The following is a 72,089-nucleotide window of genomic DNA, read 5'->3' on the forward strand; positions in this document are numbered from 1 at the left end:
GTAGTGTTCAATAAGATTCATTTTTGGATAGCTGATGATAAGATGATTAAAAAGGCCTTCATAGTGAGCATCAAGAGTATTTAATGTATGAAATATGGCTGTTTTCTGTATGAAAGTCTGTCTTTGTATATCAAAACCAGGCAATGGTTTGTCAATTATTGTAATATTTTTTACAACTTTTTGTTGCACGAACTTTGTGATTAATTTTGCGACAAAAATGGGGCGAGAGACACCCAATTTTTTATTTGATCATTGGGTAGATTATTGTCAATAGTTTCTGAAAAGGTATCACTCAAAGGCATTAAACTTCTAGTTTGATTCAAATTTTGGGGGAATATGTGACATTTTCACCCTTCTTTTTGCAATTTAATACGAAAATTAGTGCAAAATGTTCCCATGGATACACAAAACAGGAATTATATTTCACTCTTTTAACTTTTGAAAATAAAATCTATGAAAGATACATTTGAACGTGTATAACACAAACAGTTAGGTTAATGTATTTGAAAAATAGGAATAGAGGATGATGAAACATTTTGTGGTTCAATTTTAATTAATGTTTTTCTAACTGTACAGTGCTACCTTGACATAAATGTAAAACTACGTGCATCAGAAGTCCAGCAAAAGACATGCAATTATCATATTATATGTTCGTACTATGGATAAACATTCGATTCAAAGCAAATAATTGTTCAATAGGAAAAATACTGGTCAGCCCAATCGTACTAGTTAATGGGACTTGGTATGTTGACCTGTGCCACGGTCCTTCTGCACGAAAACCTTTCGGAGTATCAAGTTAAAAATAAAGATCAGTGTTGCTTAATTTTAGTGGGTTTAAATCACATCACATCATGATCATGATTGTGTTCGCTGCCATATCGTATAGACTTGATAGCAAATGATAAACATATGAAAAGCAATAACTTTCCTTTGCATACCTTTAAAAGTCAATCCTTGTCACTAAATAATTGGAAACATACATTTACTATTAGGCCTAAAATAAAATTTCATTTGTTTGGCATTGCCGCCCGACCCACTGAAAAACTTGCCGCCCAAATAATTTTATTTGCGTTTCAGAAATTATTTTTTTTTTATTTAAAAAAAATCGAAATTGTGCCGGAATTTGATCGTATCCGCCGAGTTTGTTCCTGACTTTACTTATTTCAAATCACGATCTTAAAAGCGCTTGCCTTACACCGTATTGGGAGCAAACATTTAAATGACATGGAATAGAAAAAGTCTGCCAAAAGTAATGTCAAAGAGGCCGGCAGGGGAAAGCATCTCCCTATACTGCAATGCATTGGTTAATGGAGATGGATTTTATAAAAAATCAAATTTTCAGCTATTCTTTGAAAGAAACGTTCTGAGAGACCTTGAAGAGGACTTAAATTCTATCTTTTGTAAAGCAGAAACAGATGATTTCTGCTTAACTTTGTCGCTTCATGAGATAGAAGTTTTTCTCCGGGACATCACAGAACAAACATGCGTGGCTCTTACATTTGTTGAACTTATTAAATATTTGAAATTTATTATTGACAAATTTTCCCTTGAACCAGAGAACAAAGTATCTACTATAGTCAGAACCACAATGATGCATTCAAGATAATTATGGCTGTAAGCACCAAAGCTTAAAGACCAAAATGGTCCCAGATTTACAGGTTTATAGTAGTTTTGTACCAGTAGATGCTAGCCTGGTACAAAACATACATATTTTAAAGACTAGCATCTTCTGTCAATTGAAGTACTTCCCCCTTTTCTTGCCTTTCTTCTTAACATGAAGAAGATAATTCTTAAAACATAAAAGATACTGACAGAAACATATTTATAAATGTATCTAGTGTACTAGTGATGAATAAAATCCCCTCCTTTTCCACAATTCTAAGGGCTCATTAATTTATCTGTATTCATGTAATGCATGTCCAGATTTCTGTTAATCAAACAGGCATTACAACCCATAATTTATTTATCTGCAAAAATTGTCTGTCCTGCAGCATATTTCCATTTTGAATTTATCATACGTTTTAAACTTAGCCCTGAAAAACCTTGCACTTGTATTATCACCATGTCTATTTGTGTCAACCTTCCAAATTTTTAATATTTTGCTATCCTAATTTGGTACAGGTCCTTTATCCTCAAAACTTATCAGGGGCAGTAGGCGTGTTTGTATGGTAGTTCGTCACATCTTGCATGTATGATTACTAGCCTCTAGGTATTGGTTTGAGCCCTAGTTGGGCAGTTACAAAATTAAGGTTTGATTTTCATGTCATATGTGATAAGGTTAGTCAGTTTCCTCCCGCAGGTTGGCGTTTTCCTTCAAGTACTACGGTTTAGTACACCACTAAAACTGACTGCCATGAAATTATTCATATGGTGTAGAAAGTGATGTTTATAAAACCAAAGCAAACAATCAAAGTTTTAAATCTTTGTCCATTTGTACAAGGAGCCGTAGTGGTTGAGCCATTTAACTTATAGTAATTTTACCAAACTGTGACCACAACTTCAAGATGTGACATGTACATCAGGCCTCTGTTCAATGGGCAGTCCCACAATAAAACTTCAATTTTCACGTCATACATTTTATATGGTTAATTTGTCAGTTTCCTGTCTCAGTTCTGTGTTTTTTTTCTGTGTACTTTGGTTAACTCTGCCAATAAAACTTACTGTCTTACATGAAATTATCCATATGATGTAGAATGTGACATTGACTGTTGACCCCTTTCAAATAAACCACCAGCATGTACACACAACAATGCTGCAATGCTTTATACAACATTGATCTAGATACTTCATGATTTATATGTATAAAGCTTTTAAATGTAAAAAAAAAAAAAAAAAATCCCTACCTACCTACCCACCTGCTGATAGTGTGGGTCGGCAATGCCAAACAAACAATTTTTTAAGGGTGGCCTTACGTTTACCCTCCTCGTTTACCCTTATACGATTTCAAAGTTATAACACTTCATTGTTTTGGTCCCCCTTGAGAGTTTGTGTCATTGGCAATCACATCACATGTTCTACTTTTATTTTGTTATATGTAGACATTATCTAATAACCACATACATCATATACGGAATGCATCTTGCAACCCAAGAAACCAAATACAGAGTGAGACTGTGCCTAACAACCACATACATCATATACGGAATGCATCTTGCAACCCAAGAAACAAAATACAGAGTGAGACTGTGCCTAACAACCATATACACCCTATACAGGCCGTATCTAACACCACATTCACCATATACAGACTTCATCTAATAACCAAAGACACCATATACAGACTGTATCTAACAAAAACAGACACCATATAAAACAACTTCTATTTTGTTATACGTTGACAGTATCTACCTACCACAGACACCATATAAAGACTGCATATAATAACCACAGACACAATATAAAGACTACATCTACCTACCACAGACACTATATAAAGACAACATCTACCTACCACAGACACCATATATATACAGACTTTATCTTACTACCACATACACCATATAAAGACTACATCTACCTACCACAGATACCATATAAAGACTACATATAATAACCACAGACACCATATAAAGACTACATCTACCTACCAAAGATACCATATAAAGACTACATCTACCTACCACAGATACCATATAAAGACTACATCTACCTACCACAGATACCATATGAAAACTACATCTACCTACCACAGATACCATATAAATAAAATTGAGAATGGAAATGGGGAATGTGTCAAAGAGACAACAACCCGACCAAATAAAATAAAAAACAACAGCAGAAGGTCACCAACAGGTCTTCAATGTAGCGAGAAATTCCCGCACCCGGACTACATCTACCTACTACAGATACCATATAAAGACTACATCTACCTACCACAGATACCATATAAAGACTACATTTAATAACCACAGACACCATATATACACAGACTTCTAACTACCACAGATATCATATAAAAACTTTATCTACATACCACAGATACAATATATATATATATACAGACTGTATCTAACTTCCACAGATACAATATATAGAATACATCTAACAACAACAGATACATATAAAGACTACATTTAACAACCACATACACCATATATTAGTATATACAACCTTTATCTACATAGAATCATATTCAAAACAGTGTGGTCCTGGCCATTGATTGGCGACCTAAATTATCCCATTGACTGGGACAGATTAGGTGAACGTTTGTCGGTAACAATCACTGCTCACTATGTACTTTTTAAAGACACTGAATCTGTGGGGTCACCAAAGGTTCTCAACGCCTAAATAAAGCAATTCGAAAAACTAATCCGGAATAATACGATGTGTTGATTTATATCAATAATATAAATCAAAACATAAAGGTTATTCCTGAATAATTTTTCGAATTATTTTATTATTAAAGGCGTTAAGAACCTTAAGCTTGGTGACCCCACAGTTTAAATTCTATAATAAGTAAGAAGTGAGCAATGGTCGTTACAGACAAACGTTCACCTAATCTGTCACAGTCAATGGGACAATTTAGGTCGTCAATCAATGGCCAGGACCACACTGTTTTGAATATGATTATACCACAGACACCATATAAAAACTAAATCTAACCACAGACACCATATCTATACAGACTTTATCTAAATACCACAGACACCATATAAACCTAAATCTAACAATCACAGACACCATATATAGACTACATCTAACAACAACAGATATGTAAAGACTTAATCTAACAACCACAGATGTCATATATATATATATATACAGACTTTAACTAAATATCACAGACAGCATTATATATATATATGAAGACTACATCTTACAACCACAAACAACACGCATATATAGATTACATCTAACAACCACAGACAACATCTTATAACCACAGACACCATATATACAGACTGTATTTAACCGTCAGAGACACCATACATACAGACTGCATAAATGTGTTAGTAGAATATCCGGGTGGTATAGGCAAACATGTACTTCTAGCGTCCCCAATAGACTTTTATCTTGATTGTGAGCGAAGGGTGTCACCAAAGGTCACCTCTCATAATCCCCTTAAAACCCGTGTGCATTCATGCGGAACCACATACTTTTATTCTTGAATTCTTGATATTTTTTTCGTTCTTTAGTTCTCTTCGCTGCAAGCAGTTCTGGGGAGACAAATGTCTTCCGCCTCTTCCTTTTTAGCTCACCTGGCCCAAAGGGCCAAGTGAGCTTTTCTTATCATTTGGCGTCGTCCGTCGTCCGAAAACGTTTACAAAAATCTTCTCCTCTGAAACTACTAAGCCAAATTTAACCAAACTAGGTCACAATCATCATTAGGGTATCTTGTTTAAAAAATGTGTGCGATGACCCGGCCACACAACCAAGATGGCCGCCATGGATAAAAATAGAACTTAGGGGTAAAATGTATATTTTGGCTTATATCTCTGAAACCAGAGTTGAATTGTTTATCAGGTAAATTTCTTTCTGCTCTTTATAGTCAATTTTTATCAATTTTCATAATTTTTTGTAAATTTTTTACAAAATATCTTCCACTGTAATACTGGGCCTAGTTCATTATAGATAGAGATAATTGTAGCAACACAAATGTTCAGTTAAGTAAGATCTATACAAACACATCACCATCACCAAACCAACAATTTTGTCATGCATTTATCTGTGTCCATTGTTTAATATGCAAATAGACCAAGGTGAGCGACACAGGCTCTTGAGAGCCTCTAGTTTATAGTTAGTTTGGATGGCAGATGCACATAACAAACATGGTGTAGTTTAGTCTAAATAACATTAATAAATTTATGAATGCAGATATACCAGAATGTGAGCAGTGTTTTTAAATATTTTTTATGATATGAAAGCCTTAGTAGGACATCCCTGTACGACGTTAAGATGGATAAATATAAGAACTACACGTACACAACCAGTTGAAGTATTCTAGGGAAGATATTATGACTGATGGTGTTTAACTCTACTTTCAACACTATTGTGCTATTTCGTGATAGTCGGTTTAAATTCATAGATGAATTCGGAGCATGGGAAAGGGAAGAGCTAGGGCATTATTGTTCATTCTAATATGTCGCCAATTATGTCTATTTTTCAGCTCTTACACGGCAACCATATATGAAATCTCCTATCTCCCAACCTAACAAATGAATAAATTTAAAATGGTTTCCTCTTTATTAACAGAAGTGTAATTTGATTGACTGTTTGTTGCAAAATTTAACCCCCAGTGAAAAATATGTCATGCTTGTTCTGGAAAACAAGACTTTGAAAGTCAGATTTATAATTGAAAAACAAAGAGATGTGATATATTGCTAATTTAGATATAGAGTGGATTGTCTCGTATACGTTGTATACTTGCATATAGATCCATAATATACAAAGAAAGATTTTAATGAAAGTATTGAAGTACTGAACTTCGAATGATCGCAAATTCTTGTGGATGGTCAAAAGCACATGTCATTGCAGACCATATCTCTATACCTGAAATTGAGGTTAATGTACAGAGATATGTTTATTTTTGAGAAAAGTTCGTAATAGAAATAATAGTTAGGACCAAAAGATGATCTTCAGAGACCACTAGAGAAAAATGAATCGGAGAAATTTCCGACATTTTTGCTGTACACAAATATAATTAGATTTTCGTTGAGATGGCCAATGCTAATCTGTTTATCGCTATTTTACCTATTACGTTGTCAATTTCATGTCAATTTCTTTGGCAACACCATATGTGACTCCTTAGTTTCGAGCGATAATTTTCCATCTCCCGCGAGGAGCACGATATGTACCGATTATCAGGTTATCTGCATGTTGATATCGTAAAATATCAGATGCGAGATATACTATGAAGTTTTTTGTCGAGTGAGCGTAGCGAACGAGATCAAAAAGCCTTCATATAATGTCAAGCAGCTGATATTTTACAATATCAATATGCAGATAATCTGATAATCGATTTATCGAGCTACATTTGCGTGTTCCAGAAGTGTTTTCTTTGTTTCACCAGCACACAAAAGATGACTTGATAAGTTCGGGTCAAAGTTATTAACGTCGGTTCAAACATTATGACGTCAATGATATGTCCGGGTTAAAGTTATTAAGGCCGGGTCAACGTATTTGACGTCACAAAGACATAATACGGAATAATATTAAAGAGCTGAACAGAGTGATATAGCACAGTGGGACGACCGATAATATCAGATTATTACATGGCATTTTTCATATCGCATGTATTATCAGCCCTAGGTTCAATATCAGCCCAAGCCGAGCCGCATGGCTCGAGGGCTGATATTGACCGAGGGCTGATAATACATGCGATATGAAAAATGACATGTTATGATCTTTTTATCATATGCTTCAACAGTAGAAAAAAATAACAGATTCATATATTGATCCTTCTACGTGGTTCCCGAAAAGAAGTTGAAAGAGTAAAAAGTTCACCGACGTCGGACCCAAAATTTGATAGTCAATATGAAATCTTTCTATCATATGCCTCAACAGAGAAAAAAAAACCACATTTTAATATGGACGAATCGACAAAAAAATAATTCAACAACATACATCATGAACATTGTTTGGAAAAGTCAACTTTTTTAAAGTAACTTTCTAAATAAAGTTTCAGAAAAGCTTATGCCCGTGTCACACTGTCCCGATTTTTACGCCGATGGCAACACGATTATGGAAATTTTCAAAATCGGGACTGATCGTATCCAGATCGGGCTATTCGTAGTGCCATCTTTAACCATCGTAGAACCCTCGCCCACTTTTTCTAGCCTTCGGGGACAACTTCGGGGTGGGTTCTAAATTTTTTAACATGTTAAAAAATCCCCGAAGTTGCGTCCGATGTTGAGGGTTCGTATTGAGTTCGTATCACCATCCTCACCATCGTAATGTCACCGGGAATGCATCTTTGAACATCGTATTGCATTCGTGTTTCCATCGTTTCCATCGGGCAGTTTTGACATTACGATGTCTACACGAATGAATCACGAAGCTACCCGAAGGTCTTACGATGGCAACACGACTTCGTAAAGACCTCGTAATCCCGTCGTGTTGCCATCGAATAAAAGTACGAAGGCGACAAGATGGAACTACGACGGCAATAAATCCAGCTAAATGTAAGTTAATTTTCGCGCTGAAATACATTTAAAGTGCCTTGCGCGATATGCACTGGTCAGTCTAATACGACAGTTAAGAAAGACGTTCACAAAACATGGAGCTCATATCATATGATTCTATGAGAACAAGAAAGGCGACAGTGTTCTTTCTATTAATTCAAATGGAACAAGAAGAGCAGCTATTACAGGCGCAGGATTTACTTTTACAAGTAAAATATTATTTTCTGTCAATTTTTCATATCAAGTAACATAATAAAAATCATAAACGCGCCTCGTAAACCAACACTGCAGGTACACGTATATAGGGAAACCAACTTTTTCTTCATTATTCTGATTTTTCATGTATCGTCTGAGTTGTTGACACACGAATGTTTACTCAATAACCATTTTGTTTTCTATATGTCATATTTTGCCGCATTTGTTGCTTTCCCCACATTCTTCTTTTTGTCTATATTATTATGATATTCTCCTGGAAAGAGCTCTTTTTGATAAAAAGGGATCAACAAACCCATTACCTTACCACTAAGATAGATCAGTAAACATGGGCATAATTATGGGTGATTATTCAGACTAGTGCACACATTTTACATTTCAAACAAGGAAATGCCGAGCGTGGCATCTCCTCGTATGTAGCATATTGGGGACAAATATGGACACTATATTTGTATATTACACATGCAGAAAATGGTAAATTGAATATGCATATTTGATACATAAACTAGTTTTTTTAGAAATCAACCAAATCATTCAGTAACTGGAATATAATTTAAATGCATCGTAAGCTGTACACGACGTCTTTAAGACATCGTATGGCCATTGCGCCATCATCGTAATCCATCGTGTAGCCTTCGCCGTAATCCATCGTGTAGCCTTCGTGATCCATCGTGTAGGCTTCGGCTGAGATATGAAGCTTAAATACCCGTCTTCGGTTAACCTTCGTATGTCCATCTTTTGCTATCGTATATAATTTCGGCACCATCGTATAGACTTCGTTATTCATCGTACTTGCTTCGGTCCCTTTTTGGTATTTTAACGAGATCTGGACCAACTTCGTACGAACTTACAATTTTCGCATTCGGGTGTCCATCGTATATAAAAATCGGGACAGTGTGACGCGGGCATTAACAAATGCATTTATTTAATTTTTTTTTAAATTTTTTTTTTTAATACAATTTAATTATTTTACGCAATATACTTCCAGTATTCAAATAATTGTTTTGTACACTACTTTGTAATGTTTTTTCACTGAAAACGTAGCATTGAGGTGTATTTTCCGGAATTTGCCGAGTATCACCGGAATGCCATGTGATAACGTTACGGAAAGGCATGTGATAACAATCGAAGCATGTGATAAACTTTTCATATCAGCCCGCTAAGCACCAATTCGAAAAATATGGAAAATACTTTTATTTAATGCTATTATCATACGGTAAAAATCATATGTTATTTAGTCTAAGTATATGATAAGAAAAATTATCACAAAAAAAAAAAGACCAAAGGAAAAATCCACAAAATAGCGATAATCCAATTTAGTTACTTTATACCTTTGACCCCATTACATTTGGATAGACAAGATGTCCTCTTTTTCTCTAGTCCAGAAAAAAACTTTGACGAATTCTCGGGCAGTTTTAGATTATAGTTATTAACACATCAAGTAGTCTGATTTGTTTAACAAAATTGAGTGACGGGAAAGCACACAGAAAATGTCTTAAACGGCACTTTCAGGCATGCCTACCGGACGTACTTTCATTTTAATACGTCACCTAAAAACACAAATCTACAATTTCAGATGGCAAATTGATTGTTTGTTTAACTGATCTTCCGTAAAATATCTCCAGAAGAGGTGCAGATTTATTTGTTTGGACTCTTCACCAGAAGACATTATGGAGATGTGCATGATAAAAGGCCAATAAAAAGCGACCCTATTCAACGACATACGACAAGACCACTATCCACAATGAACATAATTTAATTGGCACTCATTTACCCCTTATCCACTAGACACCTTCTAGAACAATTCCTTTTTTATATCCATAATAACAGTGGCAGTCTTGGTAGATGGCCACTTCATTGAAAGTTACCCTGCACTTCAAGCCAGTTTGCAAAAACTACAATTAGCTGATTCTTGAAATGTCATGTTCACATTCCACCTAACATTACTGAAAAAAAACTTATATCAAGGACGTATATTGTTAGCTGTACGTCCTTGCTTATACACATACAACCCTATTAGTATGTAATGATCCTCTTTCATACATGTACTATGTGTACATGGTCTCTGATCCTTTGAGTAACTTAAAACCTTGATTTTCTTAACGTCCTGTTACGTTTTATGAAATCTTCACTACTGTTTGCACTGTTATTAGACTTAAATATTTGACCTATAGTTGTATTGAAGAGATAGTTTTATTTTTTTGCGATGATGGACCTTGACTGGCTTTTAGGTCCTCCCACAGTCGTTTATTTTGTGAAGTAAATTGTTTTTATTTAAAGGCTTTCTTAATCATGGTGCTGGATAGCACTTCTGGAAAGTTTGCAATTGTAGATGTGTATTACTTCCAATAGGCTATAGATGTGTATTATTTCAAATATATATCTAATCTCAGCTTTGTTGTTTCTACCTTAACCAAGGGCTCTTCAGGAATTACCAAAAATCATTTTTTTCATGTTGGTCATATAAAATTTCACAAATAAAACCCCTTCTCTTGATTTTTTAAATTTTTTTCTCTTCAGCCCATGGCAGATCCTCAAAGTAGTGTTTGTGATTCTAATTTTCAAAATGAAGTTAAATTCATCTGAATTGTTGGTGCACATTCATTCTCTTTTTTATTGGAGCTGAACCCTTGTTAAAAAGAGTAGTAACTCAAAATTTCAAATGCATCTTCCTAGATTCAGTATTCAAACACTAGTGCTATATTATCTTGGAGCAGAACATTTGAGATAGTTTACCACTTCCGATTTGAGGCCGACGCCTTAAGAAATTATTGCTAAAGCAAACTGTCCAAAAGCCTTGGTAATGTTAACACTTGATCATCGATGATGCATTGAACTGTTCAGTCATACTATTTCATCCAAGTTTAAAGGAAATCCTTAAAAAAACGAAGGTGCTATCCAGGTTACAAGCATAATGCAGGTATAAAAAAGATAAATATTTGTACAATTTCTTTTATATGAAATCATTTGTTTCAGCTATAAACAAACAAAACATAAAGACTAGAAAAGTATTGTTATGGCTATATAAAACATGGAAAAGACAAGTATCAAACAAAACATGCAGTAATGGCATACTATCTACATTTTATTAGTCTAATATTTTTTTTATAATATACTGGTATCAAAACATAAATGCGTCAAATATGTACTTTACAAATTTGAAAAACTATTTTCTTAACCATGGACTGCAGTTTATTAATATATGTATAAAAATACTATAATGCTATTAACACTATTCGAGGTTCCCAGATGAGTGAGAAAAAAAATGGCAGATGCTACATCTTTCAGTATATTTACCAAAAACAGCAAAATTGAAATTCAAGGATAATTTGTCAGAGCTGCAGTTGAATTTGCCTTCAGGTACAAGTAGATATTGTATTGCTTTGTATCTTTGCTGTTTGACAGTTATTAATCATATATCTTTTGTACTCCCAATAATGTCTTAAAATCATCATTTCAGGGGCAAACTATATAATTTGTCCTTTCCCATCTATATTCTGCATGGTTGTAAACACTGTCTTCCTAATAAGATGTGGCAACTTACTTTGATCGTCCTAATCAAATAAAGCTTTCAATACAATAGTTACTGAAACACCAATTTGCCATTTCAAGGGTATTATTCCTCATAAAATTTGACTATTTTTTGTTTTAGTTTTACAAGGACATCAACCTTGTCAAGCTTAATATTTTTGTCATGCATATCATGGTCAATCTCTGATTAACTTCTAAATAGTAGCCAAAAAAATTACAAAAATGGAAAAATGATTCAGAAGCAATTACTCTAAAATGAGTCAACTGATTAAAAAAAATGTTATTGGTGGATTTCAAAATAGTTCAAGTTATAAATGTAGACAAAACATAACTTTTTTGTTTAAAATTGATGAGATAAATTGGTTAATAATATGTTATATTCGCAGTATGTTTTAGATACTAGCATCTGAGAAAAATTCTAAATAAAACATCATCATTTTTAAAAAAAATTTCAATGTATAGATTCCAGTAAAAAATAAAACAGAATCAAAATATATAAAAAAGAACAAACTTTTAAAGGTCATTTAGAAATCATAATATGCTGCACAAATCTTCAGTGCTCACAAATAGAATAAAAAAAACTCACACATTACAAATCTTATGACCTTCTGCTAACAAAAAAGCAGGGGTCAGGCAATATAAAACAAGGTATAAATCATCATGTCAATGTAACATACTAAATGTGATATCATTCTATACAGTAGTATAGAAAGTTGAAAGTATAAAACAAGGTATAGATGCAGCACAGTCTCCACTCTTAAAGAGTTGGGTAAAATTATAAACTTAGTTAATAAGCAAAATAAAAATATTTTCATTATGTTAATCTACTAGAATATTGTATCCAACTTTGCTATATCATAACCAAAACTAACAAGTAAAACATGATTTAAACCATAATTTTGGTAGTTCTGTCCTTTTAACTACATTCTGACAATCATTCACAATGAAAAAATGTTACACTTTAGTAGATAAAAATAGGTTCATAACAAAAAAAAATTGAGAACTGCACTGTTCATTGCTGATTTTGAAAATAAATATTAGTTGCAACATATCTAAAATAGCAGTGTTTTAATCCAGAAACATTTCTTTGACATCCTCTATTGTTCCCCTGCACTGCGGGCAATCCTGGCCCATGCCCTCTATTTGCAGGGCACACTCTAAACAAAAAGTGTGAATACAAGGAACAATCACAGCATTCCTTTCTCTATCACAGCAAATGGAACACCTTCTATCAACAGGCACCAAAACCTGAAATATAATTATTGTCAAATTACTAGTATTTATATTCTGAATCCTCTAGATTTGCAACAATGACTGGTACATAAATATAAATGGTTTTAACTTTAGAAATAAACATGTATCATGAAACAAACTTACTACAGCTCTGGTGTATTTTGTCATTTCCACAGTCCATGTTGGGCTGTCCACCTCAGTCTACTCTGTTTCCACCTAAGACTGTGAAATATTGAATGCAGAAACTAATATTTTGTTTCAAGGTTTTAAAATTATTCAATAGTAGCAATTTTGATAATTACAAAAGTTGATTGCACACCTATTTCTGTGGCAAGTTTCAGAGAGATTAGCATTTCCAAGTTATTGTCTGGAAAACCGTTGATAAAAATAATATCACAGAAACAAACATAAATAATAGGTTGTTCCCACTTTGTCTGGGGCAACATAATGCAAAAGAAACAGTAGAAAAAAATTGTCAACCGACTCCAGTCATTCATGAGAAATATCTATAAATCTCACAACTATGATGGGGGACATAATAAATACATGCTAATTTATATAGCTCTGCATATTTCTGATACTAGCAGTGAAGTATCTTCTTGACAGTAGTACCCTACATTCCATAGCAATAGTGACCCTATATTGTCAGAAAATTTTTAATTCATTTTTACTGTCCCATAACAGGTAAAAAATTCTCAGCAAGCCTCACACTCCTATTTTTCACTAAAGCTTGTAAGGTCTCAGCTATTTACTTTTTTGTCATTTGCGATTTTTAGGTTTGTTGCTACTAGTTATTTTGACATCCAACAGACAAGAGCTCTGTTATAATGAATTATAAGTGATAGGTATCCTGTGTTGAGTTGCAGATGTCTAAACAAATACTTACAGTAGGTGTGCCAGCAGGCACATGCATAATGGAGTCTGTCCAAGTTGCTGTTTGTGTCTGAGGAGTTCTTGTATCCATTTGGGATTGAGGAGAATTATTAAAGTTTGTCCAGGAAGTCTGCATTTGATTTTGTGGAGTCATAGCTGTTGGTGAACATCTACCAGCATTAACTGTATAAGGACTAGAACTTGTTGATGCTACAAGACCTGGATCATTTCCTTCATCTGCAGATGAAGAATCTGTCACACAAAATACATCAGCAATCTGAAATAAAATTATGCAAATTTTGGAATGATGGTACATGTATCTTTAAACTGGACAATGTGTGCAAAAACGGATGTCCTGCTCTCTAAAACATCTGCTTCTAAATCACCTGTTCAAAATTTAAAACATTTCTTAAATGCTTCATTAAATTTCCACAAAGGAAAGGTTTAATGAAGTCAATGTTGTTTTTAAAAACTTCAACCACAGACTTTACCAACATGTTGTTGGCAAAAATTTGTATCTAGAATATATTTTGTCTATTTTGATTACTAATCAAGTAATATAACAAGTACATTTGTTATTAATTCTAAGTATATATGTCCTTGTATATAATCCAAAAATTGCATGAATCTTGATTTCCATTTCCTTCTTAAATATATCAGATGACTAAATTGATACTAAATAACATGTTGCACCTCTGACATCATTATATTTAATTGTAATACATAAAAGCTTAACATATTAACCATGAACTTGGATGACATAGAACATATATTTTTGTTTTTGATAATTATTCTATGTTATTGTTACTTTTTAAACAGCTACTAGTATGAATAATGCACAATATCATGACCATATTTACATTTTCCTTAGCAGTTTTTAGCAGTTTTTAGTACCTAATTCAAATATTTTACAAAAATAACTGCCAATAGACTGCCAGAATAACTGTGAAGGATTAGAAAAACTGCTAATTTTTGTATATGAAGTAACTGGTTAATTTTGAATGGTTAAGAACTGCCAGGCAACATAAACTACTACATATGTGAGCTGGGAAGGCTAAGAAACTTCCAAGCAACTTCTTTCCACTTTACTTGGGATTAATTAATTAACTTTTGATAAACTGAAAAAACATGTGAAGATGATGTAGGTTTAGACAAATAATCATTCTTGTTTCTTACAGACCTACCTTCTTCCTGGTTAAAAGATAAATCCTTGACTTTTGGGTGGAACATCTTACTCCATACTCAAATATATTGGTAAAGTTTGGTATTTCCTCCCCATGGCTATTACCCAACTGTGTTACCATGGATGACACTCTTCCCCTGAAGTTTTTTCCATGATGGAAGTAGAGATTCTCCATTATTTTCAGTGTTTCACCATAATTCGAACTTGATGGTATAGTCAAGTCCGATCTTGGCAACTGTTGAGTTGTGCTGCTTCTGACTTGCTTGAATTTTCTGTCAGCATAATCATAATGCATCCATCCTGTAGAGACACTCACAAATTGGGGCATTTTAGACTTTTTAGAACTATTCCTTGATTCAGAAACAGATGTTACCTGTAAAGATACAAGACATCACATATATTTAATGAAGGGCTATTATTTAATTTGAATTTTTTTAACCATAAAACTAATTGTTGACTCTTCACATTGAATAATCCGCTAAGCGGATTATGTAAAATGTGAAACGTTTAATATTAATATTTTGACAATAACAACGTGCACACATGTTGGCATATGAATACACAACGTCAGAGTGGGCGTGTCGCCATAAAAATTGACAACATTGAAAATAAAACTAATAATTTTAACCAATCAGAAGACAGTAAATACACAAAATTTATTTATTTTTATTTAAATTAGAAGCTATCTACACTTAAATTTCACTCTGTATTATCGTATCAACTTGTGTTTCTATCTTATTGCAAATATGATAATTTACTATAATGATCATGCACAGGAACTAGAGGCTCCTAGCAGAATATAATAGCTCATCTGATATCTATCTGCACTTCTTATAGCTATATTAATGCCTCAGGGAAATATTGGATAGTGATTAAGTGCCAGACTGCCTAAGAATCAGGCAGTGGTGAAAACATGACCAAAAAACCCCACCCAATTTGACATTGATTTCAGTTCATAATATGTAGTTATGCACAAAAAAACCCATTCATTTTCATTTTCTGTTCTGAAATGGGAATTAAAACACAAACTTTATTCTAGATACCCTAGGAATCAATCAAATGAAGTTTGGTTTGAATTGGTTCAGTAGTTTCAGAGGAGAAGATTTTTGTTAAAGATCATGAAGATTTACGAAAAATGGTTAAAAGTTGACTATAAAGGGCAATAACTCCTAAAGAGGTCAACTGACCATTTTGGTCATGTTGACTTATTTGTAAATCTTACTTTGCTGAACATTATTGCTGTTTACAGTTTATATCCATCTATAATAATATTCAAGATAATAACCAAAAACAGCAAAATTTCCTTAAAATTACCAATTTAGGGGCAGCAACCCAACAATGGGTTGTCTGATTCATCTGAAAATTTCAGGGCAGATAGATCTAGACCTGATAAACAATTTTACCCCAAAAACCTGATAAACAATTTTGCTCTAAATGCTTTGGTTTTTGAGTTATAAGCCAAAAACTGCATTTTACCCCTATGTTCTATTTTTAGCCATGGCGGCCATGTTTATTCTAGATACCCTAGGAATCAATCAGATGAAGTTTGGTACGAATTGGTTCAGTAGTTTCAGAGGAGAAGATTTTTGTAAAAATTAACGACGACGGACGACGGACACCAAGTGATGAGAAAAGCTCACTTGGCCTTTTGGCCAGGTGAGCTAAAAAGGAGACAGAAAGTCATTCAGGTTGTGAGTCCCAGATCATCACAGTTGTGTTTCTGTAACACTGCACTAAATTTAGGTTATCATTATAATTTGTGTTTATTAAGTCTTATTTTTCAGATATTTATTTGAGTTTACTATATATTTATTATTTAACTGTTAATTACATATTTTAATCAATTTTGATTTTGATTGAATTCAGTGATTTCATTAAAACTATTAAAATTTGTCACAAAATCCCCCAGTCAATAACTTTTATTCATATCATGGGGCCGGATTGACAAAGGGCCAAATTGACTTGGTACCGATTGACTTTGAGTCAGATCAACTTAAGGCCGGATATGACCGGATACATTGTACTGATAAAACAAGTTCACTGATGCATACTCATTTTTAAAATGTTATTTTGACAATCTTCTACTGAAAAAACCACCAACTTTTAATTTATCTCAAATAAATGACCAAAATTAGGTGAACAATTTTCCAGATCCTTGCATTTGATCACTGCCTATATTTTTAAACATTTATTATTAATCACTTTCACTATCAGTTTGTCTGCAATGTATCATAAATTTTTGAAGTAACAATAAGAGAACACCAGGAACAAGAATGTGTCCACAGTACACGGATGCCCCACTCGCACTATCATTTTCCATGTTTAGTGGACTGAAATTCGAATAAATTATCTAATTTGGCATTAAAATTAGAATGATCTTATCAAAGGGAACATGTATACAAAGTTTCAAGTTGATTGGACTTTAAATTTATCAAAAACTACCTTGACCAAAAACTTTAACCTGAAATTTGCACTATCATCTTCTATGTTCAGTGAACCGTAAAATTGGGGTAAAAACTCTAATTTGGCATTAAAATTAGAAAGATCATATCATAGGGCACATGTATACTAAGTTTCAAGTTGATTGAACTTCAACTTCATCAAAAACTACCTTGACCAAAAACTTTAACCTGAAGCGGGACAGACGGATGAACGAACAGACGGACAGACAAACAAACAGACGAACGGACGCACAGACCAGAAAACATAATCCCCCTCTACTATCGTAGGTGGGGCATAAAAAATCAAGCCTTACTAGTATTATCAATAACTTACAGCTTTTCTTTTTGCAACTTTTAAGTTTTCTATAAAACTGAGTAACTGTTGTGGATCTAAAATAAAGAATTTATACATGTTTTTAAATTCATCATTTTGTGAAAACTAACATTATGTATAAGCATCTGACATAACTGACATTAATAGGAAATGGATTCATTAAGTCATCATATTAAAAAAATCACATTAATTTTTAGAAGAAAAAAAAAATGAAGTATACCTGCTGACTGTCACAACTTGTGGGGGGTTTCCCCCTTGACAGGTCATTAAATGAAAATTTTAGAATAGCACTCTTGGTCACAATTTTTTACAGGATATTTTTTTAATAAAAGAAAATATGTATTTGTTAACGCAGATCCCAACACTGGTAAAATATATCATGCATTATCAGGTCAAGAATAAATTAACTAGAGGCTCTAAAGAGCCTCCCGTACAGAAATTGCTAACAAAAGCACATAAGTTTCACATGTGAAGCACATGAGATGCAAGTAGGAATTGTATGCAAATCAGGTTGCTCATATGTGCAGATTGGTAGTTCATATGTGCCCACAAAAATCTAACATAATGCTCAGGTGTGCAATTCAAACCTCAGGTGAGCTTTTATCATCCATATTAGTTTTAGGTTAGTTTTATACTTTGAAAAGTTTTTCCATTCTTCTAACCATTCAAAACTAACCTACATCATTGCTCATATGAGCTTTTTCAAAATGACATGCCCAGTCATGTACTTCCTGTAAATTCAAATTCAAAGCACGCAATACATGCATTAATTGGAGGGAGATGGATATGAAAAATGTTAAGCCCTATGTGCTATTTGAAGAAAATAGCATTGTTGAAATCTGATAAAACCAGTGTGGCTGTTGTTATTTATTTGTAAGTTATCATTTCTATTTCATTATGTTCATTTTTGTGTCAGATTTTGAAATATATTACAATTTTAAGTCCTTTATGGAAATAAATATGCAGGTAACAATGCTTCAAAATAAGTACTACATGCATATAGATTTTTCCTTTTTAAAGTTTTTAAATACAGTACTTATTAATCATTATGTACTAAACTTGCAAGTCCCTCTATTAGTTTTATTATGTAATGTTATGTTTTTAGTCATTACCCTGACTATTGTTTAAATAAAAAAAAGACCAAATGATATGAGAACCATAATTAACTGACAATAATTAAAGAATAACTCTTTTAACAGGATGTATCAGTTATTTTATTTTCAACTGAATTATTTAAGATTTTCATTTAAATTTGAAAAATATTCCCATTTTGAAGCAGCCATTTTGTTTTGGTCAACTATAACATTCATGTGTGCAACATGTGAGCAACTACCCGGTACTCATATGAGCAATCTAATAAAATGCACATGTGAAGCAAAGCTCATATGAGCAGTTGCACATGAGGTTTTTATCATGCAAATTATGTTAGTTTCATATGTGCAATTTTTTGCTCACCAAATGCTCACCTAATTTGCATGTTAAAAACCTCATGTGCAATCATGTTTAAGTTTCTTACGTGAACATCTAATGTGCAACTTATATGCAACAAAAATGGTCAATAAACCCCTTAGCATGGTGGCCATCTTGGTTGGTTGGCCGGGTCATCAGGCACACTTTTTAAACTTGATACCCCAATGATGATTGTGGCCAAGTCTAGTTAAATTTTGCCCTATAGTTATGGAAACCAAGATTTTTGCAAAAGATTACTAAGATTTACGAAAAATTGTTAAAAATTGACTATAAAGGACATTAACTCCTTAAGGGGTCAACTGACCATTTTGATCATGTTGATTTCTTTGTTAATCTTACTTTGCTGAACATAATATAATATAATATTCAAGATAATAACCAAAAACGGCAATATTTCCATAAAATTACTAATTCAGGGGCAGCAACCTAACAATGGGTTGTCAGATTCATCTGAAAATTATTTTCAGGGCAGATAGATCTTGACCTGATTAACAATATTATTCCTGTCAGATTTGCTCTAAATGCTTTGGTATTTGAAATATAACCCCAAAACCCCTATGCTCTATTTGTAGCCATGGTGGCCACCTTGGTTGTTTGGCCCGGTCACATTTTTTTCAACTAGATGATGATTGTGGCCATTTAGTTTGCTTTAATTTTGCCCAGTAGTCGCAGAGGAGAAAATTTTTGTAAAAGTTAATGACGACAGATGACTAAAGCCAAGTGATGAGAAAAGCTCACTTGGCCCTTCGGATCAGGTGAGCTGATAACTAGAGGCTCTCAAGAGCCGGTATCGCTCACCTGACTCTATTTGGGTTTTTGAATTCATATAAAAAAGATAAAATTTGGCTACAAAGTAACAACACTTAGTCAGCACCAGATAAGAAACATTCATGCTATGTTTGGTTTCATTCCATTCAGTGGTTCTCTAAAAGCAGACATTTGTATGTATTTCCCATAGGGTCCTATGTTAAACTTAGTCCCCCGCTGGCGGCCATCTTGGATGATGGATTGGCTACAAAGTAACAATACTTGGTCAGCACCTCATAAGGAACATTCATGCCATGTTTGGTTTCATTCTGTTCGGTGTTTCTTAAAAAGAAGTCATTTGTATGCATTTCCCATTGAGTCCTATATTAAACTAAGTCCCCCGCTGGCGGCCAACTTGGATGATGGATCTGCTACAAAGTAACAACACTTGGTCAGCACATCATAAGAAACATTCATGCCATGTATGTCTTCATTCCATCCAGTTGTCCTCTAAAAGAAGTCATTTGTATGTATTTCCCATAGGGTCCAATGTTAAACTAAGTCCCCGCTGGTGGCCATCTTGGATGATGGATCGGCTACAAAGTAACAACACTTGGTCAGCAGCTCATATTAGGAACATTCATGCTATGTTTGGTTTCATTCTGTTCAGTGGTTCTCTAAAAGAAGTCATTTGTATGTATTTCCCATAGGGTCCTAAGTTAAACTAAGTCCCCCGCTGGCGGCCATCTTCGATGATGGATCGGCTACAAAGTAACAACACTTGAGGAACATTCATGCCATGTTTGGTTTCATTCTGTTCAGTGGTTCTCTAGAAGAAGTTCAAAATGTAAAAAGTTAACGAAGACGACGACAGACGCCAAGTGGTGAGAAAAGCTCACTTGGCCTTTCGGACCAGGTGAGCTAAAAAGTAATAGAAAAACAAGTCTTTGGACAATTCTCCCAGGATAATAAAGGCCAGATATATTTCACCAGCCGTGGACTTACTTTCCTGGTAAACTTTTCCTTTTGGCCTTTAATATTCCTAGTAAAAGTACAGACATTGACTTGATTCCCTAGGGAAAAACGTATAACGGGCAAATTCCTCAACGGGACCATATTTACTCCTCCAGTAAGCTTATTTGAGATGAATCGCACATTTTAATGAAATTTTTTACATGAGCAATATTTGTATGTGTAAATAGCTTCATACTCACTTGGATTTTCACTACTTGTACTAGCTGTAGCTTGGTTTGAATTAGCAACATCTGCAAAATCATGAAACATCAACATAAAACAGACTTATATTTGAAATTGGAATTACTATAGGATCAAACACCTTTTTAAGGGCGCTCACGGGTCTAAATCAAATTTTTTATTTAATATAGGATTTTGCCATATTTTTCTATAAATGAACTTTTATCATATACTGAGTAGAAAAGATATGAAAAAAAATGGGGTCACCGTTCATTTACGCTCACAATCTGCCTTCGAAAGAAGCATACGTTTTTGTTAATGTCCTTTTTTTCTGTTGAACTAATAGGAAAAAATAAATAAATTACAGAAACTTTCACAATTATTTAGTTTATGCACAGCTTATTCGAAAACAACATTAAAAAATATAGGTCACCTATGAGTTTTAAAGATATTTCAATTTTAATGCCAAAAAATGGCATTTTAGCACCAAAGGGAGATAATTTGGAGATTTTACAATGATATTTACATTTTAAAATTCACCTGGGCCAACACGAATTGATTTTTTGGAATGATGTTTGTACCACATGATAAAGTAACAGCTTCTTAAGGTAATCAATAAAATTTGTAATGAAAAATAAATGTTTTAATTTTTTTTCTGAAAATCTTATACATTTGTACCAGCAAGCCTCCTTAAAGGAATTTATTGGTGTATTAACTCGACCACTTCACTCACAAACAATTGTCCGAAGTTTTCAAGTTTAAATTACTTACAATTTTTAGCTTTCCAAAAGGGTTGGAGTGCTTCATTGTTTTATACTTTTCTTTTAAGTAATAATATGTAATTTATGTTGATGTTTATGAGAAGGGGACTATTTGTCTTGCTGCATTAACTCATACATGTCATAAGTGTAACACTAGTATTATAAGCCTGTCTTAAATGGGACATATTACACAAATGTATTATGGTATACTAAAGTTTGTCCATGAACACATCCTACAAAAACTCAAAATTGCCTCAACATCTTAACAAAACATTGGGATTGATAGAAGAAAACTTCCTTCTGATTTTCAAATTATATGGTGGCGTCATTTAGAGATACCAAATAAACTCATCATACTAAAAGTTATGCCAAATACAGCTAAGGTAATCTATGGTATTGTAATGTTCTAGGGTTTTCTTGTCAGGCTATACACCAGTAGTTACTTATGTGGGCCTCTGGTGAAGGAAGTTATAATAAAAATCATAATGGAAGTTCGTTAATTGTATTATTTCTATTTAAATAATACATCAAATTAATACAGTCAGGTTCATGATGCAAAATACTTTAATAATATAATTAGCAATACGGCAAGGTGCATTACTTGCACCAAGTTTAATAAAACAATTGCTCGGTGCAAGAAGATCTACTTGGTGCACAGTATTCAAATACTCAGCGTACTGGGTGCAGCAAATCTACTTAGTGCACATGCATTCAACTTGAATTCTCAGCATACTGGGTGCATGCAAATCTACTTGGTGCACTGCATCTAAAAATTATCACCAAAGCAAATCTACTTGGTGCACAGCATCTAAAAACTATCACCAAAGCAAATCTACTTGGTGCACGGCATCTAAAAACTATCACCAAAGCAAATCTACTTGGTGCACGGCATCTAAAAACTATCACCAAAGCAAATCTACTTGGTGCATGGCATCTAAAAACTATCACCAAAGCAAATCTACTTGGTGCACGGCATCTAAAAACTATCACCAAAGCAAATCTACTTGGTGCACTGCATCTAAAAACTATCACCAAAGCAAATCTACTTGGTGCACTGCATTTAAAAGAGACTTATTTTACAGCTAACTGCATGTAGGTTGTTGGAGAGAAGCTCAACGTCGGAACATGTGTTCCATATTTTATACTATGTGTGACGTAATACACAAGTTATTCATAAACAAGAACATGTAACGTTACATTTGGCGCGTTATACTGGAACTAAATAAAAACACATACAAAATGAGCAATTACACATATAAATAAATTCGATATATAGATTTAAAGAAGCCAGTATATAATTTTAGGTCAAAGTAAGCTATTTCTTCTGTAAAATATGAATCGCAACACAACAACGGACATCTGCGTGTATCAAGTGTGGAAGAGAGACCACAGTAATAATATATATGCTATCAAATCACCAGGGTTTAAATCATGTTGAACAACAGAATTTTAACCCTTGGTTATTTTTTGTAATAAATATATCAGTTTTCGGAGGAGATACCAACATACCATAAGAATCTATAAACAGTCATCGTACTTTAATCACTTTTTATTGAAATACGTCTGGCGTACTAAATGATAATCCTAATACTTTTGATAAAATAGTATTTAAACTACTGGGTCGATGCCAGTGCCGGTGGACGTTTCGTCCCTGAGGGTATCACCAGCTCAGTAGTCAACATTTCGGCGTTGACATGAATATCAATCATGTGGTCATTTTTATAAATTTCCTGTTTACAAAACTTTGAATTTTTTTAATCTACAAAGCTTTGGTTAATAACACATACATATGTGAAAATGATCGAGTCTGGACTCTTCTGGTCAATTTTAGAAATCTCCTTCTTATCAAAATATTTGTTAGAAATACAAATATTTCAAAACTTGATAACAAATCTCTATTCATTTGGTTTGCAAATGGTTTATAGGAAAGATGATAAAATTTATAACAGGTTTTAGAGGGGCACTAGCTACGAGATATATAAAAAATCTCACTAAAATCTTCAGTAAGATATTTTTTGTTCAATCAATAATGAAAGTGAAAAAGTGAAATAATAATTCGCTTTTAGCAGCCAAAATGGTTCAATTTTGTCAAATTAAGCGAAGAAACATTGATAATTACTCATTCACTTGCAAGTGAATTAGCCGACCTCAGAAAATCAGTATTCATGTGAACTTCAATTTAACACCTAGCTAGAGATTGACAACGCATGCATTATACGTGTACAGGTTATTTAAAGAAAAAGAATCATTGTCAACAATGAAAGTGAAACTACGGTAAATCATTTGATTACTGATTCGATCTATATAAAATCATTCTTATACGGTTAAAAACAATGATAAACATAAATTTTTAATCTATAAGATAAAATCAAACATACCTATAAAAATCCAATAGCACGTGTTGGTTTAATCTATTCATATTGTTATTTATGTTTACATCGCTTATATGGTCATCTGTAACAGTATCAATTAAGAATTGAATGCTTCTTTTTTTAAATTTATTGGGGTGTAAAAGCGTTGACCGAAGTACATTTTGTATGAAGCGCGGAAGCGCTTCATACTAAAAATGTGTGCACGGTCAACGCTTTTACACCCCTATAGAATTACAAAAAGAAGCATTCAATACTTATAATTACATTTTTTTAGCTATGATATCATGAAAACACGAATTTTATAAATTTTGTATTTTATTCACCTGTGCACTTTTTTGTGGGACCACGTGCTATCATGAATGAAAAGTGTTATTGAGTGATGCAATTGCCTACGGAATGACACGTAATATGCAGTTAGCCAATCAAAATAAAATATTATAATGAAACATACATCTAATGTAATTATTTGATTTTGAATATTTCTGATTTGTCATTCCTCAGTAACATGAGACTTACATTATGTAACAGTTCACACAATAGTTTTTGATACATATTTATTTGCACGTATAGATACCCATTATATGCATGTTCCTACACAGCCATTCTATTTACAAAAAAGAAGAAATTATTGTTGAACGTTAGAAATAATTTTATAAAACACATTTAAATCTAACAAAGTGTTCATCTTGGCATTTGATTTTGTATAGACATTTATGAAAGTAGGATCTTGATACTAAGTATTGAAGACATGCTAGTCTAAATACTACTCATGAAGATAGTCGGTTAGATAAATTTGTTATATGGTGTGCTGGTGACTTTTAAAATACCATACATATGGGTCAGTATAATATATGGATCATGATGGTAATTGTGGACAGAAGCTGACAAGTGCTATACCAATTTACGTCAACAAATATGTGTAGCCAAATAAAAAATGTGGACGATATATATGTAAACTTACCATTTAATGGAGGTAGTTGTGGTGACCATATCTCATTTCCTTGTAATATCATGATGCTGGTATTTGGATCTAAGAAAAGAAAGCTATCTGAATCCACTTCCATACCATCATCATATAGAACGACCTTTATATTATCTTCTTCATAGTCATGAAGGTTGAACTTTTCCCTGCCTGTTAGAAATCAGAAAATTGTATTACAGAAGAGCATATTATGTAAATGAGATTTCAATTTAAGAAAAACACAGACACAGCTTTATACAACCACAGTGGTCGAACCCTAAACAGTTGGGGCAAGTATGAACACAACATTTAAGCTTGATACATCTCTGAATTTGGATTGTGATTAAGTAGTTGACACGTCATAGGTTCCTGACACAGAATGAATGCATGTGTGTTCTAATGATCTTAAATTATTCATTTTTTTGCTACTGAGCTATAAACTATGTTGTTGAACTAATACATGTAAAATAAACAAAAGTTACGAAGCCAATAGACCATGACTGAAGGGCCAAAGCCAAATAATCTCCATGGAAATGAGATGTGCTAATGCTAATATACAACTACATACCAAATATCATTGACCTACAACTAATACATGTAAAACTAGAGGCTCTCAAGAGCCTGTATCGCTCACCTGAAACAACCTGGGTTTTTCAATTCATATAAAACTAGAGGCTCTCAAGAGCCTGTATCAATCACCTGATTCTACTTGGATTTTTGATAGCATATACAAAAAATTAAAATATGGCTAAAAGTAACAACACAACCTCATAAGGATTGGAACATTCAGGCTATGTTTGATATCATTCAAAAGTCCCCCACTGGCAGCCATCTTGGATGATGGATTCGCTACAAATTAACAGCACTTGGTCAGCACCTCATGAGGAATGTTTATGCTATGTTTTGTATTTTTCCATTCAGTGGTTCTTTAAAAGGAGTCATTTGAATGCATTTCCCATAGGGTCCTATGTTAAACTAAGTCCCCAATGCTGGCAGCCATCTTGGATGTTGGATGGGCTACAAAGTAACAACACTTGGTCAGCACATCATAAGGAACATTCATGCCATGTTTGTGGTTTCATTCCATTCAGTGGTTCTCTAAAAGAAGACATTTGTATGCATTTCCCATAGGGTTCTATGTTAAAGTAAGTCCCCCGCTGGCGGCCAACGTGGATGATGGATCAGCTACAAAGAAACAACATTTGGTCAGCACCTCATAAGGAACATTCATGCCATGTTTGGTTTCATTCCATTCAGTGGTTCTCTAAAAGAAGTCATTTGTACGCATTTTCTATAGGGTCCTATGTTAAACCAAGTCCCCCGCTGGCGGCCATCTTGGATGATGGATCGACGACAAAGTAACAACACTTGGTCAGCACCTAATAAGGAACATTCATGCCATGTTTGGTGTCATTCCATTCAGTGCATGGTTCTTTAGAAGAAGTTTAAAATGTAAAAAGTTAACGACGACGATGGACGAAGGATGCCAAGTGGTGAAAAAAGCTCATTGGCCCTTTGGGCCAGGTGAGCTAAAAAGCAAAAGTTTTAAAGTCAATAGACCATAATTGAAGAGGCTGTCCCAACAAATTTGAGATGTGCCAATACTTATTCAACTGCATACCAAATATGATAGACCTACCACTTGTGGTTCACCATAAACTAGACTTAATCACAAGCTAATACATTGATTGTTGACGCCATCACCGCCAACGCTGGAAACAGCATACCTATGTCTCGATTTTTGACCTCGTCAAGGCGAGACAAAAAAATGCTTATTTTGGCCCTTTTTTTGGCCCTAAATTCCTACACATTTGAGACCATAACCCCCATAATCAATTAAACCTTCTACCTGTGGAATTAAACATTGTGGTACAATTTCAGAGCAATTGAAATGCTTATACATAAGTTGATATCCTGAAAGTAAAAAAATGCTTGTTTTTTGCCCCTTTAGAGCCCGCAATTCCAAAACAGTAAGGACCATCAGCCCAAATTTCAATCCCAACCTTCCATTTAGGGTATTGGACCTTTTTATACAATTTCATAGAGATCCATTCACTTTAACTAAAGTTATTGTCTGGAAACAAAATAAGTCTCCAGACAACAACGCAGACAACAACATCATACCATTTTACGGACGAAAATTTGTTTTGCGGTCTTAAAAAAAAACTACACAGATTTGAAATTTGTATTAAAAAATAAAACACACAAATCAAATTAACCAGAAGTAAAATGCGCAAAAATATAGTGTCCTGATATTTAGGTTCATTTGAAAAGTTGCTTTTAAACCATCAAACACTAGTTCTGGTAATATTTATTGTGTAAAATTTGTCTTGTCAAAGTTAAAACAATATTGATCAGACAAAATACCATGATAAGTTAACATCTGACATGTCTAACTACTAAACCTGACAGTTTTTAAAGAATGTATAATGTATACTGTAAGATGCCTTAATTACTCTCAATTTATCAAAACTAAATATCTCCAAAATGGTAACAGCTATCTGTAAATTGTAAGATGTTTTGTTTTCAATTCACCAACATGGAATCAGGCAATTTTCCTCACTCATTATGTGCACAATGCCAATGGATATATTTGAAAATAAAATGCAATTCTCAATTTGACATGCTTGAGAACTGGAAGTCACAGATACATTGGACTACCACAATTCAACTCCATCAGGATGTGTTGACCTTTTGAAAGGTCACAAGGTCATTTTCATCTTTTCCTAGTAACTTTTTTGAACAAAAGTTAGAGAGTAAATAATGGTTCTTACAATGTATATTGAATTTGAAGGATCTTCAAGGGCTACCATTGATATGCTGTATGTATGCATCTACATATATGTTATAATATCTCTTTTTTTTTGTTTTCTTAATTTAGATAGGAAAAAGTTGACAAATGAAAAACACTTAATAGACCACGGTATAAATATATACTTACATTTGATGATTAGTTGGTTGTATGAATCTGCTCCTAATAGCTTTCGAGTTCTTCTATTAGAAGAATAAACTTTCAGTGGAATCTGACTCTTAAGTCTACCATCCTAAAATAAATAACAAACTCCACTTACTACAACTTGACACAAAACCAACAAAATGACTACACAAAATTTGTTTAAAATACCTTTTGACATAATAAGTCATAAATTAGAATTAGAAAGAGGGATAATAAATATTAAAGGTTGCTATTAGTTAAATCTCCCTGTTTATATTTTACAGATATATACATGTAGTTATACACAAGGCTGCAGAAAAATTTATGCATAAGTGGGGTTGGAAAAATTTGGAGTGATAATTACAAACTATTTACTTTAATGATAGAGGTAACACGTTTTTTTACCAGGCTCATCAGACATATCATATTTTATGGAAAGAGAACAAAAAGTTTGAAAGAGGACATTTTCCAGAAAAAAAGAATGTCAATTTTAAGTGAAAAGAAAGTGTCCATGCATATAGAAAGTGGATACCCCACTCAATCGCACTATCTATGTTCAGTGTACCGTGAAAATGGGGTAAAAGTTAATAATTTGGAACTAAAACTAGAAAAATAATACCTTAGGGAACTTGTTTACTAACATGACTAAGTTTCAAGTCGATTGAAATTCAACTTGATCAAAAATTACCATGACAAAAAATTTAAAACTGAAGCGGGGCAGAGGTGGAATTGTAACGGTTTATTTCTTCCTCTGTGATGTTTTATCCTGAGGATAATTTGTCACGGTAATTTTTTTCCAGGCATGGTATTTCACAGGTAGAATTTTTCCATAGGAGTGAAAATCTATGTGTTATGCGGGTAGAATGTTCCGGTATATATTTGCCGTATCATATTTCACAGAACCTTGTGAAATATAGTCCCATTAACTAGTAACTAAGTTACCCGCAATCAATATATACCTGACTTTAATTATAAAAGGTTTCACAAAGGTAGAACAAATTTGCATAATTTATCAAAGGGAGGTAATTATGAGCAATTTATATTTTAAAGATATTAATATAATATATTCCTGAATCTATTTCATAGTGAAATATTTCCTTGAATCTTATTTTTTATATATATTAATTTATATAACAAGATGACTTACAACATGAATTTTTAATAAGACAGATAACATTTCACAGATAAATACTATCCAGCTGTTAAAGTTGCTTTTGTTCCAATATATTGTTATGCTATAATTTATCTGATTTCCATATAATCAACAACAACATCTTTGTTCCCAAATAATTTATTATCATAATCAAATTCTTCCATTACTGTTAACAGTAGTAATGCAACTATATTTTTACCTTTACGTTTTAATTATATTTGTACTCACTGTGTATCATCGCCACCGGAAATTGGGTACTAACGAAGCGGAGAGAAATAGAAAAAAAAGTAAACAAGTTAAGAATTCATTCAATTTAGAGCATTTCCACTCATTGGATGAGGGTGCCGCTTAAGAAATGATTTTCTGATATATAATTCTTTAAATTATTAGGCAGATAAGTACAAAATTAATACAAGATTGTGTGTAATACTCCAAAACTTGCCACTTAGTACCGGAAAATTTCGAGGTCGATCGACCTCTGTCGCCCCATTCTCAAGATATTGAACTGTTTTTCATTATTTTTCCAGACACGTTTTTAGATTATTATAGTGTGGCATCATATTTACTGAAATTTGTTGTCAAAAACATGTTTTTTAAAGAATATGAACAAAAACATTGTTTGTTTGTTGTACGGCGAATTGCAGAACGTTGTACGGCGAATTGCAAAATAACAACTTTTGTCTGTACGGCGTCTTGCAATATATTATAATTTTAAGAGTAAATTAATCACTGTTTAAATAATATCAAGTGACGATATTTTGTTGATATCAAAGCTTTACAGGCTTACAAATATACAAAATGTCTTACTTATCAAATATTATTAAATATATGCCGTTAATTCAGTTCAGAAGGTCTCGTTGCGTACCGCTTTTCGATTTTGTACAAAAAGGTTTTTTTCAACCATATTATGATATCCTAAATACATTTATATATCGTTATACTACTAACGACTGTTTTCTTATTTGTTGTTAGGTTGAATTGTATAAGTTCAATAAAATAAACCGTCCATTCCTCTTTTGTTGGTGCTAGCTTCTTTTTTTTTATAGATAAAAACAGTGGAGATGAGGTATGATAGCAAATAAGATAAATATCCATCACACGCAAGTACCACAGGCACTTGTCTCAGAAAAAAAATTTCCTATATTAAGGTATATAGGAAATTTTTTTTCTGAGACAAGTGCCTGTGGCAAGTACCATATTTTTTTTATTGACACATGGACAGACAATTGAACGGATGGAAAAGCAGACGGAGTGATCGACTCCAAGAAAAAGGACTATGTCATGAATAATCGAAAATGCTTCAAACAGCAAAAGGGAGGCTTCTTCTGGTTATGTATATTGTTGAGTATGGTCAAGGAAATAAGTTAAGAACTTATAAATTGTTTAAATTTTCATACTCTACTGAACAATATTTGTTGCAAAATATACCTATTCGTTATCGCAGTGCATTTGCGAAATTTAGATGTGGAGTAGCACCTTTAAAAATTGAAACTGGTCGTTACGAAAGATTAGATTTAGATAAAAGATTATGTTTCAATTGTGATAATATAGAAGATGAAAAACATGTATTGTTAACATGTCCATTATATGAAGATTTAAGGCAGTCTTTATTTATTGATATAATTCAACATAATGATATGTTTTTAACTTTGTCAGATGATGAAAAATTTATATTTTTGTTCAAAAATGAAAATGTTTGTAGTTCTGTTGCCAAAACCTGCAATAATATTTTATTACGACGAAACAGTATCTTATACTGTTAAAAATCAAACTGTTTCAGTTATTTTTATTATGTACATGTACAAAATGTATCAGGTTTTATCCTTGGATGTGCATGGTGATATTGCACTTTTATGTTTTGTATAAATAACAAAACTTATGTTTTAATTCTGTTGTTTTAAAATTGTATATAACAGTCTCTCATAGTTCTTTTAAGAATGGCACATGCATTCTAAATTTTATATTGTCTACTTGATATTATATTGTGTTTATACTTGTATGTATGTGGTGAGACTTTAATAAACTATTGAATCTGAATCTGAATCTGAGTAAATGTTTTATGTCAATCAGTCGTAGTAAACTTGGGTTATCGTCATGACGTAGGAAAGTGTAACAAACAGTTAGAATGAGTGAATACTATAGGGCGTGAACATTATTTTTTTTTATGGCGGTAGCTCTTTTAAATTATGGTTACATCTCAGTCAGGGTATTCATACGACTCATTGCTTACATGATTTTATTAAAAGGAATTACGAAGGTTTACTCATTTTTATTTTAAATCATCAAAACCAGTGTATAAATCAGAAAGTAACATGTAAGGTGTCACAAGTTGAAGCGCTCTTTCATCTCCAAGTCCCAATTAAGAACTCTGAGCTGATATAAAAAAGCCTTGGTCCATCTTTACATTTCTGAAGTCTTAGACTAGCAAATTTGACATCAATTTGAGAACCAAGTCATCATTGTTCGGCCTCTTCTACCAGGCCACACGGTTCAGTTATTTTACGAATTGCAAAATGTAAAGGTACTTTATATATTTCACGATTCCGTCCAGGTACTCAGGGTCAATATAACTTATCAAACATTCCACATACTTCTGAATTATTTTCATCATAGGACTGACCAGGGTTTTAGCTGGATAAGAAGTGGCCTTTCCTTATAACATTTTTGATATATAACAAATAGAAGGCAGATATAACTACATTGGTTAGACGTATAAAGAGGGGTACGAGATATCTCTAAACATGTTTAACACTGCCTCATTTGTTGCACCTGCATGACCCAACTTGAGTCTGTAACCTTTGCTACATTTTTATATAGTCTTGTATTTATTTCATTTTTTAAATTTTGGTTCATTTATATGTTTCAAGAAACAAACATTGAACTTCTACCCCCTTTTCAGTGGCGGACCCAGAGGAGATAGGGTTCCGGGGGTTGGAACCCCCCCTTTTTTTTGGCCGATCAATGCATTTGAATGGGAGCATATAGTTGGAACCCCCCCCCCTTTTACTCTGGGTTGGGAACCCCCCTTTTTTTAAATGGCTGGATCCGCGCCTGCTTTTTGTAGTTAAATGATTGATCATGATCACTTAGGAGACAGCTTCGGGTGTATCAATACACAGTTACAAGTTTAGTTTCGCATTATAGCCATGGTGAATTTTCTAAATATGAAAGTTTTTGTACAATTGAATTGATTTTTAGATAGTTGAATAATAATATATAGCCTTCCTAGTGGGTTTATATGTACATTTAGATTGTTTTTAACATGTTTTAGAAGCCATTTTACAGTTTGAACGTCCATATGTTCCTATCCGTACCGCCATAGATTTAAAAAAATTGTATTGTTTTTCAACAAAGATTTGACGCTCGATCTTTTCAATTCAATTTTATGGAAAAAAACGCAGAAATGCATATATTTTTTTTTACCTTTTGATAGATATATGTCTATGGTTTCAGGAAAGCTTTCACTCTTATTGATTGACATTTTCCTTTGGACCAAATTTTTGAGATCTTTGTGACATGTTCAACCCTATCTTGCAATATTTGGTGTCAAATAAATGCTGATTGTTGCCATGGTTACACAAAAAAAAATTATATTTCACAATTATTACTATTGGAAATCAAATCTATGGACGATTCTCTTTCCATAAATATACACATGCATAACTCAAATAGTAAGCCTTATTTATTAGGAAGGAAGGGAAAGAGGGTGTTTAAAAATTATGAGTGTCAATTCTAAGTTTTTTCCTATCTGTGAATTGACACCCATCCTAGTGAATAATCTTCTCATTGCGTTGGGTAGTTTCTTCTATTTGGTCGGGCTTCTGTTTCTTCGACATTTTCCTCATTTCCATTCTCAATTTTATCAAGGATTTACCATACTCAAAGATTTTTTACTTTGCGGAAGCAACGTAAAAAAAGGAATGGACACCAAATTTGCATGTGATTCTTGTAAATTACAGTTAAGATTAGTTAACAGAGAAAATAATGTAAAAAAACATGTGAACACTTAAGTATTAAGTAACAGATAACTGGAATCTCAATTTCAAATAAACAGTTAACAACATTGCAAATTTTAACAAAACAGATTACAGACAGTGGGTCGAGCAGTTAAGGGTTTTTAAATTTATCAGTCAAATAACAGTTTTAAACAAATTAAAACCTTGAAAAAGACAAAAACAGTTTAATTTAAAAGGGAACCCCCCCCTCCCCCACCCCTTAGATATTTGAACTTTTAATACAATATTTTCTTTGAAAGGACGGTAAATAACTATTCTAAAATTAGCAAGTTGCCATACAGTTAAAAACAAGTTGCCATACAGTAAATTTGTCAACACGAGCAAGTTGCCGTACACTAGACTTTATTTTTCATGGTCTATATTCTTTAAAATACATCTTTTTGACAACAAATTTCAGTAGATATGATGCCACACTATAATAATCTAAAAACGTGTCTGGAAAAATAATGAAAAACAGTTCAATATCTTGAGAATGGGGGGATAGAGGACGATCGACCTCGAAATTTTCCGGTACTAAGTGGCAAGTTTTGGAGTATTACACAAAATCTTGTATCAATTTTGTACTTATCTGCCTAATAATTTAAAGAATTATATATCAGAAAATCATTTCTTAAGCGGCACCCTCATCAAATGAGTGGAAATGCTTTAAATTGACTGAATTCCTAACTTGTTTACTTTTTTTTCTATTTATCTCCGCTTCGTTAGTACCCAATTTCCGGTGGCGATGATACACAGTGGTACTAAGATCTGAAAACAACTCACTTTTACATGTATTTCACTTACCTTATTTAATCATGATATTATTTCACAATTATTATTTTTAAAACTATTTCTGGTTTTCTTTCTTATGTTTAATGATAATTTTCTTTTTAAAAGAATGATATTTACTTGATTTTTTTCAGGATTTTTTTTCAATGATAATTTGTGAAATAATTCCCATTACAATACATTTTAAAAAAAGACAGGTTTAATTCAAATACACAATTTTTATTTCATAGTATTTGTAAAGTAGAAGTTTTTTCTAATAACTATTCAATAAGTTAACTTCCCAGATAGAATTTCACGGCAAAGGAAAAAATATATCAGGGAAATGTTTTCCTCCGGATAAAAAAATAACAACAACTACTGTGACATTTTTTCCTCTGGATCAAATTTCACCCGGATATAATTTTGCTTTACAGAATTAGATAGGGGACCAGGGGACACCCTTTTCTGCAGTACAACTCTAAATAATTATCAGTACTACATGGCCCAAGACCATTTTATACTCATGTGGTATACTTTTTGTAACTTTTCTTTACATTTAAAGTACATTTAATATATATGAAAGAATAATTTAGGCTTTTTAAAAAAACTTCAAAAACTTCAAATTGGCTGAGAAAAATGCATATTTATATAAGGCTTCCCTGAATTGGAAAATCTCTATTTTCAAATATATGCTCATATAAATTTGACTTTGGTATAATTACAGTACATCCATTCTGATAAATAAAATGAGTGTGCAGATGCTATTAATACTCAATATATAATATTCAAGAGCATTTAAACAGGAAATTTTTAGGCCAAAATCTTGACAATTGAAGATATTTAAATTATAGGTCAAAAATAAACACCCAAATGTCAATACTAAAATGACCCCAGTTTCTCTTATATGACAAATGGCCATGAAACTTGTCAAACTATCTCATTATTGCCTAAGCTTAGGTCATGCAAAGCTTTATAAAGATCTATAAAGATTGGTCAAGTCTTTCTGTCCTATTAGGGCCAAGGACACAGTTATCGTCCTTTGGTTACGAATATATATTATTCCCTAGTGTAAACAGTGTATAACTTGCATGTTTTATTTAATACACTTTCCCAATTTATTTCTTGATTTTAAATGAATCTTTATGTGAAGTAGTGAATTGGTCCAGTTCTAAAAGGTCAAAATTTATCATGTCTGAAGCTGTCAAACTGAATTTTACACCCCCTTAACACGTAATTGTCAATATTTTGAGTTAGAGCTGGTAGAAGTTTCTATAATTTTGATATTATTTGTCTCACTGGCAGTACACTACACTGTAAAAATCTTTTCGAGAAAGAGCTGGTGCGTTTAAAAAAAGTATTATCGGAATGCCGCGTTGAAAAATAAATATATTTTCCCGCGCTATGCACGAAAAAAAGTCAATTATACCCCCTTTATTTAATTTAGGCTAAATGGCTGGTCCCTTAGGGTCGTATTCCCCTGAATTAGCGCCGGTTTGCCTGTACTTACCTGCCCGAACAAATTAGACATGATCTGATGATCGATCAACAGAAATAATTCTAGGGGATGACGTCAATAGAGAGAAGAACGTGTAGAAATCACCGAAATGGATCGAAAAGTAAATACGATTTGATTGGGTCAAAGCCGTCACGTGGTAACCTAGCTCCTATGGATCAGGGGTTATAGTAGATTTCATGGGGGGTGCGAGGGTCCATGACGGATCATGGCGTCACGTCTACTGTTAATGATGATCGGTCCATTTTCAACAAAACGCAACAGAAAAGGTCCTGCGTGCGATAAATTATTCGATATACCAGGGACCTTCTATTCTAAGTTAGTATAGAAACTGGGAAGGCCCTGGTTATAAATACGGTTAACTATCGAGGCGACCCTAGAAAGGGGGCCCATAGAAGGTGAATAAAATCCATAACCCTAAAAGATTTTATATATATATCAGCGACGTCATGACACGAACTTATCAAATCTTCCGTTTGCTACTGAAACGGAAAACACTTTAAAAAGACGCAAAAGCTAACCGATGATATTTTTGCATATTGATATAGTCAAGGATTTAGTTAACAAATCCTTGATATAGTGAAATGATAACTGTTCGATACACTATGAATGTTTTTTTTTATCTCGTTCGCTGCGCTCACTTGACAAAAGTTTCATTCTAGCTACGACTTTCACCTAATATTTTACAATATCAACATGTAGTGACAATCTGCTATAATCGGTTCATGTATTTTCTTCAACGGTTCGCGATTTAAATTAAATATTTTTACCGGAACGTCGTAACCTGGTGTGGTGATGGGTTAATCAAGCTTTATCTATAGTCGGCGCTATATGATACAATAAATAACAAGTGGAAGAAAGGCATCTAATGTTCTCTGTGATTTAATGCCCCCACTTGTTGGTCAAATATCTTAACTACGATTTGCGAAACAGTGATAATTATGTAGTACCCGGTTAAAGACTTGACATAACTAGAAAATCCTTTTTTTACATCTACTACTATTGAATGCGGGAATAGCCTTAAAATTAACCCCGAAATACGTACGTTTAAAAATATAGATATTTTTAAACAAAAGATGAAGTCCAAATTGATACAGCCACCTTCCTATTTTCAGTTGTGGGGATAGAAAACTTAATATTATTCATACACGTTTTAGAAATATGTGCAGTTCTTTGTATTCAGATTTACATCGTGTTAATATTAAAGGGGCCAGTCCCGCATGCATTACAGCTGTGGCCACCCTGTTGAGGATAGTATACACTATATTTTAGAGTGCGCTTTTCACAACGAAGCAAGAGAAATACTGTTTTCAAAATTGGAGAAATACGCTATATCCATCTCAAGCTTTATATTGGCTGGTGACGGTGAACTTTCTTTTCAGCAAAACAAAGAAATGTTTGAGTCTGTACAATCTTATATCAGAATAACACAATTAAAGATTTAAAACAATCAATTAACATTCTAAATTACTACTTTCCAACTCTTCACTCCAGTCCAGTTTTTTTTAGTATTATTCCTTATTATATCGTATTTTTTTTATTTTATTTTCGTTTGGAGTATGTATTACAAGCATTCCTACTATGTGTTTTTGTCATTATCTAATGTACAATGTGTTTGTATTTATATTAAGAGAGGACGTCACTAATGTTGTTATAACTTGTGTCCCGAATCCCTTTTGCTACTTTTGCAAATAGAATATGGTTAAACTAACTAGTTGCCTAAAATGAAAGGTAATATTGTTACTTTTTGGGTAAGACATGTAAAACTTTTGAGTATTTTGCCCAACTCTTTGAAATAGTAATTTGAAGCGTTGATGTAATCTTTATCAAAAGAGAGACTGAGAACCTGTCAGTAACTTGTTTAAATGTACTAGGTGGTCAATCTGTTCATGTAAATGTGACAATTCCGGTCTTTATAATTTAAATAAATGTATTTTCTAAAGTACTCCTCACTAATGGAAGGATCTATGCTTAGACATAATGACTTGAGAGACAATAGTTTTTTTTTCTAGGATGTCTTTGATATCTTGCAATTGAAAAAAACTCAAATCTCAAGTACTTGTTGTGTGAGTGTATGTGTGACAATCTGAACTAGTGTTATTGGTTTGATAGCATTAGGGAGCTACCATTACCTTTTTTTAAGGTTGGACTAGAATGTAATTTGAAAAAAAAAAAATTGGGCAGGACAGAAGTTTTGAGTTAAAACAGGCAGGATGAGACACTATGCACAAACAAAAAAGGCAGGATGACGATTTATGTAAAAAAAAGAGGTTAGAATAAACTATTAAAAAACCGCATGACCAAAAAAATTGAAAATAAAAAGGCAGGACAGATCGAGATTACAACAAAACATAAAATGAAGGACACAATTTTTCATCCTAGCCCTCCATTTATAATTTTCATATGACAGCCCTCTTAACAGATACTTTAATTTAAAAACATAATTATTTATTTATTCATTTATTTATTAATTTAAGAATTGAATGCTTCTTTTTGTAAATTTATTGGGGTGTAAAAGCGTTGACCGAAGTACATTTTGTATGATGTACGCTAAAAATGTACGCACGGTCAACGCTTTTACAACCCTATAAAGTTACAAAAAGAAGCATTCAATTTAGCTAGGATCATGAAAACACGATTTTTATCCAGTTTTATTTAATTCACCTGTGTACTTTATTGTGGGACCTCGTATTATCATGAATGATAAATTGTATTGTCTAATGCAATTGCTTACGGAATAACATGTGATGTGCAGTTAGCCAATCAGAGTAACGTATTATAATGAAACATACATCTATTGCAATTATAGTGGATTGGGAAGCAAGTTTTGCAACTTATATTAATCTCTTTCCACTTTGCGGGTGCGAGTGCTGTCTTGTAGCGGCATTAGCCTACTCTTTTTCGAAATCTACAAGGGTGTCTTTATCGTGCAAGAGATATGGCTCTCTCTTAACACGGGTCAACCATTTATCGTCCCCGTCCGACGGACTATCATCGTTTCCTCAAGACCATACTCGCAAATGGTGTCAAGGGAGAGCCGGAAATTAAGTCCCTGAAATTTTCATCCCAGACGGGAATCGAACCAGGAACCTTTGTGTTAGTAGTCCGATGCACTACTGAACCACTTCACCACGGCTCTTTTAACAGATAAATACAAGTAGTCGAGTTCATGACAACATGATTTCACGCAAAAGTCGAAATCATGTATTTTTGGCATTCGAATCAGTCTAATTAACCAGTTGTGTAAAATATTAAAAGGATCACATTTTAATTCTGTTGATTTTTGCTCCCGTCAATCAAATTGTCTGCAATATTTTTTTAAGTACAGTCTCACTCTTAAATCTTCATTATAAACAGCTGCATTGTTAATAAAAGGGTGCGCATATATATTGTTTTTATATTGGCTACATATTATGTCCTTGGACAAGCTGTACTTGGCCACGGATACATTGTAGCTGTCTTGGGAATTTGGCGTTGTCTCGACCCAATACAGTCATCATCGACTCTGAAGTGCCTGTGTTTAAAACTTACGTCTGCCATCTTTCACAGTCTGAAGTGTGGGAATATATATTAAAATCAAAATCTTGCGATAACTAAGGCGTCTAGAGCAAATCATTGCGATAACTAAGACGTCTTGTTGTTAGATATAGCGAAATATTGCGATAAATAAGGCGTATTGTTATTTATAGCAAATAATAACTATAAATAAGGCTTCTTCGTTTTAATTATAGCAATGCATTGCTCTAAATATGGTGCCTTGTTGTTAGATATAGCGAAACTATTGCGATAAATAAGTCGTCTTATTACATAAAGCAAATTCTTGCGATAATTAAGTCTTCTTACTGTTAAATATAAAAAATCATTGCGCTAAATAAAGTGCCTTGTTGTTAAATATAGCGAAATATTGCGATAAATAAGGCGTCGTATTGCAATATACAAAATATTATCGCGATGATTATCATATATGGTTTAGTTATAAACAATAATACAAGGCAGCTCCAGGCTTCCGTAATATATATGGACTGATCATGTTAATTAAAAGTCCATCTAGATTTACATTTGTCAACCTGTCTCTACGCTTTGTCTTAAATAAATTTTGTTTATATGTCAGGTTTTTCAGATACTTTACTTTTTTGCATCTTTTGATGTCTATATCTAACATAAGGGTTTATCATAAACTTTGGTAGTTTGACGTATACTTACATAAGTCTCTACAAGTGAAGTTTTTTTCTGTAGATGGTGTAAACATGACATATCTTTACTATATCTTTACTATATCTATCAACCATACCTCAGTTAAACATTACAATCGGATATTGTTACACCGCTGTCAGTCAGATAACCGAGGCATTTTTTGTTTTTCATTCGAGCGTCATTAATGAGTCTTTTGTAGACGAAACGCTCGTCTGGCGCAAATACAAAATTTCAATCCTGGTATCTTTTATGAATTTATCAGCTAGCAGTCGTGTGTGAATTGAGAGCATGTTCAAAATAAGAGGCTATTAATAGCATGCATCGAGCATCTAGTAAACCATGCCCTATATTAATAAAATGAATATGTTATTAGTGCCCTACCTGTAAAGCTGAAATAATCTGTCTCTCTGTCCGTCCGTTTCTCTGCCCGTTATCAGTCCTGAATTTTGTTCAAGGTTATGATTGTCATTCTGATATTGTTTGACTGTAACCCCATTGTTTTATTTTGTATTTACATTGAGTCATAGATCAAACTTATTCGTGAAGTGATATGTCATTTGCAGTGGCGGATTCAGTGGGGGGGCGTAGAGGGCGTACGCCCCCCCCTTTGCTCGGAATTTTTTTTTTTTTTTTTTGTAAAATTATTTTATCAGACTAGACTTCGTGAACTTTGCCATTTCCCGAGTATTTAATTTTTATACGACAATTCTTTACTTAATATAAAGATATTTTTCGGTGGTATTTACTGATTGTCAAAGTCATGTGATTTGCTATGGTGGAGTTGACCAGTGCGTTGAAAAAACGGCACACGACGGTCATTTTGAAATTAAAATTACAGTAATAAACATTGCTTAGGCTGAGGATGTCATGACAATCAGGAAACCTTCAAAGCAACACAGGATTGAGCAAGAACGTATTGACTTCTATTTCACTATTCCACCAAACAGAAAGTAATAGTAAATACTCTATAGACTATTGCACCCTCAAGAAAAAGAAATTCCACAATATTATTTACCTACGAAAACATGTTTAACCCCAAATGCACCAGCTTATTTTATAAATAACAAATTGAATAAAGAACCCCTGTCACCCCGCCTCATTTTTGCGCTTGTTCCAAGTCAGGAGCCTCTAGACTTTGTAAGTCTTGTATTATTTTATTTTTAGTTTCTTGTGTACAATTTGGAAATTAGTATGGCGTTCATTATCACTGAACTATATTTGTTAAGGGAGCTACCATTTAATTTTTATGGGGGGCTAAGATGAAAAATTTTGTCCTGCATTTTTTTTTTAGTTGTAATCTCTGTCCTGCCTTTTTATTTTTCACTATATTCGGTCCTGCCTTTTTTTTATTAGTTTATCCTGACTTTTTTTACCTAAATTGTCATCCTGCCTTTTTTTTTGCAAAGTGTCTCATCCTGCCTTTTTTTTTTACTCAAAACTCCTGTCCTGCCTATTTTTTTCAAATTTCATCCTAGCCCCCCCATAAAAATCAAATGGTAGCTCCCTAAGGGACCAGCTGAAGGACGCCTCCAGGTGCGGAAATTTCTCGCTACATTGAACACCTGTTCGTGACCTTCTGCTGTTGTTTTTTTGTGGTCGGGTTGTTGTCTCTTTGACACATTCCCCATTTCCATTCTCAATTTTAGTATAAGCTCTATAAGAATTTCAAGTCTCAGGTACGAACCATTTGATTTGAGGAGACAGTCTTAGATATTTGAGAGAGAAAAATTGACTCTGATTCTTGCCTTAAACAAAAATTCTGAACCGTATCTGGATTAAAAACAATAGTCTTGTCAAGTGTTTTGCTATTAAAAACGAAAATTTCCAACAAAATTATTTAGCATGAAATGATCATGATGAAAAAAACGGGCGTAGTTTTTTTGGGGCCGGGGTTTGCGTGTCTGACTTGAATGTCTGTTTCGCCGGACTTATATATATTGAATACTTTGTAACCTGCCTACTGGGTGTGACCTTTATGTCTCCATTTGTCGACCATCAGTCTAAATTCGTTGTCATTTCAGACACTTTCGTAATCTTTGGGGGATTTGGAACCCCTCACTTCCGTTCTCTAAGTTATGTTGGGTGAAACATATATCAATCAAACATTTTGATAAAAACTGCTTGTTTGTCTTTTTTAACTCGTGTTGGTCGTATTGTAAATTTCATCGAATGTCCATGTCCATAAAAAAATGTCCAACCCTTACACTTTTAATACAGCAACTATAAAATATACATGCCCCAAGCCAGGAACCGTTTAAATTGTGCATATTACACTTATTTTATGTTTTTAGCCGAAAAAAGGTCCCAAAAATTTTTCGCCTCGCTTCGCTCGGCGACATTTATAATCTTCGCCCCCCCTTTACAAAATCCTGGATCCGCCCCTGATTATAATCACAAGCAACATGGTGGATTTCTAACACACAAGTACAGGGAATAGCTAAAAACGCAGGAAATGACATCATCAAATTTTCTGGCTATATTGTGGTGCTCATTAATTTTGAAAGGAATTAGTGTCGCAATGATGCCAGAACAATGCCGCTAGCAGCATCATCCGGCACTACTCCGGCAACAATCCTCTGGCAACCTGATTAGGTTGCAGCTTTAAAGCCGCAACGCTGCGGCAATGCTGCAGCAACATTTTAATTTTCATAAGGGAACACGATTCAAAAGAAGGAGAACCACTGATCCAAAGAATTAATTACCTGGTTCCAGCGGTTTGCAGATTTCGTCAAACTTTAATCTTGGTATGTTGAATTTATAAAAAAGTTGATGTTTTGTGGCATATAATTATTCTAATTGATATTTATCTCTTAATGAATAAGGTTAATATGATAGTGATAAAGATAAGAATTACTGAAAGGATTATTTATTATTAATATTATAATTTGATGTCATGAATTTCACATGAGCAATATGATCGCACTGTGGCCTTTTTTACTTGTCTCTGCTTTAATGTACAATATGTTATATATAAAACATGCAGTCGTTTGGAAGACACACCTAGCGCTATTACACACAAGATACACACGAGGGCAATAAGTGCAAATTCGTCAACTTTTATCTCAATTAATAACATCATACCACTAATTATACACAATTCTACACTATGTGTTAGATGGATCAGCTGACGTTTAAATGAAATACACTATGTGAAAGTTAGAAGACAAATTGACAAACTTTTGTGGCGGATGACGCTGTAGCTTTAGAATAAATCCAATCAGAGTCGATGGCTTCGATTAAACTATTTACACGTGCAAATTCTTTGAACAGTCTTAAATATTTCCTAATACTGTTTGATACACTATAATCGGCATTACTAAAAAAAAACAAACAAAAAAAACAACAACAAAAACAACAAAAAAAAACAACCAAAAAAAAACAAAAAAAAAAAAACAAAAAAGACATAAATTTTATGCCTACAGTTTTCTCGTTTGATTAAAATTCGTTTAACATGTTCAACATTTTTCTTTTGGAGTTTTTAATTACTCACTAATGCGGTATGGGCTCTGCTCATTGTTGAAGGCAGTACAATGACTTATGGTTGTTAATGCAGTATGGGCCCTGCTCATTGTTGAAGGCAGTAAAGTGACTTATTGTTATTAATGTGCATGGGCTCTGCTCATTGTTGAAGGCAGTTAAATGACTTATTGTTATTAATGCGGTTTGGGCCCTGCTCATTGTCGAAGGCAGTACGATTACTTATTGTTATTGATTTCTTTGCCTTTTGGTCTACTTTGAAGAGTTGTCTTATTGACTCATACCAATTTTTTTTACCTGAGTGAGTTTGCGTTTCTTTTTTTGTAAGCTTGCTTGCTTTAATTTATGCATGTTTGCCTAACTATTTATATTATGCATGTGTTCTTGTTGTATAATATGCTTATAATTTGATATTTGATTTTTATATTAAATATCAAGTCAGTTGAACTTGAGAGATCTACAGAGGTCATGTTTACGTTGTTGAATCATACATATCATGCCCGACCCTAAATTTTCTGACGTATGCAAATAGAGTTAATATAGTTATATAAGCAATATAGTTATACAAGCAAAGCTGAGTTGATATTTTCAACCTCAACATATGATATGTTATTACTATTTGGTATAGGTTATTCAGATAGCTCACTAAAGCTTATGGACAGGACTTTTAGTTTATCAAGTCAACTTAGAGCAAATAAGGGAATTATGTGCACTTCTCACACATTTATCAAAATTACTTTGTAAACTCACGAAGCAGCAGACAGAGTATGGTACACAATATCCTCTTTACTTTGATGTGCGATAATGTTATTTGTATATATAGATATAGGAAGATGTGGTGTGAGTGCCAATGAGACAACCCTCCATCCAAATAACAATTTTAAAAAAGTAAACCATTATAGGTCAATGTACGGCCTTCAACACGGAGCCTTGGCTCACACTGAACAACATATATTGTTTATAATATTTTTGATTGTCATCATCACCTAACACGGATAATTTGTGAACATTGAGGATACCTTTGTATGTAGTTTACTATCACATTTCTTTTTACATGTCAGCACGAACTATGTGCTTTCCCGCAACTATTTTTAGAAACAAAACAAATATGTGGTATATAAGTTACTGTTAAGGACTTTTACAGACAAACACGCATATTATCCAGACGGGAGACTCAATGAATTTTTAAATTGATTTCAAATACTCTTGATCTATTTCCTTCTATTAAAAGGAACATTTAGCATTCTTATCTATATACAGAGCTGATAGACACAATCTTTTTAATTCTAGTCCGAATCAATCAACAATGCATCTATATACACCCACATGGAATTTCGCTCTAGCACCTAGTTCGTTTAGGTCACGAAATATATTCGACGTAAAACTATTCAAGTTTGAACTTTCCAAAAAGCTGCACAGACTGCTTAGCTGTATCCGAATTTTAAGTACTACTAGGAATGCATGTGGTTGCCGATTTAGTTCAGGACGTGTGGTACTTTCTATATATTGATTGATACGTATAAATTAATTTTTAAAAGTGTACGTTATATACCCATGGTTTTTAAATATTGGTCAAGTTACTTGTGGAAAATAAAAATATATACAAATGTACACGACGTCGAAGGGGTGCCTAGAATAGCATAAATTATATATACGGGTAAGGTATTTTCGTAAACTTTGTACAGGATAATAAAATTGAGAATGGAAAACTAGTATTAGTGCATATTACAGATTAGCAAAGCAATTATGTAGATTCATGGTATACCACCATCTTGCATTGTACTTTTGCAGTGACCAATCAGTCTAGTTGTTACCCAAATCCCCGAATTTGTACACAGATCATATGTTCAATTTTATTGATAAGAATGTTTATCTCTATGAAGAAAACTTCCTGATTTATCGCATTATATATATTAAAAATATTTTAACAAGTACCAAACATATGTGCTTTAGAATAAATTTGTTCAACTAAGCCGGTTAAGGCGAGATAACTCTTTTAGTAAACCTATTGATAATTCATGATCAGTTTATCAGTGGGTGTATTACTGCTAAAATATTGCGTTTTTATGATGATTTAAATATATATATAACATGGATAATACAACAAAAGAAGTGATATCGTCCAAAACAAATCTTGCTTAGGGGATATCACGGAAGGAGAACAGCCCCATGGTAACAAAGCTATTACAAAAGGAAAAATATAATTGTCCAAGATTCAAACGTATTAATAAAGACTAATGCCTTCTTAGCTAGTTCACTTAAATGGACCTTTAGGTTGTGGAAAAAAGGGGGGATTCTGATTAGTGTGTATAGACACACTCAAGTGGCAAGATGAAGGGGTTATGATCGTTTCCCGTAATTGTACGTCGGATCATATTAGGTTTTTACTTTCCTGCGGTACCGCAGTAAGTTCTGTTAAGACCATCTCATGTCTACACTGAGTGGCCGGTTCTAAATTGGTACCAGTTCGAGCCGTACTGTTCTATGATACATAGTATGGCATATGTATTCAGCGTGCATATAGAGTTTTATGATATAGAAACTGTTAATCGTTACTCCCCTGACACCAGGGCGTGATGCGAACAAGACCCGACGTATTTGGGGATCATAACCCTCGTTCTCTTTAGGCTGAACCTTGAGGAACTTGAGCATCCATTGCTACCAATGGTGCACAGATTTTTCAGTTAAATCAATCATGTCGGCATTCTGTAATCATGTCAGACCTCGTCAATCTAAGTTAACTGTGACCGTTATTTCCACATTAGTTATTTGTTTATTATGTTTTTGCCTGAAACTTGATTCTTTGATTCACACGGTTTATCTCATTTATAAGATAAACCAATTTAGTTAAATAGAAATGATTACTGCATCATTAGGATCCGGTTCTCGTTTCCCGCCAATCAACGTCACATGACTCGTAATCATTACATTGCACTAGCCACTCGTGTAGCCAGATATGTAAAAGTTTCAAAAACTTGATTCTTTGATTAAAAAGAAATATATACGGTTTACATAGAAAATTTCATGTCATGAATTTAAAAAATTGTATAATTTTTCGGAGATTTTTTTTCTTACTATTGGATGGTAACTAACTATCAAAATAAGTCATTACCGCGTTTAAATGTATAATTTTATATGACTTTCGAACAAGACTTCAAATAATTGTACTTAGAATACTGGCATGTAATAGTAGGCATTTACCTCACATACAACAGGTAGAACACAATAGTAAAATTCCTAGCTATTGATTTTCTGATTTATTACCGCATATATTGTGATAAGACCTTGTAAAAGAGTAACTTAGGTGATAATGAACACGTTCAAGTCAAACGTAGCAAATTTCCCTTCAATATGTGATTGGAAAAAAAGCTAGAAGACAAGTATAACCTCCTTTCCAATAACAATTATGTGAATAATAAGATAACACCAGGGTCTAGTCCTTGTTTTGTTTTATTGTTGTTTTTGTTTTGTAATTCTTTTCCTTTTTTGTTTATTGTTTTCCTGGTATGACATTGTCTGGCCTTTAATATTTGAATGTTTTCATAGTATTTCCTTACTTTTCCGTTACATAAAAATGCGTTTTTGAAGTTGAATAAAACGGTAAACACCGCTTAGAGATATGAACTTGTGATTGTCAATGTACATCATAATAATACCAGATCTACATTTTCTTACATTGAAATAAAAGCCAAATTTCATGAAAATAAGTACATTGGACGGTCAAAACTAATGAAGTATTATTCATTCATTAGCAGTTGCTCGATAGCACTGTTCCTGGGTTGTTGTTTTTTTTTTATATCTCCGGGTATCAACATGGTAGCGACACAATTACTGGACAAAAGCTATACTGTTTTTTAAGCTTTCGGAAAACCTTGAAAATAAGGTTTAGGTAACAGTCAAATACCGACAAAAATCTAAGCCGCTGTTTACAAGATATAAATCTACCTTTTCCACCTTCTGAAATATAATTATATCTTTACTACGCTGGATTCTGGTTTTTTTTTGTTATATCTAGGAAAAAGAAAAGACTTCTTCTTGAACTTTGAGAATTTTCAGAATTACATTAATCATCAGCCTCGACAAAAAGAAAATGTTTAGCTGATAATATAAACGTTGTGATCAGAATTAGCTACGAAATTGGATTCAGTTTTCTTTTCCAGTAATGTGCAATTGGAGGTCTTCTTGTTGAAGTCTGCAACATAACATCCTTTCATGAAGGCACATTTGTAGGTACAATAAATGCCACTTTTCACAATGGTGCTGCTAAGGGTCACATTATGTCCTGTATAACTATGACCTTGAAATCCACAGGTATAAGGAATCGTAACTAATGGATAAATAAACAGGTAAATTAATTGTATACTACATATTGTTATTCCTGTTGTTATTTTTAAAGGGGTATTAGTTAAGATTCAGATACAACGAAACATTAAACTATATTTTTCAACATTTATGGAAGTGAAATGTATGAATAGTAATGCGGTGTTACCAGTCAGTTTGCGGCAATTTCGTCAAAATGATTTAAATAAAGATGACCGAAGTATGAGTGACTTGAAAGTCAATATTTCACCCGCATTTGAATCCGTATTTATGTTACCTTTATTTTTCTTAAGTGCAACATGAAGTTTATTTTTTTTTAAATAAAATAATGTCAACATTGAAAACTGAATACTAGAAGTAATAATTGAGTACTAATCCGGCCAGAAAAATAATCATCATGCTTCTTTTTTTCTACATCAAATCTACCGTATGAAATAAAATATAACTTTAGAAATCGTTATTGTACGAACGAACATGATTGCTTATCTATTGTGTCTTTCTTAACACACACGAAACATTGATAGATTATAAACAGTACCAGCATTGTTTACTGTTTGTATATTTTTTCTAAATTTGAATATACGTTCTGGTATGTTATAAATCCAATATGTGAATTTGAATGAGATCAATCATGAATTTGACAGCTTACATCCAATTAAAAAAACGAAAACCTACATTGATCATATTTCCACGTGTAAGTGTGGCAAAATTAACCTAAAAAGAGATCTTCTTTTGTTTATGAATGCGTTGTGCTTGCCATCAGTCGTCAGTTGATCTTATTTGAACTAAAAATGGTAATGAATAAATCTGATACAAAAATCATCTTTATTTTTGATACTTTCAGAGTGTGGGCTTTGAAAAACATTTACATATTTTTCGATTGTACAATATGCAATTTTCTAAAATGTCCAGGGTTAAAATAGTTTTTCGAGCTTTGTCGATTTACATGTTGTTAACCTTAGACAAATGATATAAAAAGGACCAATACAGTTACTTCCAGTGTTTTATTGAATGGCTCTAAAAAAATCCATAAATACAATGTTGAATTAAAACGTTTAACAAATGTGATGTATTGAATGGTTCTATCATTAAAAATCAGTGGGCATCAGTGGTCAGTTGATCTAAGTCGAATGATAATGAATAAAGGTGATAAAAACACATCTTAAAACAATGTAAAAAATAAAACGTTAAACAAATGTGAGGTATTGGATGGTTCTATCATTACAAATGACTACATGAAGAAAAGCTTCTTGAAGAATTACCTGAACGTAGATATCGAATAAATGTTCCATGCACTTCAACTTCACATAGTGATAATATATTTAGATCATTGAGCCGTATGCGAACATACTGTCCAATCATCCTCTTATAGCATGTAGCATTTAGATATGTAGTTGGTGCTTGCTGATGATAACACAACTGGATGACACCGTCCTCAAACCAATTGGTTTTGTTTCTACACGGTTTAATCACCTCAATGTCGAAATTCGAAAGTTTCCAAACTGAAAAAAATGAGAACTGAATTTGAAAATATCAACAAGAAAAGTTGGAAAACTAAAAAATGTTTATCAAGCCTGACAGAAATAACCAATGCATTCAATTACCACCAAAATATTAAATATTTGATTAAGTTCAAGGTCTGACAATCTGCTAATAGTTCGTAGACAGGTCAAAACGTTGCGCTTTCTAAAAAAAACACATTATACTACAATTTGATCTGAAGTAAGAAATGTTACAAAAACAATGGCTTTGTTATATTGGTTGATTGATTAGTGTTTTCTCTACACCGCTTTATGTCTAAAATCAAAATAAATTATTATCTGTTTACTATATTTGAATAAACAGTGCTTCAATTTATGGAATTGTATTATATTTGCTTCTTAAAACATTTGTAATCATAAAAAGAAATGAATTGTGCAAAAGACCACTAATTCTGTGAATAAAGCTAGATGTCTTTTAGACTCTTACGATATGTAAAACCTACCACAACAGTCATTTCTGCCAAAGATAATCACGTGACTGATGTCATAAATGGCACCAAGATCTACTGCCCACCACGATGGTTCATCTCCAGAAATTGAAGATGTACAAGAAGAGGCTGACGATGTCATCCACTGTACTAAATTTCCATCCACAGCATTATAAGATGGTCTGTAGTAAACGCCTGAATTTGTTAACTGCTTGGTTGGTTTGTTTCTTGCAACTTCCAATGTATCTATGTATATTATATGTATATAAAATAAAATACAGTATTAATTAACTAGTTCTAGTATGCCATTGGAATAACTATTATGTAATATACCTATACAAATACATAAGTGTCAACTCGGATAATATGACATAACTCGGCCAAAACGGAAAAACGAATACCATACACGTCAATCACTCGACAAATACAGATATTTTTTTGTTGATTGACTGTGATATCTAGTACAGAATTTTAGAATGTCTCTTCATTTGGAAGACACTGTTTATTTACAAGCTATAAACATACCAAACGGCAGAGGGCTAAAATACTTTTTGTAAACAGAAGCTTTAATATTTTCAGTTTTTTTTCCTCAATACAAATTTTAACACAATGCTTCTTTTTTTAATTCTTTCTTAACATTTAATGGGTTGAACTTGATTTCCTGTTTACTTTTGCCTCTCCTATTTTCGGAAGGTTTTCCTTCTTTTTTTCAACTTGGACAAGACATATGAATTGATGAAGGCCCTTTGGTGATCACGTGTGCACGTGTTTATTCTTTGGTCAGTTGGTCTATGGATAGTTGTCTTAATAGCCACATATAAAGGCAACAGTAGTATACCGCTGTTCAAAAACCATAATTGTTTTAATTTTCTTATTTCTGCATCTCTTGTGCAGTTGCTGTATCTTTCCAATTTCTATTTTTGTGTTTCCTCTCAACATGAATTTGTTCAAGTTTGGCTGTATTGTTTCAATGTCAGATAGCTTGTGCATTCCTATGTTGTATTCCCCAAAGGTAACTTGGGAATATAAATGCGCTTTCTTTGGTTTTCTTCTGGTTTGTAGTTTTTGTGCGGATATATCAGTATACAGCCATCTGCCTTCAGTATGTTGACGTTATTTCCATGCCTTATGTAGAAAGACTGTCATGCACTGAACTTTAAGAATCCTTGCAACAATTTTTGTGGGCTCCGTATATGACAAGTTGGAAAGAAAAATGTACATGTAAAATAGTTCAATATACCCATATCATTTCAGAGGTGCAATTCCAATTTCCCTGACCGTCATTCCTGTCGAATGATACTACTACACCTACCTATTGATTGCATTTTATATGAGGTCTTTTTATAATTTAAGACAGTCAGAATGTGTATTCAAATGTTGTTCATGATGCCATAGATGCCTTAATGACGAAAATGTTTGCCGAAAATTGGTTCTTTCAATAATTGCTTGAAGTTGAATGAAAATAAATTCAATAAAACATTAAGGGGCTTGACAAGTGAAATCTGATTATCCGCTTGATAAAATGCATGTAGAACTAATTTATTACACAAAATATTTAATTTAATCATGACGCAAATTATCAGGCAGGCCATCCAGTGATGAGTTTACTCTTCATAAATAACTTCAAGTACCAAGTTATGACGCTTCAACTTTCAGCATGCATTGTTAACTACTTGATGATGTGTCGCTTTTCAAATACTAATAGAAAGACTACATGGTGATTTGTTTGCAAAAGAAAGAAAAAAAACTTTTCGTTGTCGTATGGTTTGCCAGTTACAATTGTTTACAGATATTGAATTTTGTAAAAAAAAAATGGGGAAAAGCTGTTTACGATCGTTCGAAATTTCAAATTATTTCAATCTTTACAATGTATTCCAAACTCTCTCATAAATATTTTGCCTGGTTAGAAGATACAAATATTTTCAAACGGATAATGATAACAATGCACTCTCACTTGATACTGAACGGAAATGTATACTTTAACTGAGTGTGTGATATTCCTTTATAAAAAACCAGTACACCCCTGATCAGATAAACGATATTGGAATTGTCCAAAGTCTTTATGTAAAAAGGTACAACAGCTATTGAGATTTTGCCAATAACTGCATTAAAACGATAATAAAAAAGTGGGTTGTATGATTTCCAATTAGACAAATCTTCACAAAAGACCAAATATTACACATACATGTATATTTAACTATAGGTAACCTTACGGCCTTCAACAAAACCCTAACCGCATCGTCAGCAACGAATGGCCCGAATTGACAACTGTAAAACAATTCAAACGAGAAATTCAACGATATAATTAATGTACAAAATAACACACGAACAACAAAAATGTAGCAGCAAAAAATGACAAAAAATGAATAACAGGCTCCTGACTTGGGACAGCCACATACAGAATGTGGCGAGGTTAAAGATTTCAGCGGGCGCCCAATCCTCCCCTTACATCGGACATTGGTGTATATAAAAAGAAGATGGAGTATGATTGCCAATGGAACAACTCTTCACAAGAGACCAAATGACACAGATATTTACAACTACAGGGTACCGCACGAACTTCAACAATGAGCAAATCCCATAACATTTAGTCAACTATTTACGGCGTCAAAGGGAAAATAAGGTTTATTTCAAATGGTGGTAGATCCAAATTGTTCTTCATGTCACTTAAAGCAGATCAATTAGACATTATAAGAAATGTCTTTGTGCACCTGAAAATAAACATGGGTTGATAAGATTTGTAGATACATTGTAACTATGCACTATCGCACTACAAAGATTTGATTTACAAGAACATGACGAAATATTTCTAGCTTGATCTTTTCAAAATCTATAGACTGTGAAGCAATTTTATGTAGGATCTGTAAGTGAGTGAAGAGGCAGATATAAGAATTCATCATTTTTTTTTCATAACATCATGGACCGGGTGTAAACTTTACAGTTCTTATTTCTCCTCTGTTCTTTATGGCATTTTAACAAAACTTTACCAAAATATCTTTATAGGTGGCCATATATTATTGCATAGCTAAATCTATATCATATATTTTTTTGTCGATAATTTCCGTAGATAAAGATATTTGTTTCATAATCTTACATCTTGCAAACCAGGGTATGTATCACTAATATCTGGTAATCAGACATAAATATGACTGTTTTTGTGAAGCATTCCTAGTGCATGCGTTTATCGAAAAAAATATCATTTAACATGAAAGACTTTTCAAAAATCTGCACCACTTTGACACTCTACGTCATGTCTTTATCAAAGGATATTATATTTTTCTACAAAATAAGACCAAAATTAGCCGTGAGGTATTTCGGTCCATTAAATTTTCAAATTTACCTGAATTGTCACCGTACTAGATGGAAACATTCAACTATAAGAGGAAAACAATGGAACAACAGAAACTCTGAACTGCAACAAAAACAAACGCCAACATACATAGAAACAAATAATTTGATTACAACTGCCATATGTCTGACTCGATAAAGGTTATTTTAAGAAAATTTCGGTTGAAAATAGTATATGGCTTGACAAAAAAGTTCACTTATAAATTTTGGCAAATTTCAAACACTGATATTTTTTCAAGGAGCCTTTTCAGTGACCTGACATAGTCCATTGGAATCAGTTGTCTCACTAGCATTTATACCACATCTCTTTTTTTATATCTTAAGCTTATAGGAGAAAATGAGTTATTGCAATGAAATTGTTATACATGTACTACTTAGTATATTAGTTGTGATATCCCTTTTACATTACAAACTAATAGAAAACGTACCTTTGGAAGTACAAAAGATAAATGTTTATCTTTAATTTAAAACAATAGTCTCCTGCAAATTTAATCAAAAAAGAGTCTTAGGAAGATGCAATGAAAAAAGACCAAATTCGCATAAATTTATAAAATTCAGTGTTCACGGTTTTTGAAAGTTCATACAATAAGTAACAGATTTATTAGCATCGAAATTTGGGTGAAATATTAAAGTTAATATTTCATTTATATTTCACACAATATCCTTCGATGTCCAATCAAATTTTATTTTACACAATTAAATAATCTGCAATGCACTTTATGATGTTAACCAATGTATTTAGATTACCCTTCAAATAGGAAAAAATAACGAATCTGAACCGTAATGTTTTATGGTTATTAAGTTTAAAAAAAAAAGATGTGGTATGATTCCCGATGAGACAAATGTCCACCAGAAACTAAAATGACACAGAAATTAACAACTATAGGTCACCGTACAGCCTTTAACAATGTGCAAAGCCCGTACCGGTGTTTACTTTTCTTACAGGAAACATGAGTACCTGAAATTCAATTATTCCTTTGATAAATGGTTTCAAACTAATTTATTTGACCATGCTAATGGAAATAAAGTTAAAATTAAGTTTATATAATTATGTTTATTGCGAATCAATAGTGTATGTTTTCAGCGATGAATTTTTGACACCTCGTGGTTTAGTATTTATACAAATACAGTTGCATGTGTTTATATGTCAAACATAATAACAATCAAGTTTTTTGTTAAATATTGTTTAAAAGTGAAGTCATGTCTGGTGGTTACATAGGGTGCCCTCTGTTCTTACACCTTACTCGTTTTGTTATGATGATTACTGAGGGTGCCCTCTGTCCTTACTTCTTACTCGTTTTGTTATGATAATTAGTCTGTCCTTACACATTACTCGTTTTGTTATGATATTTTTTAAAGCATATACATTTATTAAGCAAATTTTGAGGTCATTATTTAAGAGAATGTTAAAGTTGCAATTCATTACAGAAAAGTTACTCTTGGATCAAGATGAGGTTATTCTAAAAAACTCTTTTAGTTTTTGGTGCTTTGATGTTTTTTTACATTTCGACGTTTAATAACCAACAATTACATATCAATCAAATGGATGTATTCATGCTAAACTTTCATCATGAGCATACGCGACAAACCTTATTTAATTAGCAGGTGTTGTTACGTAAGGCTTGCGAAAATTTCACATTAAACGGGAAAATTAACGATTAAGAGCAGAGTTATATTCATTGTAACACGATTGAATGTATCCATATACTTATTATCTATCACGCATTCAAAAAATACAGAATCAGAACGTTTTGAGTAAAATGGTGAGATGAAAAAATGTTGTCAGCTGAGGATAAATAAAAGGATGGATTAGAAACTTAATTTTCTAAAATGAATGCGGTAAGCTATTACTTTCATTATTTAACGGTTGCTGCAATTATATATAGTTCCATTTGTCTTGGCAGTCATGTCTGGTGGTTACTGAGGGCGCCCTTTGTCCTTACACCTTACTCGTTTTGTTATGATGATTACTGAGGGTGCCCCCTGTTCTTACATCTTACTCGTTTTGTTATGATAATTACTCTGTCCTTAAGGATGTAGTTGATAAAAAAAATTAAATGCTACGAGATAAAAACGACTTCCAATAAAACTTCCTGGTTCAGCACTGATGGTTCAAAACATATCCGTTTAAAATTTTGAGAACAAACCGATATAGGACAGTTATTACACGGTGAAACGTTATGGACATACGAAGGATTGTATTATAACTCTAAACTTCCAGAAACAACAAAAATAACACAAACTTATTTCAGCAAAGAAAGATTGTAATGATAAATCTTACATCAATCATTTATTGTATGAATAATTAAATCTGTGAATTATATGGTTCCTAAGCATATGTTGACACTTGCTTACATAAAGTTAAACTTTGTTCTTATGGTTTTAAATATCTTGTTTTGAACTTTTTTAATATCTTGTGTACCGCTCTGAGTCTCTAATGCAATGAAGTCGCAATTATATTTAGTATTTTAACTCAGAACATATGTACCTTGGAAGTTCAACAATTCAAATGAATAATATTTGATAAAAAGCACCATAATTGTTACCCCAAAAAATCATTTACTTTCATTAATAAGATGATGCCTTTAAATTTATACTGACGGATTACAACATAAACTAAATAAAAAATAACGTACCACTTTCAGCAACTAAAAAGCAGAAAAAGATCCATAAAATGAAAAACATATTACATAATATGTTGTACTCCACTCTTATCTCAACTGATGGTCACACAGATTGATAGTCAGTGTTTACTGAATTAAGATAAACACCTTTTTTATCGGTAAGCTATTCTTAACGTAGACGCTGCATAATCAAATATCAGAAACAATGTCATAATCACTCTGTAGATATTTCCGATAATCAATGTGTATTAAGTATAAGCACGGGTTATAACCTCGTCATATCGCGGAGCGTTTAGTACAGTGATTATGTCATAGTTTGGCTAAGATTGACATGGGTAATTTATGTTACTTCCCAAAACAATTGCCTTAGTTCTATTCAAACGAGCCAATAAAAAGCAAATAAAAAAAATGTTGGAACCTGTATTGGAAGTCAAACAATCTACATTGGAATTGATGTTTCACGAAATTAATGCAGAATAAGCACGATATCGGTTTTGCTATGGTTTGGTTAAGATGTTGACATGGTTCGGTTAAGTGTCTAGAAATTCGTCATGATTTTGGTCAAGTTTGTCATGGTTTAGATCACAATTAATATATATGTGTTTCACCTCAATACTGATAATGTTTTTGATGGCTTGTTATTAAACGAGTTACACAATATATCAACTGCCTAAGAAGAAAAAAAAACATTTTAAACCAAATTTGGTGGGTGTAATCGGTAAATTAAACATGTCGGATTACTTTTCGTAAGTTTCCTACGATATAATTTTAAAAGTCACTGCTCTTTTAAACTAGCTTTTGATATAATTATACAAAAAAACAATTGCAAAGCGTTGCTTCTGTTTTACATAGAATCTTTTCTCCGAATGTCCATGCTTGAATCTACCGGGGATATCGTGAGCGGCATCACTGGTCAAATAGCTAAAGACTTTACCGAAAGTTGCAAATGCCGCAGTCGCACTACGATCTGTGAAAAAAATGAAAATTTTAACGATCATGACGATCGTAGTGCGATCGTGCATTTCGCAGTAAGGTCTTAGTACGGTCGTGGTGAAGTCTTCATGATCAATTGTGGTGCTGTCGTTGCGAAATCAGGTCGTTGTAGAAGCGTAGTTAGAGCGCAGTAAGGTCGTGGTAAGATCGCAAAGGTCGCTATACCATCGTAGCGACAGCGTAGCGAAAGCGCGATTCTAGTCGGAGAGACTGCGCTACGATCTCACAGCGACTTTACCACTACCTCGCTACGACCATCACGTTCCTATCGCGACCCAAACACGCTTCCACGACGACTATATCACGTTTATACCACGCTTATACCACGCTGTTCAAAATCATAGTACGATGTTAGTACGCCCATGCCGTCATCATTACGCTGTTCTTACGTTCATATTACGATCATCATGCTCATATATTGTCATTGTCATATAAAATTTATAAAAGTTCTCCAGCTTTTGTTTGTCTTTATGTAATTTGGACCTCTTGTCCTTTATCGCCAACGGCTCAATTATTCTTGACACATCTGTGTCATCCCTACTATCGTTCAATAAAGCATCGCCATTCGATCTTGATGGACTAGCAATAAGTTGTCATTCAGGTTGGATTGGTCCGTCCGACATATATCTTTTGGATCAAGATTCGTTACTATCAGATTTCCCTCTACCTCTACTCTAACCCTTACGTAGATTTTGGTAGCATGAGTGCGTTGTTTCCGAGAAACTCTTCGTATGAATGAAAAGTAGACGGAATGTTTCAGTATGTATTTGCAACATGATATTGACGTTATTGCTGGGAGTTTAGTAAGATCGCGGTAAGAACGTGTTATGATCGTAGTATGATCGTGGTAATAGCGTCCTATAATCGCAGTAGATGCGTGATAAGATCGTGTTGCCATTGCATCAATCGTGGTATGGTCGTAGTGAGGACGTGCTGAGCGTAGAAAGATCATGATAATCGTAGTGAGGTCGCAGAACAAGCATGGTGAGAAAGTGGTATAATCTTAGCGGGATCGTTGTAGAAGCGTAATGAGGACGTAGTAGCATCGTGATTGGAACCAAAATTTACATTTTCATGCGCTCATATTGCGATCTCACCACGATCTGAATTTATTTTAGATCGCGGTGAGCGTGGTGCGATCGTGGTCTAGTGGGACTGGGGCTAAAACGGAGCAGCTAGACAAAAAGTAATTCTTGTTTTTACATTTTTTTCTAGAAATCTTTACATTTGTTTGTTTTTATTTATTTTAAATTTTAAACCAGTTTATGATGATTAAAAGGAGATGTGGGGTGGGGTTGGGAGGTTTGTAATATGCCTATGATACAGTAACCCAACTACAAAACTAACAAAATGATATTAAGAGGACAGCATATATAAGTCTTCAACCATTTATGAAACCGAATTTTAACGCGTGACATGGACAACAGTTAAAACGTATTGCTTTTATAGACTATATGTGAAATTACTATAAAAAATACTTACAAAGTATCGAATTTGAAATATGAAAGATCACAATTTCCATTTGGATTGAAGCCGACATAATGTTAATGTTTATCAATAATAATTAGGAATGAACAAAATGATTATGTTTTGTAATATTGTATAAATGCACGGTGTAATTTCACTTAATCCTTTCAAATATTTTACTTTTTTGCAACAAAGTTTCGATAATATCTGAAAAAGCTTCTGTAATCTAGTATTAAGTATGAAGTGGTACATCATTGAATGTGATTGGAAAAAAAAAGAATTGAAATTCAATGAAACAAATCACAGTTATGGTGTCTGGTACATGTACATTTAAACTGTGTACGACCTAATTTTTGACCTGGCTAGACAAGAAATCATCGTTTGTAATAGTTGTAAAGACTTCTACTTAAAGTTGCAAAACGTAGCTGCTAGTCAAAGAGTAATTCTTGTGATAATTGCAGGTTGAATTGATTTTGGCAGAACTGTTGGCTTGCTTTGCTAGGAAAAACTAAATTTAATTTTGAATCTTCAGGATAAAGTTTTCCTCGTTTTGCATTATTTTCCATATTAAGATTTGATTACCAAGTCCTTTCATGAAGTTTTAAACCCATTGTTGTACTATTACACGTCTGACATGGTTAAGGAAAAGAAGGGACTGGGGAGCCCGCAAAATACTTTAACTGTATATCATATTTTGCTTATTGTTTTGAACAGAAATCAGGCTGTTGGTTTTCTCATTTGAATTCTTCTACATTTAATTTTGTCGCAGCCTTTTATAACTTGATAAGAGGTATGGTTTTGCTCATTGTTGAAGGCTTTATGTTAACATATAGTTGCTTACATCTACGTTATTTGATCTCGGATGGATATTTATCTCATTAGCAATCATATTTCATCTACCTATGAAGGAGGGACGAAAGATACAAGAAGGACAGTCTAACTCATAGATTGAAAAAAAAACTGACAACGCCATGGCTAAAAATAAAAAAGCAAACAGTCGAAGAATAGTACAGAAGACACAACATAGAAAACTAAAGACTAAGCAACACGAACCCCACAAAAAACTGGGGGTGATTTCAGGTGCTCCGGAAGGGTAAGCATATCCTGCTCCACATGTGGCACCCATCGTGTTGCTTATGTTATTACAGATCAAGTAAATAGTCTAATTCGGTAGGTCACATTCGTGAAAAGGGAACGGTATTGTGGTTACGACATAAGGAACATATCCGATATCATCTACCTATAACATATTACTACATTGCATGTGCGTTCGAATGTCCTTTAGTGTTACAAATGAAACGATTTTTGTAAAATGACTGTTTATTTTGGTCGTTACTCTTCATTATACACGACATGAATCACATAACTGAACCATGTCGAACCTGATCGAACATGAGCTAAACCATGACACAGTTTTTTTCAGTAAGTTTGAATTGTGTGCAAAAGTAGGTATTTTTCGGAATACTTGACGGCAGTTTCATATAACAAAGAGATATGTGATATAAAGGACGGTAAGCAAATAATGTGGTTTTTTTTATGAACGATAAACCAAACAGCAACTTTTAAAATTTGACATACGCAAGCATTGTTCTGTGTTAGATTAACAACTATATGATACAAATTTGTATGTACTAACATACTAACTACATACAAAGATACTTACCAGCTTGAATTTATGATCAGAAGTTCCTTTTACAAAATATCCCAATGTTTACATTTTGGCATTGATTGTCATAAAAAAAACACTTAACACCGTCATGTCAAACTTATTCAAACTATGACAAAATCACTGTACTAAACGCTCCTCGATATGACGAGGTTACTACCTGTGATAAAGGAGGATTTTTTATATATGTTTGTGAGTGACTTACATGAAGTCCACTTTATTCACAAATAAGTTCCTTTGATAATGCGTTTAATCCTTAGAAGTCTTTAAATGGGAGATAAGAAAGTTGATTTCCTCACACGTAGTATCTATCATATGCAAGTTTTATATTTGTGTCATTGAGTTTGCCTGATGCATGACTGTATTTTTTTGTTTGAAATAACTAAATTATTATCATTCAAATGAATATTTTGTGTTAATCATTTCATTTAACAATAAAAGCGAAGTGGACATAAATATTTTAACGTCGAGCCAGTTTGTATCATTATCGTAGCCATTTGTCTACATCGTTTGAAAAACGTCATCTATCCAAAAAACAAAAAAAAAGTCAAAAGCTACCACTAGAACGCTACTTAGTCGATATACACATAAGAAGATGTGGTATGATTGCCAATGAGACAGCTATCCATCAACGTTCAAATGAATTTGATGTAAGCAAATATATGCAATCCTACTTCCTTCAACGATGAGAAAAAATGCATACCATATAGTCGGCTATGGAAGGCACCGATATAAAAAAAAAATATGAAACAATTCAATTGAGAAACTCACGGACTAATTTATAACAAAACAATTAACGAAAAACAAATATGAAAATTAACTAATAACAACCATTGAACTACAGGCTCCGTACTTTGGACAGGAACATAATCAAAGTAAGGTAAGGTAGTCGGAAACAACAAATACCGATCTCCGAAGAAAAGTCAAAACGGAAGTCTCTTATCAAACGACAAAAATTTAAATCTCGAACACATCATACAAATTGATAACATCAGTCATATTTCTGACATTATGCAGAGATTACTATTCTTGTTTAGAGAGTGAAAAAAAAATTTTCGTGCAACGTTTTCGGCATTTAAACTTCACGTATGTTTGTGTTTTGACGTTATTTCTCGTTTTTCTCGTGTTTGGTTTGATGTGCGTGCTTCGTGTTTTCCCCATATCTTTTCCGTGTTTCCCCCTTATTTATTTTCCATGTTTCTTGTCGGTATACTATTAGTTTCTCGTGCATGTCATTCTTGTCCTGCATTGAAACAAAATGACAGACCAAGAGGAAATCAAAATCCCTAAAATGTTAAAGACGTTCGTAGATTTTGCTATGAGCATGTTTTCTGTGGGAGGCTCAACGAGGGCCATACTCGCATTATTACTGAGAGTTTGATGCTAAAATTATAGGACGTAAAGAACAAGCACTCTTGACGCACAAGGTAATTGATTCATCTCACTACCAGGCGATGTCCAGCTTTAGGTAGATTTATGGTATACCGCTATCTTGGATTGAACAAACTCAGTTCAAAACGGGTTTAGTTATTTGCCCAAATCTTCAAATTTGGAGACAAATTTTCAATTTATTGGTTAGACTGTTTATTTAAAAAAAGAAAACTTGGTGATTTATTGTATAACTCAAAATATTTAAACAAATATCAAAATTTGTGCTTTTAAAATCATTTTTGTCTTCAAATAAGCCATTTAAGGGAAGAAAACTCTTTTAGTCAAAAAATATAAACTGGACTGATTTATTTTTAAAATGTTTTCACTTGTAGCAAGAAAACAAGTTCGGTGACACCATTTCACTTTTTATTTTCTTAAAACATATTATAAAACCTAGCTTTTAACAATTTTTTACTATTCTAATTCATAGATGTACACAAATGTGTTTTTTCATGAACAATCTAACCAAATGTGGTTACTTATCAACAACTCATAGCTTGGAAAATAGCACGGTGACGGCTTTTTGTTATATTTAAAAAAAAAACATAGTAAAATCTTCATTTTGGCAAAGTATCAGAAAATTCTATCTTAAGAAATGTATACCTATGATCTACCTTAACTGTGTCCTAAACTTAGCGGCTAACAAAAATAAAACATTATACTAAATTCATTTCAAACACTACGTAATTTTCGATCTTATAATCTTGAACTTGTTTTTTCTATAAATAACGGTTCTCGTCACACACTGTGTTTTAGATAATGTACAATAAGTGCTGTCGTATAATTCTTTATGGGCCCGGCGCTGTGGATCTACATTGTTATTTTCCTGCGGTATATGAAAATTAAAGATTTTAGGTAATTGAAATAATTAAAATAAATAGAAGAAGATTTCTCACAACAACTCGTCGTCGGAACATGGGAAATGATTTATAGTTTGCGTTATTTTCTCAAAATAGTTATTTTATATTCTATTTTGATTATTATATATACAGTTTTCATCATTTAGAAAAATAATCATAATAAAGATACCTTTACTATCAACATAAACGATCTCAGTAGTTTTTATAGGTAACATGTGTCAGTAACTGAAAGCGATTTTCAAACCTCTGAAATATTCATTTGGTTTAAAATACTTTGCAATTTTACTGCAACCAAATATATTGAAATTATTTTTTTTGTCAAAGATGTGTTAGTTGTAACGAAGAAGATACTTTGCTATACTGCCAGAAGCTTCTTGATTTTTAGTTGCAGTATGAAGCAGTTTTTTAGTCTGTCGTAAACCCAACAAAAATATGAAGGGATATGGAGAAAATGTACATGAGACAATATTAATATTAATACATGGTAACACCCAAATATGGATTTGACCAGTTCTGGCAATTGAGACTTAAAGACCCTCAAAATACAGATTGTTTATATAATATTTTGCACTTTTTTAACACCAAAACCTCCATATATCCGGCCATAAAATTTGGTGCGTGCAACAATTAACTCTCTTAAATTATTTGTATTAAGTTTCAAGTATCAAAACTTTCATGGTAAAATACATTAAACCTAAACTTTAAACTGAAACAGGATGAACAGAAGAATGCACAGACAAAAACAAATAATGCCCCCATAAAAAACGTTCGTAGGTGCATAAACACATATAAGTTATGAAGTCTATTTATATCTAACATTGACGTCTGGCGTACTAAATTATAATCCTGGTACCTTTGATAGCTATTGAAGTATGTTTGACCGAAAATATTTATATAATTCGGATAATAAAAGACATTGCTGACATTATCTGACTGGTCAATCATATCCTTCTAACAGAAGTATAACATTATACTATAGACAGATTTTTGTACTGTGAATTAAAACCATCGAACAAATATACGTTTAATGATAATTTGCAAGATAATGTGTTTTTATTGTGTTAATACTAGTAAGCAAAACAATTGCAGTTTATCTATGCGGATATGCCTTGTATTTATATTTAGAAATTCATAATCAAACAATGCATATGATAAAAAAAAATACACCCACATAAAATGAATAATCGGAGCAGTACCATGCAACTACCACATATCAAATTACAAAACCTTTATTTCTACATACACACTGTACGTTATAGATCAAACAAAACTATATATTTCAAATCTTCATATACAATGATATATTAGAGCAATGTCAAATGAATACTTCAAATACCTACCGGTATTTATATAGATAAAATATTGGGTTAGATTATTAATACAATTTTAACAAACACAAATTACACACATAAGCGGACAAAAGGTATACCAATTACATGTACTAACAATAATATAATGATTTATATAAAAATAAAACATATTATCAAAAATATAACACACCACATGACCTCAAGTGCCACTGTCTCCAGCTCTATATAGACTGTTTAATAAAGGAGCCTAAAAATTTAACTTACTATTTTACTGATTTAGAATATTTTATTACATTTTATTATTGCGAACCCTATCATAGTTTTCCATAGATTCGCCTTTACCTGTCCATTTAAACTTTTGTAAGTTCTATTGTCCCATTGAACAAATACAACAGGTATTGTTCTCTGTATAGTTTATTTGATGGGACCTTTAAATTTATTCCAAGAGAAATCTATCACTCATTGATTAATTTGTCTGACCAAAAAAGATATCTTCTTTGTTCACTGAAATACATGTATAAACTCACATAAACTGCATGTGATACAGTATTTATTCAATATCAATAATATATTTTCAATCTGTTCAATAAAAGCACTGATTTAATTATAAAAAGTTTATTTCTGATTTTTTTTAACTACTGCATGCATTTATGTTTTAAAGAATTTGCATGTTTTTTTTTTGTGGTTGTTCAGTTATAAAGAATACATTTACGAAGACCTCTATTTAAACTTTATCATTTCAAGTTTTTACTGATGAACAGACTAAGAAAAAGCAAATTTTAATAGGTAAAATGTTGAAATTTGATCAGAAATCAACTTTTAATCTTTAAATCAGTGTTTACATCAATCAAATTGAAAATGTGTTATTAATTGAATAAATACAACTTCACATGCAGTTTCATAATTACTTATTTGTACATGTATTTCCATCATTGACAGTTCAATTTTTTGTTCAGGTAAATTAATCAGTGAGTGATAGATTTCTTTTGCAAGAAATTTAAAGGTCCCATTGAATAAACTACACAGAGAACAATAGCTGTTGTATTTGTTAGATGGGACAATACGACTTACAAAGGTTTAAATGGACAGGTAACTTGCTGGTGAATCTGTGGAAACTATGATAGGATTCGCAATAACAGATAAATTTTTGTATTGAGTAACAAGAAATGTCGTAAATCATTTTTAATTTACACAATAAAAAGAAATGGGATTTACTACAGAACTTTGCAATCATTACAAAGTAATTTTTATATCTTCTTATTTCAATAGCGAAGGAATAATCACTAATCACTAATTTTTATATAAACTTAAATATCTTTTATTCCAATATCTCTTGGTGTAAAAGTATTTTAAAAAATAAATGTGATTAATGTCCCTGAAGGATGCAAAATGTTTTCTGGAACTACTTACATTTGTAAAATTAAAGTATTGTGAGCAGAGTTTACAAAATGAAATTTCAAATATCTTTTTAATAAATAAAGTAATGATCTTAACCTTCCATAGAGACACTTAAGTGTTATTTTGGACACATTCTCTTAGAATAGGTATACAACTACAAACATCATTTCTATCATTTAAAGTTTTCAAAAGCTTCGAGTGGGACGATGTAATTGTGTAGTTGATTGAATGATTGTTGGTCACTTGACCTCCAATGTTGTATAATTGAATTTTGAAATGTATTGTTGAACTATGTTTTGACCAACATTCAAACTCTCCCAAGTGATTGGCATGAAACAGACAGAGTGATTCCGCTTTGATTAATGTGTCTAATATGGTAAGTAAATCCTATCATCTTTTGAAATACATTACCAGAATAGAGCAACTGTGCATTTGTATGACAATAACGAGTCCACATCATAAAACGTATGCTGGATTTTTTAAAATTAACTTTGAAAAACAAACGTCAATTTGTCATAATTATCAAAATCTAAATGTTTTTCTTCCTTAAACAATCTTAAAGCATATGAAAGTTTGAGCTTCATACAGAAAAGTTACATTTCCGAAAAAAATGTTTGAGTAAACATATGTAATAATATAAAAAAAACAATACTTTTACAACTGCATAAAGTCTCAACATACATGTCATCATGTAGCATGTTTATCTATTGTCATAAAAATTCGTCTGACGTATATACAAAATTTAATCCTGGTATCTATGATGAGTTTATATATATCAAATAAAATTAGTAGATTTAGCTAACAATGTCCTTATATTTGAATAAAGTAACAGTCATTTTTAGTGGAAAATTGTTTTAACGTTAATTAAGCTATAATTAAAAACTGTTTGCTAGCCCCTCTCTGTGATTTTATTAAAACTTACAGAGTTCACATGAAAATAAATAGTTAAGGCCACACTGATTTGATTAATAGTTCTTTTAATTGATAATATAAGACATGCTTTAGAATTTTAAAATATATCCATGTTTTGTTATTCATGACTCAGAAATTATTTGAAAAATATTCTGAAAATGCAACTTCACATTTTACACATAAATATTTTCTTTGAAGTAATATTCAACTTGAATTTTAAATCAAGTAAGAAATATTTCAAACAAATTTAGGATGAATCAGTTATCAATACAATATAGGTCTTGTCGTAGGCTATCTCGCAAGACTTAACCATAGTGAATGCCATCATCATCATGTAGGGTTCAACACAGTAAGACGATAAAAAGGGGTGGATCCAGCCATTTATAAAAGTGGGGTCCCAACCCAGGATAAAGGGGAGCTCAAACTTAATGTATCCTTTCAAATGCATTAATCTTCCAAAAAAGGGGGGTTACAATCCCAGGAATAATTTTTACAAACCAAAATTCTTACTTCGCCTTGGAACATGCTACTATATAGATATAGAAATATTTGTACTATGCACGAATGAGGTAATATATATTTAGAACGTCGATTCATACCTGTAGGCATGAGGGTAGGCTCAAATGTGCACATTTTCCCTTCAAAATCTTGGATCCATGATTACTCTGATAGATATGCTTTAAAATATTGTTCATTTCTACTCACCGATTGAAATTTCCAGCTCATCAGTTATATTGTATGTAGTTTTCCTTCTACGGGTGAAGAATTGATATCTCTTTTTAATAAAACTTGACAGATTTGATTGATTATCGTCGGAAAAGGTCCCTAATGGATAGTAATTAAAATTAAATCAGCTTTATTATGCTGTATAATCTATGTAACTTAGTCACATTCTTTTAAATTTACTTTAGGTACACAGATGTCTACATGATAATTTATCAAAACAATTTCAAATATAAATTTCAATGATCTTCAATGAAATAATAGGCTTCACAATTAAGACAATTAAAGCAATCTTCTGCAACAATATTTAAAACTCTATTTTTTAAACGAAGGCTTTTGGTATAAAGCAAGTTATAAAAGTTTCTTGAATAGACAGAATAAAAAATAAAAATGGAAAGTCAAACACACAAGTCCGCCACAAATGAACAGACAATGCTTAAACAGAATACGACAAAAGATCGCAAAACAATAAAATAAAAAAAACAACAACAGAAGATGAACATATAAATTATGGGTAATTTTACAACTGTATCATCAATACGTGACACTTAAATAAAATAAATTTATCCATTTATCCTGTATCAAATCTTGAGAAGGTGCACGTGAGACGTGTACACATTGTTTTAACATTCGCAGCCGTCACACTAAAATATGTGCATTAAACAGTTATCGACTGTAACAACCCATGAAATGTTTGTTTTCAACATTTCATGACTGTGGCAACCTTTTAAAAGTTGTAACAAACATTTGACGACTATTAAATTCTAAAAGCATTGTAACAAACATTTTGTGACTGCATCAACGTGTGAAAAGTTGACACAAGCAAATTTCAACAGTCCCAACTATAAAGAGGTTGGGACAAACATTATACAACTGCCACAACTTTTAGAAAAATTGTTATGAATAGTATTTAAACATCTGCAACAGTCCTAAAATGACTGTTAAAAGCAATTAACGTTTTTCACAACCCATAAAAATGTTGGGACAGACATAATTTAACTGTAACAACGAAATAAGGTTGATTTGACAGTCTTCTTCAGTCTTCCACAAAGTAAAACAGTTGTACAATGACTGTTACTGGTATGAACATTTGTTTTTTCGTCCAGTAGTGTAATAAATTTATAGATTTTGTAATGATTTAAAATTCAATAAAATAACTATACGTTAAGATGAAGTTATGGTCCGGTTTGATGGAGACAATCATCACATTGACTTTTTGGAATTGAACATACTACAAATTGATATCACTCTTGTAAACAAAAGACACAACAATCGAATTAAATGACACAAAATTGTGCTCCAGCTTTAATGACGATTCTAAATTATCAATATAACCAACAGTTGTAAATCTATAGGATATTGACAGCTTATGAATGCTAACCCACAGCGAAATATATTTGTTTGAAATGTGTTTACATGGTTTAAACCTACTCAGAAAAGTGCACGAACTACTTGATTTTCATAGCTCATGATTAACGTGTTTAAACATTGATATAATAGTGTTGTTAAACATCATATACATCTCATAGTATAAGACAAAATATAGATCGTATGCTTGCATCAAATTACCAAAATAAAGATTAATTTAAAGCCTAAACATTTTGACATTGTTTATATTTTCATCCGTGTCGGAATTTTAATATAATCACATTTTCCGGTTAAGATTTGACTAAATACCAACATCCCGATATCGTCAGGTAAATACGCTATGTCATGTGTTTGGTGTCATTTTGGTTATGACCATTGAGCTAATCTGTGCTTGCACTCTCATTATAGAAGATCAATTCCCAATAAAATCTTATAAACTCACTAGGATGATATTTATGGAATTCAGAAGATGTAATGGTGATAGTTTTCAGACTCATCTGTAGGAATAGATTTTTTAAACGCATCTGTATAGTCAATAAACCAAATACGAAATATGCAAAAACCAAATTATCCATTTAAAGATTATATTTATCTTATACAAAAAGCACTGTAACTACGTTTACAAACTTTTAATAGGATTTTGTTTTTTGTTTCAAATTTATAATTCTTTAAATATTTGTGTTTCAAACTAATAACTTTAAATATTTGTGTTTCAAACCTAATAACTTTAAATATTTGTGTTTCAAACTAATAACTTTAAATATTTGTGTTTCAAATTATTTTTGTAAGTATTTACTTTTAATTGCACTCTCAGTTAAGAGGATTTACCTCATAAAGTTCTTCGCGTCATTCGTTAAGGTGGCTCGTGGGTACAAAAATTTCAGCAAAAAATTAAACCTTTATTTTTTCATTACAAGTTTTATTCATTACACTATTAGTTATTACTTTATGATATGGTACAAAAATCAACCCAAAAAATTTGATTCGGTTTGGCTCCAGATGACTTTTAAAATATTTATATCATTGAAAAAGCTCCAAATTATCTCCCTTTGGTGCAAAAATGCCATTTTTTGGCATTAAATTTGAAATATCTTTTTTAACTCAACGGTGACCTATATTTTTTATTATTGTTATCAAATAAGCTCTACATAAACTAAATAATTGTAAAATTTAAGCGATTTCTGTAATTAGGTTATTCTTTTATTTCGATATTACCTTTATTTCTCCTATTAGTTCAACAGAAAAAGGGACATAAACAAAAATATATGCTTCTTTCGGAGGCAGATTGTGAGCTTAAATGAACGGTGACCCCATTTTTTTTATTTCATTTTTCTTTTAAGTATATGATAAAGTTGATTTATAAAAAAATATAGAGAAATCCTATATTAGAAACAAATTTTGATTTATACCCAGGAGCCCCCTTAAGTACAATCGCAAATGTCGCACTAACTGTACTGCATTCCTTTATAATGTTATAGATATATCTCTGTTTTTTTTGTTGTTTTTTTTTTAATAAGCTTTAGGTGTTTTGTTAGTGTTCTTTGTTCTGTATATATTGTGACATTAAGGTTAACATCTTCTGCTAATGGAGAGAGTCAGCGATTGATCACACGTCTGCTGGCTGTTTTAATGAACTTGCTGGGGTCGCGGGATGTCAGAGAGCAGTCCATATTGAAATCATGACCATTGCCGACCAAAACTTGCAGCGACAAAGTACGTTCTCAAAATTATGAAAGATCAAAGATAAATCATAATCATTCATTTCCAAATTCATTTTACTCCACAAATACGTGTCTTTTATTCACACACTAACGAAAGCTTTATTTCCATTAATCCATCATTTCACCGACATATGTTCATTTTGCACAGTAAATTGCCATCTCGTTTTATTTCATGACAGCACTTGTTATCAAGGGAACTAATTTATACACCCAAAGCTCTGATTTTTTGTCTTGATTTATATTTGCTTTTGTTCCTGTTTTGTTTTATCATCTCCTCAACGTTTGAATTTTTAGGGTATGAACTTTTAAATATTTTGGCCTCGATCATTATTGAAGAGAAAGTGTGTGTCACCTTGTGCAGTTGAAATTCCTGTACGCAATGTAGGTCTATGACATTTGTTTGTTTCATTTGTTCCGTTGCATTGATTGATTGCGTATGATTTTATAAAAAAGAAGATGTGGTATTATTGCCAATGAGACAACTATCCACAAAAGACCAAAATGACACAGACATTAACAACTATAGGTCACCGTACGGCCTTCAACAATGAGCAAAGCCCATACCGCATAGTCAGCTATAAAAGGCCCCGATAAGACAATGTAAAACAATTCAAACGAGAAAACTAACGGCCTTATTTATTTTTAAAAAAGGACAAACAACAAATATGTAACACATAAACAAACGACAACAACTGAATTACAGGCTCCTGACTTGGGACAGGCACATACATAAATAATGTGGCGGGGTTAAACATGTTAGCGGGATCCCAACCCTCCCCCTTACCTTGGACAGAAGTATAATAGTACAACATAAGAACGAACTATAAAAATCAGTTGAAAAAGGCTTAACTCATCAGATGGACAACAATACATTTGTCAGTTTTTGTTGACTTCCCCTTTTTGAATTTGCCTTGGTGTTCAGTATTTCTGTTATACTTTTTTCGGAAGCGTTATTGTTATTACTATCGCTGGTGTTCTGTCACATTTATTTATAGAGTTATCTTCCTTTACCCACATTTCATTTTTGGTTAATTTTCGGTATGTTTCACTTCCCTAGATTACATGTATCGATAAGGGCCGAGAGAGATAGAAAGAAAAATGGCACATGGCCGCAAACGCATTTTGGTATTATTATTCAATATTTGGAATCTAGTGGTCCCCCACAGAGTAAGTTTATTACCTGCTTGATAAAATCATTTATTTGTATGTAGATATGTTTTGTGTTATGAATTTTTATTATTATTAAGGTTTTGTGGCAATTTATAAGCCACTTGGTCATCTGCATTTTTGATATGCATTTTGCTAAAATAATTTGCTATTTTTTCGTACATTTGTGTATTGTTAGATATTTTTCATATTGGTTAAGATATTAGGATTAGGCACATATCATGTACATTTTTCGATACTGTGTATTTGGAACTTTTCTTAGTAAAGAAATGGCTAATTGAACCGAGAAAATTCTTCTCGTAACTTTCATGCATCCGTGCACATTTTAGTATTTTGAGACTTGGAATAGTACATTTATTATTATCTAGGCCTAGGATATAGTATAAATTAGTCTATGTCAACTGACAACCCGCTTAGGACTTATTATTAGTGTGAATAACTTTGTTATTGTTGATGTTATCTTTTACTTTGGCCTTGTTGTGAACCGAACATGTTGCAACTACAAATTCTGCTCACCTGGTCACAAAGGTTCATTTAGGAGCAAATCGATAATTTGAGAAATATATTTTTCTTGTTTGTTTTGAACATTTATAGCATAATAAGGGATTTATTCATTGTTTTGCTTTACTTGTATGATGTTTAATACAATTTATGTTTAGAAACCATTTAGGAACAATTACTTATGATTGTTTATTTTTGTTGTAGCTTTTTACCTTCTCCTGGGAAGTTTGTAGTGAATAAAAGAAATACAAGAAACATTTGTTAGTTATTAGGCATTACAGTAAAAAGTCTGACGATTGGACCAATTCATTATGGACACGCCAGATGAAGTAGAAACAAAACGGCTGAGAACACTTACAGTTAGGGCAATGGAAAACTATAAAGAAAAGGTTAAAGCATATCATGCTAAACTATTAGAAAAGAGACAAGCAGTTGAGGCATCATTAGCCTATCTGGAGGAACAAACAGGAGATATACAAATTCTAGGACAGGTTAGAGAAACTCTTGTGGAAGTACTTAACCATTATTATGAACTTTGCAAAGAATTCTGTGAATACTTGTCACCTCAAAATACGGAACAAAGTAATAGTGAATTATTAGTACAAAAATCTGTGTTTCAAACAATAGCTAAAGAAGTAGATCTAGCAATTAAATTCATTGATGAGCAAACAAGTCATAGTACCAAGATCGAAACAGAGAATAGCTCAACAGCACATCTAGTCAAAGAGGATGAGCCTCAATTAACAATTAGGAAAGAGAGTCCAGTTCATCATTCTAGTCTTCATGGTTCTTTACATGATCAAGGCAATTCTAGTCATAAGATCCAAGGACATAAGTCACATT

The 72,089-nt window shown here is 32.7% G+C and overlaps 3 protein-coding genes and 1 long non-coding RNA gene across 4 annotated transcripts in view; 1 reads left to right on the plus strand and 3 right to left on the minus strand.

Annotated features, from left to right (window-relative positions):
• Positions 1-11,290: 11,290 nt before the first annotated feature.
• On the minus strand, positions 11,291-21,512 carry LOC143076206 (uncharacterized). The gene is made up of 5 exons (XM_076251907.1): positions 21,360-21,512; positions 17,929-17,984; positions 15,155-15,526; positions 13,984-14,247; positions 11,291-13,112 (listed from the first exon to the last, which is right to left on the minus strand). Exons 1-5 carry the CDS (start codon positions 21,433-21,435, stop codon positions 12,933-12,935), a joined length of 948 nt encoding a protein of 315 aa, XP_076108022.1. The 5' UTR covers positions 21,436-21,512; the 3' UTR covers positions 11,291-12,932.
• Positions 21,513-24,450: 2,938 nt separating this feature from the next.
• Positions 24,451-35,910, minus strand: LOC143074099 (lipid transferase CIDEB-like). The gene is made up of 4 exons (XM_076249647.1): positions 35,792-35,910; positions 28,375-28,477; positions 25,434-25,604; positions 24,451-24,455 (listed from the first exon to the last, which is right to left on the minus strand). Exons 1-4 carry the CDS (start codon positions 35,810-35,812, stop codon positions 24,451-24,453), a joined length of 300 nt encoding a protein of 99 aa, XP_076105762.1. The 5' UTR covers positions 35,813-35,910.
• An 11,022-nt stretch (positions 35,911-46,932) lies between these two features.
• On the minus strand, positions 46,933-55,862 carry LOC143074631 (uncharacterized). The gene is made up of 4 exons (XR_012977978.1): positions 55,742-55,862; positions 49,773-50,003; positions 49,051-49,290; positions 46,933-47,795 (listed from the first exon to the last, which is right to left on the minus strand). It is a non-coding gene; the product is annotated as an uncharacterized LOC143074631 (long non-coding RNA).
• A 14,695-nt stretch (positions 55,863-70,557) lies between these two features.
• Positions 70,558-72,089, plus strand: part of LOC143074100 (uncharacterized) — a 4,736-nt gene continuing 3,204 nt past the window's right edge. Inside the window, exons 1-2 of the mRNA XM_076249648.1 lie at positions 70,558-70,745; positions 71,451-72,089. The exon at positions 71,451-72,089 is cut by the window's right edge and continues 345 nt beyond it. Of these exons, the coding sequence (XP_076105763.1) occupies positions 71,558-72,089 (532 nt within the window). The 5' untranslated portion in view covers positions 70,558-70,745; positions 71,451-71,557. The remainder of the gene's footprint in view (positions 70,746-71,450) is intronic.

The sequence above is a fragment of the Mytilus galloprovincialis genome, chromosome 5, assembly GCF_965363235.1.
Source record: "Mytilus galloprovincialis chromosome 5, xbMytGall1.hap1.1, whole genome shotgun sequence".
Lineage (NCBI taxonomy): Eukaryota > Metazoa > Mollusca > Bivalvia > Mytilida > Mytilidae > Mytilus > Mytilus galloprovincialis.

Excerpts from the sequence above, each read along its gene's own strand:
- LOC143076206 (XM_076251907.1), bottom strand. The coding sequence starts at position 21,435 with ATGTTGATGTTTCATGATTTTGCAGATGTTGCTAATTCAAACCAAGCT. Across the intron at positions 15,527-17,928 it reads AAGTTGCAAAAAGAAAAGCT|GTAACATCTGTTTCTGAATC; the intron begins GTAAGTTATTGA and ends GTATCTTTACAG. Across the intron at positions 13,113-13,983 it reads TGCCTGCTGGCACACCTACT|GTTTTGGTGCCTGTTGATAG; the intron begins GTAAGTATTTGT and ends ATTATATTTCAG.
- LOC143074099 (XM_076249647.1), bottom strand. The coding sequence starts at position 35,812 with ATGTCTAATTTGTTCGGGCAG. Across the intron at positions 28,478-35,791 it reads TGTCTAATTTGTTCGGGCAG|GATGGTAGACTTAAGAGTCA; the intron begins GTAAGTACAGGC and ends TATTTATTTTAG. Across the intron at positions 25,605-28,374 it reads CAACCAACTAATCATCAAAT|GCAGGGAAAAGTTCAACCTT; the intron begins GTAAGTATATAT and ends GATTTCTAACAG.